The sequence below is a fragment of the Macadamia integrifolia genome, unplaced genomic scaffold (assembly GCF_013358625.1).
Source record: "Macadamia integrifolia cultivar HAES 741 unplaced genomic scaffold, SCU_Mint_v3 scaffold478, whole genome shotgun sequence".
Taxonomy (NCBI): Eukaryota; Viridiplantae; Streptophyta; class Magnoliopsida; order Proteales; family Proteaceae; genus Macadamia; species Macadamia integrifolia.
Genome location: NW_024870462.1, coordinates 265,047 through 336,354, shown reverse-complemented (window position 1 = coordinate 336,354; position 71,308 = coordinate 265,047). Strand labels below are relative to the sequence as shown.

The following is a 71,308-nucleotide window of genomic DNA, read 5'->3' as shown; positions in this document are numbered from 1 at the left end:
TTCCCATCTTTTGCTGCAATCAACATATCATCAACATAAAGCAACAAATATATGAATGACCCATCAGAGAGCTTTATGAAATAAATACAACAGTCATATTGACACTTGAAGTATCCAAAACTAGCCATAACTGAATCAAACCTTTTATACCACTGTCTAGGAGACTGTTTCAAACCATACAGGGAGTTTTTCAACAAGCATACATAGTCCTCCTTACCTTCAATAACAAATCCTTCAGGTTGATGCATATAAATCTGTTCTTCTAGTTCACCATGCAAGAATGTTGTTTTCACATCAAGTTGCTCCAACTCCAAATCATGCATAGCAACTAAAGCAAGTAGGACACGAATAGAACTATGCTTAACAACATGTGAGAAAACATCATTAAAATCAATTCCTTGTACCTGACTGTAGCCCTTTGCAACTAAACGTACCTTGTACCTAACATCTTCAACACCTGAGGCAGATTCCTTCTTCTTGAAGACCCATTTGCAACCAACAATTTTCTTCCCTGTTCTCGGCTTCACAAGCTCCCAAGTCTGATTTTTATGAAGAGATTCCATCTCCTCATTCATGGCAATCAACCATTTTGTAGAATCAATTGAAGCAACAGCTTCAGAATATGTTGCAGGCGCACTATTTTCAATTGTATCTGCAACAGACAATGCATAAGCAACAAATTCAACATGCCCATACTTTTATGGTTGTTTAATATTCCTCGTTGGTCTATCCTTGGCAATGTTGTACCGCTCTTCTTCTTAATTCTCTTGAGCATCATCTCCTTTAGTAAAAGTAGGCAGCTGGACTAAAGTAGATTGTGCTTTGTTTGAAGATGAACCACCAATTTCAAACTCCACCTTCTCTCTAGATTTTTCTTGACCTTCATCACAATGAATATGAGCTTCTTTCTTAGGATGCAACATGGCAGATTCATTAAAAGTAATATCTCTGTTAATAAGAAATTTTGGAGACTTTGGATCAGGACACCACAATCTGTATCCTTTCACTCCAGATCCATACCTAAGAAAAATGCATTTCTTAGCCCTAGGTTCCAACTTCCCTTCATTTACATGTGCATAAGCAGGACATCCAAATACTTTTAAATTTGAGTAGTCTGCAGGTTTACCTGACCAAACTTCTTCTGGAGTCTTACACTCAATAGTTGTGCAAAGAGATCGATTCACCAACAAGGTTACTGTGTTAACTGCTTCTGCCCAGAACTCCTTGCCCAATCTTGCATTTGATAACATACATCTCGCCTTTTCTAACAAGGTTCTATTCATACGCTCTGCCACTCCATTTTGCTAGGATGTTTTAACAACTGTATGGTGTCTTGCAATACCTTCATTTTTGCAGAACTCATTAAATTCACCTTCACAAAAATCTAGGCCATTATCGGTTCTCAACCTTTTAATTTGCTTCCCGGTCTGCTTCTCAAGAAAATTCTTCCACTGTTTGAAAGTGACAAATACTTCATTTTTGTGCTTCAAGAAATAGACCCAAACCCTCCGAGAGAAATCGTCAATGAAAGTAAGCAAATATCTTGCACCAACCCCCTTTGAAGCAACCCTAGAGGGCCCCCATAGGTCTGAATGAATGTAGTCCAAAGTTCCCTTAGTCCTGTGCATAGCCGTACTGAAACTAACTCTTTTCTGCTTCCCAAACACACAATGCTCACAGAACTCCATTGCTCCTGCACTCTGACCACACAACAAGCCCCTTTTACTTAATGATGCCATCCCTCTTTCACTCATATGGCCTAACCTCATGTGCCATAAATTTGTGACATCTGATTTAGACATAGATGATGAAGCTGCTGCAACAGACCCAGTGATTGTAGTACCCTGCAACACATACAAACTGCCAACCTTAATTCCTCTCATCAATAAGAGAACACTCTTGCTGATCTTCATGATTCCACCTTCAGTTGTATACTTGCACCCATTTGAATCAAGAGTGTCTAAACTAATGAGATTCTTCTTTAAATCAGGGACATGCCTGACATTAGACAAGTTTCTGACAATGCCATCATACATCTTAATATTGATCGTTCCCATTCCAATAGTCTTACAAGAAGCATTATTTTCCATCAACACAACTCCACCTTGAACTGATTCGTATGTGGATAACCATTCATGATTGGGACACATATGGTATGAACAACCAGAGTCAAGAATCCATTCATCCTGTGATCTAACTTTATCATTAGTCACCAAAAGCATATCAGACTCACTCTCATCTTCAGCAATACTAGCTTTTGCAGAATCATCTCTTTTCTATTGATTTTGAGCACCACCACCTGCCTTCTGCTTATTTAAAAGCTTATAGCATTCAGATTTAATATGCCCCTTTTTCTTACAGTAATTGCAGGTTAAATTCTTGTGCTTAGATTTTGATCTAGCTTTCTTTTTGTCACCATCTGGATCCCTTTCATTTGTTCTCCCTCTAGCTACCAAACCAACACCATTAGATTTATTGGTAGATGTCAACTCATCATCAATCTTCTGCTTGCTTTGCAGATTCGTTTTGACATCCTCAATAGAGATTGTCTCTCTACCATAAATCATGGTATCCCTAAAATGCTTATAAGATGGAGGCAGAGAACATAACAATAATAGGGCCAAATCTTCATCATCTATTTTAACATCTATCATTTTTAAATCAGTAACAATAGAATTGAACTCAGATATGTGGGATTTAATAAAAGTACATTCACCCATATGAAGGGTATACAGTTGTTGTTTCAATCTCAACCTATTGGTGAGGGATTTTGTGAGGTAGAGGTTCTCTAACTTCACCCATAACTCTGCAGCCGTTTTCTCTGAGAGAACTTCCTGTAGAACATCATTCGAAAGACACAACTGAATAGCTGAAAGGGCTTTATCATCCAAATCGGTCCAATCATCATCGGACATAGTTGCAGGTTTCTTCGCCTTCCCAAATAGGGTTTTCTTCAAACCCTACTGTGTGAGAACAACCATCATTCGAACCTGCCATAAACTAAAACTGATGTTGCCGTCAAACCTATCAATATCGTATTTCGTTGAAGCCATGAATCGAAGTAACCCAGAGCTTTGATACCAGTTTGTTAGATCAAACACCAAGAAACACAAATAATAAAGAGATAATAGATCCATACGACAGAGATTTAACGAGATTCACACACCAGGGTGGTGTGCTACGTCCTCGAGTGAAGAAGAAGATGATTCACTATGCAGAAGAGAAATTACACCCTAGCAGCGGCGAGGAAAAACTCGACCTGAAACCCTAGCTGCGTGAAAACCCTGGAATACAATGACTTTCTCAACAAGCAACAGTACATTATATATATACTCCAAATCACGGGTCGACCCATCGGGTCACGGTCGATCCGATCGAACCATACCGCGGGGGCGTAGCTCCCGCACCCCCATACGAGATCAGTGATGGGCTCTGGTTCCATCACAGATCTCAGAAAATTTTTCATTTGGGTCGCCACCAAAATATGTCGGATCGGGTCAATCCTCAAAATGGGTCAAGAATTCGTGACAAACTTAACATCAATCTTTAACCCAACGAAACTATAATCAATTAAACTTTACCCACACAACTCAAGTTAAGCAAGTTTAAATCAGTTACACTATGCTTGAAAAAGATGAATGTTCAGATAACAATCATCAACATCTCAACTGAACATATCACATAGCCATAGCACTAAATACAATATAGTATTAAAAAAAAAGTAGAAATAAAGGGGTCAGGCTAGGTCTGGCTTAAATGAGTCAATTCATGTTGGGCTTGTAAATGTGTTGAGCCGGTCAGGCGCCCGTTAGGCTAGGTAGCTGCACCGTGTACTACTTGTTTATAAACATGTTGGACTTGAGCCTGACACATTTATTAATCAGGCCGTTCTAGGTTAAGCCCACACGTTTATTAATTGGGTCGGTCTAGGTTGGGCCATAAACGTGTCAGGCTCGATTGCGCCTACCGATGCCTGAAATTGACACCCCTACAAAATACCGTGGTTGGGTTCATATGGTCTACACACAACAGGATAAATGTTTGGTCATTTTAGGTGGTTCACTCTTTTTTTTTTTGGTAACTAGTGATTCACTCCTTTAAAAGAAAGGAAATGGAGAGAAATAAGGATGGAGTTACAATATGCAAGGAAACAAAGTAGGTGGAGATATGCAAGAAAACAAAGTAGGTGCAGATATGCAAGAAAACAAAGTAGGTGTAGATATGCAAGGAAACAAAGTAGGTGTAGATATACAAGGAAACAAATCAGGCGGAGATATACACAACAGCAAATGTCAAATGAGGAATATTTCGATTGTCATTGAAATAGATTAAGGCATAATTTGCAACCCGTGAAAATCCCAATTTTTCTTTTTTTTAGATAAGATTGAAGTCCCAAAAGTAGATAAGAAGAAATCTAGCTGGGAAAAACTATCCCAAAAAAAAAAAAAACTACAAAGAAGAAAGTATGAACAACAAGTTAATTTACAAGCCATCAAATCTCAAAATCACAAGGTCTAATAAATTTCATCTCATGGACTACTGGAAAATATTACTACTTTCTAAGCCATTAATATAAGAGAATTTAGGTGGAAAATACAAAGTTTATCATGTAAAATTTTTGTATGTCGTCATGTGCTCTTATTGGCCCCCACGCTAATGCAGTACCATACAGCTTAACAGCAACCCCCCTCCCTATCAAAAATTAGTTTTGGCTATTGGGAAAAAAAATAGCTAAATTAATTTTACAAAAATAGCTATATATATATATATATATATATAGCTAATAACCACAGGTGCTACCAAAAGAGAATCACCATGGGCACTCTTAATGCACACATAAGCACCTATGGGGGCCATGACGAGGATTTTTTTAGTAAAGGCACTAAAACCCTATAGGGGTTTGTGAACCCTAAGATGAAGTTGTGAACTTCACCACTTAGAGAAGGAAAAATTTATCCATAATCTTGTTGAACTTGGAATGAGATCCTCTTCAACAAACTAGGATCTCCTTGAGATGTATGCCTGCTCTCAGCTATCAGATGCACATTGTAGAAAATCCAAATCCATTGAACTGATAAGGTTAATGACAGTTGATTTCCCTATAAAAGAAAATAGAACTTAAAAGGTTAAAAGACAGATGATTTCCCTATAAAAGAAAATGGATACAGTTAAAATGCATAAAAATATTCTTCCTAAAAAGGTTAATGACAGTTAATTTCCCTATAAAAGAAAATGGATACAGTTAAAATGCATAAAAATATTCTTCCTAAAAACTAAAAAGGTTAATGACAGTTGATTTCCCTATAAAAGAAAATGGATACAGTTAAAATGCATAAAAATATTCTTCCTAAAACTGGTAGTCTCCTAAAAAGAGCTAGCTCAGTTTATATATAAGACCGACATGGGTAGTCTCACAAAGAAAACAATTGTTTTGGTCTCTTGTGTTTAGAAAAAAAAAAGAGATGGGAAGAATTGGAGCTGTAGTTCTCTTTCTATTGGTTCTAATTGTCTGCACAGGTTTAGTTATATAAATTATTGTCTTGCAATTAACTTAATTAATTCTCTTTACTTTTTTTTTTTTTTTTTTCTTTTCAATATCCAGTTTTGATTTATATATCTTTAGTTCTTATAAATTAATTATGTATTTTTCTCAACTTCTGTTTAACCTTTCTATTACCTCATCACTAACTATATAAATTACTTGGATATGTAGACATGAAACATATTGGAGCTGCGAATGATGACGTGCAGTGTTGTGCCACCCTTAAGCACTTCCCAAAATGCGATAGTTCCAATGAGAAAAATTGTGACGCAACGTGCCGTACAAAATGTAGCAAGGGGGGCGTGTGTAAGCCTTGGACCCCCCAAGGGATTTGTCATTGTTTATGTTAGTGAATAATATAACGACAATTGTAATTCAGCCTTATCCCAACTAAATGGATTCGGCTATATGAATTTTATTTGTCAGTGAAATAATAATTTTATTTTAGTAATAAATTCGGTATGATGAAAATCCATTAGTGCTTCTATTTTTTGAGCATATTCTCATTTTGAATCTTTCAAATATCACACATAAGGAAAAGAAGAAGACCAGATCAATCTCCTTGTTGAACACCAAGGGCTTGTTCCTACTAGATTTGAAGTTGTATAGCTTGCACCAGGGATTTTCAATCTGACGTGTCCGAGATTCACAATCTTCAGATCGGTCTTGACCAATACCCTATTACCCTCATATCATTTCAGAGGATTGGTATTGGATTGGTCAAGATTCAAGATCGATCTCAATCGATATTGATTCAATTTGTACAATTTCTCTAATCCCAATCCATTTTTGGAACCATGAGAGTTACTAATTAATAACTTCAACTCCACAGGGCCTTGCAATCTGAAAAGCAATCCTCATTGCAATGTATAACTTGACCTTTATATTATAGGTGACCGATGATGGAAATAATGGCAAGAGCATTGCAACCCTTTATCTATGTCTAACATAGAGTTCTCTAGTTGATCTATGACCACCGTTGTGCGTTAGTGATCCACAACCTTCTTTTCTCATCGACTTTTGGGCTAGCAAGTAGTAGAGGTTCACTCTCTATAAATAATTCCATCGTTTGTCATTATAGATTGAGTTAATGAATAACTAATGAATATCAAACCATGATCTAACATGGTATCGAAGCGAATCTGCTCCACCAAGCACTTCATCTCCTTTTTTTTTTTTTTTTTTTTTTTTGCCCTTTGCCGTCCTACTTCCCTCCACCCCATGTCTCCTCTCTTTTTTCCTCCTCCCTGTCAGAGATTAACTAATCGATGTTAAGTGGAGCTTCTTTTACCTTTTACATTCGGTATTTGATGAGCCCAATTTGGTATTTGGACCTTTAGACATTTAAGGAGAAAAGAACACTATTCGTTAGAGTGTACCTGTGCTAAGACACAACCTGAGCAAAACCCACTCCATGGTCCATGGGCTCTATGGAAAAGAATCTTATCTGACCCTGACCATGAAATCTGAGAACTCAATCTACTATCCCATTTCTCCATCCATGAGCCTCAGGGGATTGGTGACTTCAATTCCTTCTCAGGCAGAGGAGGCTGGAGACTGCGGTGTGTTTTCTCAAGGATGACAGTCGATTGGAGTGATGCGCAAATGGCAGCAACTAGTTTATTAGCCAATCTTCCGAAATCAGAAGTGCGCCTATGCTTTGCACGAAACCAATGCAATCTGTTCTACACTGGAGTTGCTGAATTGGGGACCACTCTTCCCTAAAGGAAGAAGCTCTAAGTCTCCAGGAGGAGAAGGTGTATGCAAATATTAGGGAACTGGTAGAGTTGTATAAAACGCAAATCGCAAGCCAGGATGCATCTTGTTCAATGGATCGAAGCACATGGATCCTTGGCATCCAATCAGCTCTGTTCGAGGTCATATTGACACCTGAAGTATCCAAAACTAGCCATAACTGAATCAAACCTTTTATACCACTATCTAGGAGACTGTTTCAAACCATACAGGGAGTTTTTCAACAAGCATACATAGTCCTCCTTACCTTCAATAACAAATCCTTCAGGTTGATGCATATAAATCTGTTCTTCTAGTTCACCATGCAAGAATGTTGTTTTCACATCAAGTTGCTCCAACTCCAAATCATGCATAGCAACTAAAGCAAGTAGGACACGAATAGAACTATGCTTAACAACAGGTGAGAAAACATCATTAAAATCAATTCCTTGTACCTGACTGTAGCCCTTTGCAACTAAACGTACCTTGTACCTAACATCTTCAACACCTGAGGCAGATTCCTTCTTCTTGAAGACCCATTTGCAACCAACAATTTTCTTCCCTGTTCTCGACTTCACAAGCTCCCAAGTCTGATTTTTATGAAGAGATTCCATCTCCTCATTCATGGCAATCAACCATTTTGTAGAATCAATTGAAGCAACAGCTTCAGAATATGTTGCAGGCGCACTATTTTCAATTGTATCTGCAACAGACAATGCATAAGCAACAAATTCAACATGCCCATACTTTTGTGGTTGTTTAATATTTCTCCTTGGTCTATCCTTGGCAATGTTGTACCGCGCTTCTTCTTGATTCTCTTGAGCATCATCTCCTTTAGTAAAAGTAGGCAGCTGGACTAAAGTAGATTGTGCTTTGTTTGAAGATGAACCACCAATTTCAAACTCCACCTTCTCTCTAGAATTTTCTTGACCTTCATCACAATGAATATGAGCTTCTTTCTTAGGATGCAACATGGCAGATTCATTAAAAGTAATATCTCTGTTAATAAGAAATTTTGGAGACTTTGGATCAGGACACCACAATCTGTATCCTTTCACTCCAGATCCATACCTAAGAAAAATGCATTTCTTAGCCCTAGGTTCCAACTTCCCTTCATTTACATGTGCATAAGCAGGACATCCAAATACTTTTAAATTTGAGTAGTCTGCAGGTTTACCTGACCAAACTTCTTCTGGAGTCTTACACTCAATAGTTGTGCAAAGAGATCGATTCACCAACAAGGTTACTGTGTTAACTGCTTCTGCCCAGAATTCCTTGCCCAATCCTGCATTTGATAACATACATCTCGCCTTTTCTAACAAGGTTCTATTCATACGCTCTGCCACTCCATTTTGCTGGGGTGTTTTAACAACTGTATGGTGTCTTGCAATACCTTCATTTTTGCAGAACTCATTAAATTCACCTTCACAAAAATCTAGGCCATTATCGGTTCTCAACCTTTTAATTTGCTTCCCGGTCTGCTTCTCAAGCAAATTCTTCCACTGTTTGAAAGTGACAAATACTTCATTTTTGTGCTTCAAGAAATAGAACCAAACCTTTCGAGAGAAATCGTCAATGAAAGTAAGCAAATATCTTGCACCAACCCCCTTTGAAGCAACCCTAGAGGGCCCCCATAGGTCTGAATGAATGTAGTCCAAAGTTCCCTTAGTCCTGTGAATAGCCGTACTGAAACTAACTCTTTTCTGCTTCCCAAACACACAATGCTCACAGAACTCCATTGCTCCTGCACTCTGACCACACAACAAGCCCCTTTTACTTAATGATGCCATCCCTCTTTCACTCATATGGCCTAACCTCATGTGCCATAAATTTGTGACATCTGATTTAGACATAGATGATGAAGCTGCTGCAACAGACCCAGTGATTGTAGTACCCTGCAACACATACAAACTGCCAACCTTAATTCCTCTCATCAATAAGAGAACACTCTTGCTGATCTTCATGATTCCACCTTCAGTTGTATACTTGCACCCATTTGAATCAAGAGTGTCTAAACTAATGAGATTCTTCTTTAAATCAGGGACATGCCTGACATTAGACAAGTTTCTGACAATGCCATCATACATCTTAATATTGATCGTTCCCATTCCAATAGTCTTACAAGAAGCATTATTTTCCATCAACACAACTCCACCTTGAACTGATTCGTATGTGGATAACCATTCATGATTGGGACACATATGGTATGAACAACCAGAGTCAAGAATCCATTCATCCTGTGATCTAACTTTATCATTAGTCACCAAAAGCATATCAGACTCACTCTCATCTTCAGCAATACTAGCTTTTGCAGAATCATCTCTTTTCTATTGATTTTGAGCACCACCACCTGCCTTCTGCTTATTTAAAAGCTTATAGCATTCAGATTTAATATGCCCCTTTTTCTTACAGTAATTGCAGGTTAAATTCTTGTGCTTAGATTTTGATCTAGCTTTCTTTTTGTCACCATCTGGATCCCTTTCATTCGTTCTCCCTCTAGCTACCAAACCAACACCATTAGATTTATTGGTAGATGTCAACTCATCATCAATCTTCTGCTTGCTTTGCAGATTCGTTTTGACATCCTCAATAGAGATTGTCTCTCTACCATAAATCATGGTATCCCTAAAGTGCTTATAAGATGGAGGCAGAGAACATAACAATAATAGGGCCAAATCTTCATCATCTATTTTAACATCTATCATTTTTAAATCAGTAACAATAGAATTGAACTCAGATATGTGGGATTTAATAAAAGTACATTCACCCATATGAAGGGTATACAGTTGTTGTTTCAATCTCAACCTATTGGTGAGGGATTTTGTGAGGTAGAGGTTCTCTAACTTCACCCATAACTCTGCAGCCGTTTTCTCTGAGAGAACTTCCTGTAGAACATCATTCGAAAGACACAACTGAATAGCTGAAAGGGCTTTATCATCCAAATCGGTCCAATCATCGTCGGACATAGTTGCAGGTTTCTTCGCCTTCCCAAATAGGGTTTTCTTCAAACCCTACTGTGTGAGAACAACCATCATTCGAACCTGCCATAAACTAAAACTGATGTTACCGTCAAACCTATCAATATCGTATTTCGTTGAAGCCATGAATCGAAGTAACCCAGAGCTTTGATACCAGTTTGTTAGATCAAACACCAAGAAACACGAATAATAAAGAGATAATAGATCCATACGACAGAGATTTAACGAGATTCACACACCAGGGTGGTGTGCTACGTCCTCGAGTGAAGAAGAAGATGATTCACTATGCAGAAGAGAAATTACACCCTAGCAGCGGCGAGGAAAAACTCGACCTGAAACCCTAGCTGCGTGAAAACCCTGGAATACAATGACTTTCTCAACAAGCAATAGTACATTATATATATACTCCAAATCGCGGGTCGACCCATCGGGTCACGGTCGATCCGATCGAACCATACCACGGGGGCGTAGCTCCCGCACCCCCATACGAGATCAGTGATGGGCTCTGGTTCCATCACAGATCTCAGAAAATTTTTCATTTGGGTCGCCACCAAAATATGTCGGATCGGGTCAATCCTCAAAATGGGTCAAGAATTCGTGACAAACTTAACATCAATCTTTGACCCAACGAAACTATAATCAATTAAACTTTACCCACACAACTCAAGTTAAGCAAGTTTAAATCAGTTACACTATGCTTGAAAAAGATGAATGTTCAGATAACAATCATCAACATCTCAACTGAACATATCACATAGCCATAGCACTAAATACAATATAGTATTAAAAAAAAAAGTAGAAATAAAGGGGTCAGGCTAGGTCTGGCTTAAATGAGTCAATTCATGTTGGGCTTGTAAATGTGTCGAGCCGGTCAGGCGCCCGTTAGGCTAGGTAGCTGCACCGTGTACTACTTGTTTATAAACATGTTGGACTTGAGCCTGACACATTTATTAATCAGGCCGTTCTAGGTTAAGCCCACACGTTTATTAATTGGGCCGGTCTAGGTTGGGCCATAAACGTGTCAGACTCGATTGCGCCTACCGATGCCTGAAATTGACACCCCTACAAAATACCGTGGTTGGGTTCATATGGTCTACACACAACAGGATAAATGTTTGGTCATTTTAGGTGGTTCACTCTTTTTTTTTTTTGGTAACTAGTGATTCACTCCTTTAAAAGAAAGGAAATGGAGAGAAATAAGGATGGAGTTACAATATGCAAGGAAACAAAGTAGGTGGAGATATGCAAGAAAACAAAGTAGGTGGAGATATGCAAGAAAACAAAGTAGGTGTAGATATGCAAGGAAACAAAGTAGGTGGAGATATGCAAGAAAACAAAGTAGGTGTAGATATGCAAGGAAACAAAGTAGGTGTAGATATACAAGGAAACAAATCAGGCGGAGATATACACAACAACAAATGTCAAATGAGGAATATTTCGATTGTCATTGAAATAGATTAAGGCATAATTTGCAACCCGTGAAAATCCCAATTTTTCTTTTTTTTAGATAAGATTGAAGTCCCAAAAGTAGATAAGAAGAAATCTAGCTGGGAAAAACTATCCCAAAAAAAAAAAAAACTACAAAGAAGAAAGTATGAACAACAAGTTAATTTACAAGCCATCAAATCTCAAAATCACAAGGTCTAATAAATTTCATCTCATGGACTACTGGAAAATATTACTACTTTCTAAGCCATTAATATAAGAGAATTTAGGTGGAAAATACAAAGTTTATCATGTAAAATTTTTGTATGTCCTCATGTGCTCTTATTGGCCCCCACGCTAATGCAGTACCATACAGCTTAACAGCAACCCCCCTCCCTATCAAAAATTAGTTTTGGCTAGTGGGAAAAAAAATAGCTAAACTAATTTTACAAAAATAGCTATATATATATATATAGCTAATAACCACAGGTGCTACCAAAAGAGAATCACCATGGGCACTCTTAATGCACACATAAGCACCTATGGGGGCCATGACGAGGATTTTTTTAGTAAAGGCACTAAAACCCTATAGGGGTTTGTGAACCCTAAGATGAAGTTGTGAACTTCACCACTTAGAGAAGGAAAACTTTATCCATAATCTTGTTGAACTTGGAATGAGATCCTCTTCAACAAACTAGGATCTCCTTGAGATGTATGCCTGCTCTCAGCTATCAGATGCACATTGTAGAAAATCCAATTCCATTGAACTAATAACGTTAATGACAATTGATTTCCCTATAAAAGAAAATAGAACTTAAAAGGTTAAAAGACAGATGATTTCCCTATAAAAGAAAATGGATACAGTTAAAATGCATAAAAATATTCTTCCTAAAAAGGTTAATGACAGTTAATTTCCCTATAAAAGAAAATGGATACAGTTAAAATGCATAAAAATATTCTTCCTAAAAACTAAAAAGGTTAATGACAGTTGATTTCCCTATAAAAGAAAATGGATACAGTTAAAATGCATAAAAATATTCTTCCTAAAACTGGTAGTCTCCTAAAAAGAGCTAGCTCAGTTTATATATAAGACCGACATGGGTAGTCTCACAAAGAAAACAATTGTTTTGGTCTCTTGTGTTTAGAAAAAAAAAAGAGATGGGAAGAATTGGAGCTGTAGTTCTCTTTCTATTGGTTCTAATTGTCTGCACAGGTTTAGTTATATAAATTATTGTCTTGCAATTAACTTAATTAATTCTCTTTACTTTTTTTTTTTTTTTTTTTTTTCTTTTCAATATCCAGTTTTGATTTATATATCTTTAGTTCTTATAAATTAATAATGTATTTTTCTCAACTTCTGTTTAACCTTTCTATTACCTCATCACTAACTATATAAATTACTTGGATATGTAGACATGAAACATATTGGAGCTGCGAATGATGACGTGCAGTGTTGTGCCACCCTTAAGCACTTTCCAAAATGCGATAGTTCCAATGAGAAAAATTGTGACGCAACGTGCCGTACAAAATGTAGCAAGGGGGGCGTGTGTAAGCCTTGGACCCCCCAAGGGATTTGTCATTGTTTATGTTAGTGAATAATATAACGACAATTATAATTCAGCCTTATCCCAACTAAATGGATTCGGCTATATGAATTTTATTTGTCAGTGAAATAATAATTTTATTTTAGTAATAAATTCGGTATGATGAAAATCCATTAGTGCTTCTATTTTTTGAGCATATTCTCATTTTGAATCTTTCAAATATCACACATAAGGAAAAGAAGAAGACCAGATCAATCTCCTTGTTGAACACCAAGGGCTTGTTCCTACTAGATTTGAAGTTGTATAGCTTGCACCAGGGATTTTCAATCTGACGTGTCCGAGATTCACAATCTTCAGATCGGTCTTGACCAATACCCTATTACCCTCATATCATTTCAGAGGATTGGTATTGGATTGGTCAAGATTCAAGATCGATCTCAATCGATATTGATTCAATTTGTACAATTTCTCTAATCCCAATCCATTTTTGGAACCATGAGAGTTACTAATTAATAACTTCAACTCCACAGGGCCTTGCAATCTGAAAAGCAATCCTCATTGCAATGTATAACTTGACCTTTATATTATAGGTGACCGATGATGGAAATAATGGCAAGAGCATTGCAACCCTTTATCTATGTCTAACATAGAGTTCTCTAGTTGATCTATGACCATCGTTGTGCGTTAGTGATCCACAACCTTCTTTTCTCATCGACTTTTGGGCTAGCAAGTAGTAGAGGTTCACTCTCTATAAATAATTCCATCGTTTGTCATTATAGATTGAGTTAATGAATAACTAATGAATATCAAACCATGATCTAACATGGTATCGAAGCGAATCTGCTCCACCAAGCACTTCATCTCCTTTTTTTTTTTTTTTTTTTGCCCTTTGCCGTCCTACTTCCCTCCACCCCATGTCTCCTCTCTTTTTTCCTCCTCCCTGTCAGAGATTAACTAATCGATGTTAAGTGGAGCTTCTTTTACCTTTTACATTCGGTATTTGATGAGCCCAATTTGGTATTTGGACCTTTAGACATTTAAGGAGAAAAGAACACTATTCGTTAGAGTGTACCTGTGCTAAGACACAGCCTTAGCAAAACCCTCTATACCCAATTTGGGCTTTTAGACATTCTAGTGGTGTTTCTAATTATCTTTCCTTTGTTAGATGACCTTGACCCGGATCCGGATCCTCTCCATAGAGCTCATGGACCATAAAGTGATCCCATGGTTGGGAGGACCCAGCCACCCAGGTACACGTCTGAAGGTCACTCCAACTGTGAGATCACTCCATGGTCCATGGGCTCTATGGAGAAGAATCTTATCTGACCCTGACCATGAAATCTGAGAACTCAATCTACTATCCCATTTCTCCATCCATGAGCCTCAGGGGATTGGTGACTTCAATTCCTTCTCAGGCAGAGGAGGCTGGAGACTGCGGTGTGTTTTCTCAAGGATGACAGTCGATTGGAGTGATGCGCAAATGGCAGCAACTAGTTTATTAGCCAATCTTCCGAAATCAGAAGTGCGCCTATGCTTTGCACGAAACCAATGCAATCTGTTCTACACTGGAGTTGCTGAATTGGGGACCACTCTTCCCTAAAGGAAGAAGCTCTAAGTCTCCAGGAGGAGAAGGTGTATGCAAATATTAGGGAACTGGTAGAGTTGTATAAAACGCAAATCGCAAGCCAGGATGCATCTTGTTCAAAGGATCGAAGCACATGGATCCTTGGCATCCAATCAGCTCTGTTCGAGGTCATACTTGATACAAGGCCTAAAGGGTAAAAATAATCAACCATCCAACTAAAATGTTTCTAATACACTTCTCACCCATTTTCGTTGCCAAATAGTGAGTGATTTGGCTATCTGTTGAAACCCCATTTCCTAGTTTGATCAAAGAGGAATGGAATTTTACTTCTCCAAATCTTTTAAATTTATTTCTGAAGTGTACCTCCAAGTAAGATGAAGCAATACACATGTCAGGAATGTAAATATAATCACATAAATTCATGAACCAAAACTTAGCAGTTAGCCACCATATGCTGTTTACTGAAATCAATATTAATGTATAGATAAAAATAGTTCTCAAAATTCTTTAACATTAAGTTATGATAAACAATTAAACAGCTTACAAAATGAACCAAATTTTGCAGCAAAAGATAATCACAAGTGCATTGCCTGCTAAAGAAATGGACAATAAATTTAATCTTTTTCCTGCACAATAGCAGGGGCTATGCGTGCAGGCAAGAGCCAATGAGCACACCTCCTATTGGTTCAATCAATAGAGGAAGGAGGGCAGGGAGGACATGTCATGGGGGAGGATAGAGATAGAGAAGAGGGGGGGGGGGGGGGGGGTGCTAGCATAGGCTACAACCCCGGACAGAAAACATTCTCTGTTTTTTTAAATTTCAATCATATGGTAGTAGGATCTCTTTTGTACTAGATACAATATCCGACAACATATTCCAAACTTAAAAAGAGCCTCCTTCCAAAGGTTCTCCCAGTGATAAACTACAAGGTAGAGATGTGACAGTACATGACTTCCCAAAAGTTAATGCAGTAAGAATTGAAGAAACCGGATCCGAGCATCAACATTTTTTTTTTTTGGAAAACTGACACGATATCATAATAATAAAGCCAAGCAATATCCAATAATTTTTTACATTTATGGAGCCAGGTTGCAAAAAAAATCGAAGCAATAGAAAACTCGCAAGAATCTCCTTAAGAATACAATTTTCTCTGATCACTTGCAATCTCATCTTATACCTGAAGAGCTCATGACCTTGTTAAGAGCACTCACATAGGCAAGGATGCTAGAAACTATGATGTCCATTCCTTCACTAGTTCCACTGGCAAGCAAGGGAGAATAGCATGATTAGATTAGGAAAAAGAAACTATTCCAAAGGGAAATGCAAGAGCTACCATACCTGAAAGTACAGGGAGCATTTACTCCATTATTACTTGTTTGTGAAGATTTGTGGATGTTCTCCTCTTGGACTACAACTTTTGCGGATGCTATTGTTTCAGTGCCTCTCGACACAGAGTTTATGGAGCACTCAAGAAGTGTTACTGGTAACTGGAAACAAAGGGGAAAATAATTATGCTACTTAGGGAAAGAAAGTTCTCCTACTTATCACCCAAAAGAAAAGGGTTGAAGTTTCTTAAGTAAAAATTATCAAATGTGTGCCCAAAATCACCAGGCTCAAACAAATCCAATGTTGTTATGATAAACTGTAGGAAGAGAACAATAACTCCTTATAAGAAACCTTTTATATATTATGGAAACCCCACAACTCTAGTGTGTAGTGAGATATAGAATCCACTTGCTTTCAAATCAAACAAACAAAACAGAAGCAAGACCAAAGAAAGCTAATGCATTCACCAAAAAATCAATAGTGTCTCGCCCATATACATTGTTGCTACAAAGGAGATGAGACTATTAAGATGTACTATTTGAGTGTCAATCCAGAAGCAAGTGAGCACTTTTGAGGCTAAAGTTTTCATTCAGAGATTACATCAGCAACACCTTACATCCTCATAAAAACATGGATAGATATAAAGCCTCCAGCAAAATGGTAGGCTACAGATTCCCAAACAGTTCCATGGGAAATCTGTAAACACCAAAACCAAGTCATATTAAATGGGAAAAACTTTGATTAGATTGATTAATTATGTAGTTTCCTTAAGTTCCACACTTCCTGTCTGTTTGGTAGCTAATCGTATGAACTGTTCTAAATCAACGTGATTTATGAAAATAGGTAGTTGGAAGCCAGCTTATAATCAAACCACTCACACTGTATAGCTAACAATGCTACTCTTTAAATGAATGTTTACTAGAGCCAGATTAACCACCGATTTGCAGCTATGATAGGTCACCAAAACTTCCTTGCAATGAAACTTGGGACATTACATATGGACTTCAACTGGATTCAGAGAGTTGGGCTAGACAACTTGAAGTACAATAAAGGCTTGGATTAGAGTGGAAGGATCAGCATGGAAAATCACTTTTTATTTGATAAGTAAACTGCATTGTACATAAGTTAGTATAACTACGAAATACAGATTGGAACTATGACATGATTGCAGACCTAGAGACTGGTGCTATCAATCAAAACCTAGATAATGTATGAAGAAATGGTCCCGTAACTCTATGGATATTAGTGGGTCAGAAGGTCAGTAGTCGTCCTAATTTGGATTCTTTGCATCCATATTAAACTAGCATTTAATGAATGCACCTTCTATAAGGATTTTAAGGTTGGGGAGAGAGAGAGAGAGAATGTGTACTATATTCTGATCTCCTCCCTCAAACAAGGATCTTTGTATGTGAGTGTTGAGACTGACAAAACACAAGCATGATCATGTTTTCTTCCATGATATCGTGAATTTAGAGGAACTTGATGTCAATATACTTATCCCTTCCATTAAAATATGAATTCCTTGTCATTATGCATAATCCTTGGAACCTTGTGCTTTTATTAACGAAAAGCGCATTTAGAGCTACATAACTTGAGTAATTAGATGAAGCTGCAATATACTCAACCATTGTTGAAAGTGTTATAGATTTCAGAAGGTTCAGTTTGTTGTGTGTTGTTGGGATACGGCTGAGTTTGTTGTCTGTTGCTACAGATTACACTTCATAGATAGGTCAACAAGAAAAAATTCCTGAACTCCTATCAATGCAAAGATGGAAATGTTCTTTTGCCTCTCAAATCAACTGCCAATTCAAAGTGCACCGTTTCGTTCATTGAGTGACTTATTTTCAGCCCTATACAACCTACCACATCCTGGTGGAGCTTAGTCAATCAAAAGGGATATTGGAATGAAAAAGTGATAAATGTAACCTCAGGACTTGTTTTCTCAGTACTAAACAGAATTTCTTTGGGAAATAACTTAAAAATTTACTCATAATTGCTGAATTTTAAACCATCAGAAAGAGATTAGGAAAAACTTCAAATCGATTATAAATTTGCAAATATTAGCCACTACAAGTAATAGTACCAACTCATTTGCAAACATTTTTCTGCTAAAGCAACCTAGTTGTTTAAGTTATTTAAAAAACTACCTTCAATCACTTAAACCAAGGTGCCAACTAAAAGCATATTTTGCAGAATACTAAAACTAGATCGATTCTGAAATCTCATATATAACTGCATCTTCTACTTCATGAGGAATTTGTCATTCAGATCTTTAAGAACTGTTTTCTAGAGTTTCCTAATATCCCTTTATTCCAAAATCTTTAATTTCTTAAAATTTCCCTTCCATTGTATCTCTCCCTGAATCTCACTTCCTAGAATACAACTCTCCTATTTATAGGTTTTGATAAGTGAGAATATCTCAAAATAGTCCATCATCTCTCCATAATCTTATCCCAAAATGCAGATGAAGAAAAGCCAAGGAAAAATCAAAGTATGAACTGTGGTAACTTTTTATGTGAAAAAACTATATTAGAAGATACCTAAATGACATTAGACAATAAATAGAGTGATGTTACCATATTCACTTCAAGAGGCAAAGAATTGGAAAAGATTGCCTTATGAAAGAGGATTACTCACTTGTATGATTCTAATCATGCATTGAATGGTTTTAGCATAAAGTATTTGCCAGAGTTCACTGATTTCTTGAACATAAAAAAAAAAATTAGGAGTAAAGGGATATAGTCCTCTTGAACATAAGTACTTGCTAGAATTCATTGATTACTTGAACATAAAAATAAAGGGAGAAAGCACTCCACAATGCCAGTGTGGTGAGGAATCTGCAAGACACACCAATTGTGGTTCTGAAAAAGGTATTATCCATATGGGGCCCACATGTTCAGCACAGAAGAGGGAGAAAAAAAGACTCACAGGGAAATTGCACTTTGGCATTGTGGGTAGGGGTGTCAACGGTCCGGGTCGGTGCGGTTTCGGTCCGGTTCCACCGGTTTCGGTGTGAGTTTGGAAGTGACCGAAACCGACCCAATAAGGATTTATCGGTTTCGGTCCGGTGTCGGTTTCGGTGCGGTTTGGGTTCGGGTTGGTACCGGTTTGGATTTATTAGGTTCATTTCGGTTTGGATCGGTTTTTTAAACCGGTATGGAGCCATTAGGAAACAACCAAATGATGAATTGTTGAACTTCGATTTCTTAAATCGATTTGTAACCGGGTTGGTTTTGATTTTTGGTCTAGTTTGAATTCGATTTTCCATACAAATGTATACAAAACTATTCAAATTTTAATTTTTTTAATGAATTTTGGAGTGTTTCGGTTTCTTACCGGTTTGGTTTCGGTTTCGGTCCGGGTTTTGAGCCGGTTTCGGTTTGGTTTCGGGTTCATCCGGTTTTCGGTGCGGTTCGGTTTGGTTTTGGGGTTACAATACTCGAAACCGAACCAAACCAATAAGGCTTCGGTTCGGTTCGGTCCGGGTTGTTATCGGTTCGGTCCGGCCGGTTTTACCGGTTCGGTTTAGGAATTGACACCCCTAATTGTGGGGAAGTTATTTTCCAAAATAAATTAGGAGTAATATATAGTTGTCCTCGTGAACATTTGTGAGTGTCCTCTTCAACAGGAAGAGATAAAATACAATTTCCTCTCATCCTAATTTATTTTTATGTTCATTTGCATCTTCTATTGCTTATTTATCTTCTCATATACTTTAATGGAATGTACATGTAAATAATGCATACCCATGTGATACCTTTAACTGATTTCTAGTGTGGTTTTTGGATTTTGTGATGAAAAATCTGAATACTGGGAGGAAAAAAAAAAAAAAATCAATTGTTCATTCCATCATTAAATTTTTTTCAAAAGGTCCATTGAAAAGGCTAACCCAACTATAGCTTAGTTGGATAAAGTTATGTTAGGTACATTGTTTTCCTAATCTTAGACCCTTTATCTTGATGCAGTGCTCTCCAAGAGTGAAAAAGAAGGTACTCATTTTGTCTCCAATATGAGGAAGGTTGAGTAAAGTGTCATGAACCAACATTCTCCAAGGCAAATGTCTAATGAGGAAGGTTGAGTGCATTATTCTCTTGAAAGAAGTTGCATGACATTATTTGAAATATAATTAGAAAGATTTAGAAGAAATACAGTGAAAGCCAAACCTTGACAATTAGATCAATGGCCTTGAAAGATGCATCAATAAAGCCTTTTCCAACTGAACTTGCTACATGCTCTGTTCCATCAACACCGATGAGTTTAACAGTTGCAGTAGAAAGACCGGAAATTCCGCATGTAACCTGAATCATTGAATTAATGGTTGACTAAATTATGCTGTAACAACCACAAGCTTATGCTTTGACTGGCATGAGCTAGAAAAGAAAGTATAATTTACTTGTACATCTCCGAGTGACCAACAAACTTGTGACTCGAAATTTTCATTTGATGCTAATGCTTTTATGTCATCATCGGAGAGACACTGCAATAGCAATAATTGTAATCAGCACTAAAAATAAATAGATGTCTTAAACTGTCCGAGGCTTAGAACAGAAATCAATATACTAAAGTTAGGTTATGATGTTATAATATCAGACCTCATGCTCATAAACTTAGCACTGTCATCCGTACCAGTTGAGGAAATTACGTGTGCTATCACTATAAAAAATATGTAGTGGTTAGCATAGTAGGAACATAGACATTATTATACATTCATGTTTCAGAACTCTAATCCAGATGCAACTTATATAAATGTATTTCGAAGAAAAATTTTCTTAGTATAAATTTTTGTAAGTTGTAACCATATTTTATAATCTTTCCTTCTAATAATTATTGAATAAAATGAATGATATTGTCTGCCTCAAAGGAATTTTATTTGCAGAGAAAATAGTAGTACAGTCAAATTTGTATATAAAAATTTTTCATAAAGGATCGATGAAATTTTCTGACTGTTTGAAATTCTAACAGAAGAGCTATGAAGTTGTTCAAATTCAGTAAATTTTCCAAATATTTATGGCAAAGGTGGAAGCAGAAGGAATGACAGTTGTAGCTCATAATTACCATGTACCATCTATCTTTCAAACCTCTTAATTCAGAAGCACTTGGAGATTCAGATTCGATGATTTGGATTGATTTTAATTAGCATAGGGCCCTACTTTTTTATCGCAAGGCAGAACTTTCTCTTTATTCTTATTTAAGGGAGGGTGAATATTGTTACTTTTAGTATTTAGAAATAGGAGCAGTTGACCGATCAATGAAAAGCTCCGAGAATGTCGTTTGAGGTGGTGCAGCCATGTTCAACAGAGGCTTGGGGATGCCCTAGTAAAGAGGAGTGAGCTGATACCGATTGAAGGAGCTAAAAGAGATAAGATATAAATCAATTCTTACTTCCGGTTTAATTCTCTTATCCTGCTTCCTATTAATCTCTAAACCTGTCCCTCCTTTTGTTTTATACCCATCTTGGAGCATGTTTAGCAGCTAATTAGATCCTAAAACTTTAACTGGAAACTAGGATTTCGGCAGCTTCATCACATTTACTCTCCGCTATCTTACCATCAAATCACTATACAAAATGGAGCTTGCCACGTGGCAAACAAAGATTCAAGAAAAGGGAAAAACAGTTTAACAGTAGAAAATACATACAAGGTTTGGTCATATGGTTGAATTGCACGACCAAATTTGCCAAGTGGCCAGTTCAGGGTGCATCCTATCTGCCAATAGTTTAGATTGGACACATCACCCCTCCATATGGCATAAACCTAGGACTTTTATAGCTAATACAATTCCCATTTGCTATACTTTTGACATCTTTGAATCATCTAAATATTTCATCACTACATTAAGAAAAAGGAAATTGAAAAGGGGGTGGGGATTTTGAAACCATGCTCAAAACTCTAACAGGTACTCCACTATATTTCTAAATAGTGCTTTCATACAATATTATACTTCAATTCTTAGTTTGAATGATGCTCCCGATTATTAAAATCATCCATCGGACTCTTCATCAACACCAAAAGATTGTTAGTGAGAATGGATGTCCCAAATAACATATTTTTAGTTCGAACAGCCTAACCATATGATCATGTTATATGAGTCAAAGTGTTCTAGATCAATGGTTAAACTGCTAAAGCCATATATCTCAATGTAATAATGGCAGTGAGTATAAACCAATAACCTCTGATATTTTAGTCAAAGATCGGTCACTAATATTGACTTCCTCAAATTTATTTAGTACAGTTATTTATCTCATCGTTAACTCAGAATTTATTTTTATTGGATCTTTCTTAAAGTCAAGTCAAAGCTTGGAGCATCCCTATTGAATTATCCAACCCAAAATCTTAAGCTATTAGGTGGAGAGGCCCAACTTCTATAAGAAGTCATTCAAGGTCCAAAAACAATGTAGGATTATTGGGAAACAATCCCATCCTATTTCTCACGTATACTAGGTGAACAATCATGATATTAGTATGTCCCATGCAATACCCTCTAGATAGGGAGAAGAGAAAGAGATGAGAAAAGGGAAGCCTTCATAAGTTCATAGACTGTAATACTATCCTATGAAGGATTTTAATGCTGATTCAGTTTCTCTAGCCTTTCCCAACAAGAAAGGGACCAGAAAAGAGGGAAATTCTGTAATTGCCTGCATCCTTTCTCAAACATAAATACTCCTAAAGCAATTTCCACATGATAAAATAATTGTGCATTAAAGACTTCCTTTTTCATCATTTTGGAGTCAGAATTTGCAAATATGAGTATCAGAACACAAACAAAATTCTTTTCAGAAGGCTCCTTTTTTAATCAAATGTGCTAACTCCTTGGAAAGATCACTCCAAAGCAAGTTCACAACAGTACTTTAATCATCATATCCACGTACTTAAAAATTCCTGACACTTTCTTCTGAAACAGGATTTCAAGGTGCTTGTGAATTGGGTTTTAGCACTCAAAATAATGCGTAGTTACTTTAGTATTAACTTTCAAATGTAAGGAACCCAAAATTCTTGAAATTGCTTATGAGTTAGCAAACTAGAGTGCATTATGCATGTACTATATGCCACTCTGAGATCCAGGTATTTCCAACAGGGACCAATAAGAACTATATATTTTTAGCATTAAAAAGGGCGTACCAAGTGCAATAGGCTCCCGCCACTACAGGATCTAGGGAGGGTCATAATGTACACAGCCTTACCCCAGCTTCACTGAGAGGCTATTTTCACGACCCAAACCCGTGACCATTAGATCACAATGGAGCAACCCTACCATTGCTCAGAGGTCTACCCTCTTATATTTTTAGCATAGTACAAGTGAAAAATCAGAGGATAACCATCAGCTACCTAAACACCATGCCTAACATTTCAACAGCATCCACTGTTTATAGGAAGAGAAATGGTCCAAATAGGAACAGAAGGATCCTTGTCTAAATCTCTGCTGCTTAAGAAATGCCCTTCTAAAAGATTCATTAATAACCAAATCAGAGCAAAGAGGAGAAACAAGAAAACTTCTAACATAATGTAGCTAAGACAATGTTGAGATTAATGAACTTAAAAACTTGAATGACAATATCAGAAATGAAGATATTGGGGGGAAATTATGAGTGACAATGACATGAGATGGGTCAAAGATGGGATTTGAAAAAAAAAAAAATATCATAAACGACAATGTAATCATTCTTGAGAAAAATAATTACAGTCACAAAAAGTGATTTAACCTTTTTCTTAGCAGCTGCTGCTTTGAAACGCTGAAATATGTCGTCAAGTTCATTATCTAACTCATAACCAAGCTGAGAAAACAGAAAGAAAAGAACTATAAATTAATATTAACAACAAATAGATAAAAGTATTTATCATCTCATCCAAAGAAAAATGAATTTTGAATACCTTAGAAAGGCGAGATTTCAGACCACTGCGACCACTGTATTAGGGGAAATGAGTAAGATAATCTTATATTACTTGTTTGTGAACAAAGAATCTTAATAGAAAAAATCAGAAAATGATGTTTTATATATGAGCTTAGCAACCTACACCTATTTCACTCGAACATTACTGCTTCATGGTCGTTAGTGTTAAACCTATAATAAAGACGTACTTTCCAACTTATGGTCATTGGTTGAAATAAATGTCTATTTTCCCCCTCATTTTTGGTGTTCTCTTTGAGGTTATTGTAACAACTTTGTTAACAATTTGTGAAAAGTAAATAAATATTGACCAAGTATATTGATTAGACCGGAGCAACAAGTTAAGAATGCCGATAACTGATAAAGTCAAAGAAAAAATATTCATAACTCAGTAATTTAAAAGAAGACCATATAAATATTTGATGGGTGATTAATACTAGAAAAAATAAATGAACTGCAGGATCCTGACACATAATTATCCCTTGAAGAGACTCAAAAAAAATTTCAAGCTTAATCATAAAAATATCCTTGTATGTGAAAATGAAATCTTGAACTTTTTAATGAGGAATAAACATAGGGTTTTTTTGTTATCATGTTTTGGCAATGAAAAGATGCTTAAAGTCAAAAAAGAAGGAAGCAGTTTTCTTGGATGGCATGTTCATTATTGGATTCACGAACAATACAAGTATCTACCATGTAGAAGGTTTGGATGGGGCTGAAATTTTTTGGACAAATAGAGCCCAATATCCAGTTTTCGTGTGTCTCATCCTAAACGGAGTTGGCGAAATGGCAACATAAAGCTTTGAAAATCTAGAATGAACTTATTGAAAAGATATGAATGGATGAAAAACAGGGATCTTCCAATATGCAGGAGGTATATGATCGAATTTGTCCAAAATTTTACACAAGGCCAACACAGCCCAAATAGGTTAATGAATGGCAATAAAAATAGTTTAATGGAGGAAAGGATGAGGTAATACTTTGGTTGTGGGGCTGTTGCCAAAACTGCAATGTAGAAAATATGAACTCTAATGGATAAGGAAGAAAGAGAAGAAGAGATCAAGAACTGTGAATCCACACAGCTTTTCTTAGCCTTGATAAGAAAAAAAAAGAGAATTCGTTCAATGCTCAGAACATGGGGCAGTACATGTGTATATAGTGCTCAGCTCAACCCGGTTCCCAATAAAGCAAGGAGTTCTGATTCTGTTTTTTTTTTTTTTTTTGTTCTCCCTCTTAGTAGCCATTAACAATTTTAATAAATAGTAACCACCTCTTCTGAAAAAAGTAAGGTAAATGTAACCAAATCAATATTAAAATCCAAATTGAAAAAGAAAACACCAAAACAATTAAAAATCCAATCTTGCTTACTTTAAATAACTCCCAGTGTGAGGCTCATAAGCAAGAAAAACTCAAATATATTCTGCTAGAATGTGTAGATATAATTTGATTTCAACTTCTTTTCTTTGTTCCTCACTCTCTAGAAAAAACTCAACTAATAGAATATTTTCATTTAACTACTTAATCGTGGTTAGAGGCCAAAAGGTGTGCTAACTCTGCATTCTAACAATCCTCATACAGAGGGAAAATTTCGTTATTACACTTCATTGTTAATATTCTTTTGGGATCAAGGGGATGCTCAAGCCCTCTGATTGCCCCAACCTCCTTATCCCTATGCATAACCACTGAGTGACCAACACAGACCAGTCCATTCACTGGCCAGGTTGGAACGCTTGGGTTGTTGGCAGATCTATTGCAGGTAAGGTGAGGTTCTTTAGTAGACTACCGGGTTTATTTGGTTTATTTGGTTTAGACAGTTAAAAGAAGAATAGCTATCCATCCCAAACCTGACCACAGTTTCTTTATTGGACAGGAAAGAGAAATATCAAATTTCAAACCCAGTATCAGAAGACAACAAGTGTTACTAAACAGCGATAACTGCAACTAAACAGAGTGTATGAGATTAGGAAATTAAATTATCAATTTTACCCCCACAGAAAAACCCAAGTACCATCCCTGTCGTTAATCTTGCCACATTTCATAAAAGCAAACACCCAAAGAGAAACCATATGGAAAGAATACATAGACAACATTTCAAACTTTAGATTATTCAATACACATAATTTTGTCATTAGATAGAAGACAAAAAGGAAAACAATGTCATTAAAAAGTCAATTCCTAGACAGGAAACTTGGAAATTTACACCATAGCCATCACAAACCCATTATAGATCATCAAAGACTGACATCTTAAAACATAGTATTTAAGAAAGTATTCCATACCTATGTTTTCCAAGGACAAAATCAGGTTCACTTGACCGAGACAATCCAATATCTTCAGGAGAAAGGATCTCATATGTACTTCTATGTTTAAGCATTCCATCCTACAAAATAAAAAAAAAAAAATTACAAATCCTTTTTAACCACTATCAAGTTACTTTAATGAGAATGACATTGGAGAACAAATAAGCAAAACAGCATCAGGCAAGAAAAATTATTTTTATTTAAAGAATCAATAAATAAAAAAGTCAAGTATATAAAGTCAAGTAAACAAACATGTTTCATGGAGGAAATTCTGGGCAATGTGTTTACCTTGCATTTATGCCAGAAATCACAAGTATAGGCCAAGGTATCAAGTCTTGAGACTCTGATACGTATTGTGGATGGCCACGTCAAATACAAAACAAAACCCAAAAAAAAAGAATATTTTATGGACAGAATTGTAACGAACTGATACGGACCAATATAGTTAGATACAAACATTACTTCTACGGGCTGATACTAATGCAACCCCAAGTTACGGAACCCTAAATTTGGATCATTAGGGGTCATCGGATGTCCATGAATGGGATGTTAGAAATGCCATTTTTAACTCCTCAACATGCTTCCATTCTCCAGTCATCACTGACATCCATCAAATCTACCATTGACAGTACTCAATTAAGGATTCTCCTTCGCATGTTTAGGCCTTCTACCTAAACAATGACCAGTATCATTGACCTTTTAATTCAAACGTCATAATCAAGAATGTTATGCTATTATTGTGATCAAACCTTGTCCATATTTTTAATTTAAATAAATAAGGATGATTTTCCATCAATGGCAAATATATAGGAAAGACAAATAAAAGAAAAGATATTAAAAAACATATTAAGTACAAGATAAAACTGCTTCAGAAATGAGAAGAGCAAGCCCATGAGGAGACAATTGAATAAACCATACACAATCGGACTAAGATTTTACTGAAAGAAGTAGTATTCTTACAGCATTTTCTATATTTTGTATATCAGTTTTGAGAGGAAAGGGCATGCAGATTTACAGAAGTAGGGAGGAGTAGAGTTGATCCAAGAAAGCAAGTTTAGGAGAGTATCCCACAAGAAAGAAATGCAAACCTGATGGATACCACTTCCATGAACAAAAGCATTAGCTCCAACGATAGCCTTGTGTGGCTGAACCATGAATCCAGTATACTCCTCTACCTGAGTAAGGAAATCAAGGGTCAGAAGCTTTCAAGGAGCAGACTCAACCAAAAGACGCAGGAAAGTCTTAAGAAATAACACTTGAAAATACCATCTTGCTGGTCGAGACAATGTGTCTAGTGTTGATCCCAGTATGAAGCCCTCCCAACTTCTCCCCACGGCATTTCAGAGCCATTACAACCTAAATTGGGAGGAGAGAATAGAAAATTTTGGCAAGTAAGATTATAAGCAGGAATTCTATCAGGACTTATAACCCTAACAGGACTCAATAGCATCATTTATAAGGTGCACTATTATTCTGTCTAGGAACAATTTAGTTTAATTTACTAAGGAAATTGTTGCATAAGTCAGCTGACTACAATTTTGGTTCTAAACAGTGTTTTCTTCAATTATAAAATGGATCCAATTTCAGAATTACACTTGTAAAGAGTTTAAAAAGTCATCATTCAAAACTTAGACAAGATAAGGAAGGCAGGAACTTCAGCATTGAAATATTTTATGCTGGTATTAACGCAGAGTGCCCTAATTCAGAAAAAAAAAAAATGTATATTTATCTAAAAGACACTGAAAAGTAAAAATGGATTGATCCCCCTTTCATTTAGTTTCTTCTAAGCATGTCAAGATAGTATACTTGAGAAAACCATTATTCTCTGGCAAACCCTCCATTGACATGAACCACTGCAACTTATTTATTATAAGCCTAGTATATAAACTCAATACCTCTTCAAGGGAAGCATTCCCAGCTCTTTCTCCAACTCCATTGATAGTTACTTCTAATTGTCTTGCACCTGCAATTGCTGCCTGAATTGAAGAATCCTCAACAAATGAATCAATATTATTACAAAGTTCCCCCACCCAAAGTACAAATATTTTCCTTTTATTTATTTATTTTCTAATAAGAAAAGGATTGTGTGTAATGTAAGGGAAGAATTACCATTATTGCACTAGAAGAAGCTTGGCCAAGGTCATTATGACAATGTGCAGAAACGATGGCATTATCTATTCCAGGAGTCTTGGCCTTAATCACAGAAATGAATTCTGCAAATTCAGTTGGTAAGAGGTTTCCTACTGTATCAGCAATGCCTAAAGTCGTTGCCCCAGCCTTTAGAGATTCCCCCAAAACCTCGCAAAGGAATTCGATCTCTGATCTGAAAAGCAAATAAGTAATGTTACACTGACCATGCGAATACAAAATAAACTGCAAAACCCAAGTTTGATTGGGTTGGTTCTCATGGAATAAAAAGTTGGGAATCGGATACTGGTGATGTGATGAAGTTAAATGATGATATCATGTGGTCCGATTTAAGTGTATTTTGGAAAGAGTTCTCTGAGCAAGTGGTATAGAAAGCACATCGGTGAGATGCAATAAAATTGTTTCACACACAGAAGGGCAGTGAGATCACTTTAAGCAAGGAGAGATTGATAGATGTGCTAGCTTACTTTATGCTCATGTCCCCTCCACCACCTAAGCACGAGAGTACAAAATGATCACTAAATGATCACTGCACCCATTTTGATCGATGTCCATGTAAGCTCTGTCATTGGTTAGCACAATGACGTGCATCATGTATCCTCTATAGAGAACTTTTTTTTTTCTTTTAAGAGAAGAAGTTTTTATTTATATGGTGATTTGCGATATAATTAATTAATATGAAAATGACATAAAAAAAAAATAAAAGTGGAGGGGGGAGAAGAGATCGCTTCCTGGTCACATAGCATTTACACTGGCACAAGGATCAATGAGAGCTATGTAAAGATGTAACAAGAATAATTTTTTTTATTTTTACTTTCTTATCCTTGATCTATAAAAGATAAAGTATCACCGAACAGTCGGCCATACTCCGTTATAAATATCACTCTTTACCTTCTAAATGGTGGCAATAAATGGGACATGTGTTGCCAACCTTTAATATTGTGGTGTACGCAATTCTATGTATGGTCCTGACTTCTTTGAACATGTTTTATATTACTTATTTGGCTCCTCTTCAATGATTGTTCCTTATAATCACTCTTTAGTCAGACGTATGCATGCAGTTCTGGGTAATTGAAACGCAAACCTCAAACATGTATCTGATTAGGTGATTGGATCGAGCGTCAATCATTGCAAAGGATCTAGATCTCATGTTACCTTATCCCATTTTAATAATCAATTAAAAACCTCAACACTAGACTCGAATTCTGTGACAATTAAAAAAAAATAAAAACCATCTTGAAACCTGAAAGCCAAAAACAAACTACATGCTCCGTACTTGTAACGCATCCAGTTTTTACAGCCCTTTGAAAAAAAATTGACTGCTACTCAAGTTGCAGCTACGTGTACTGGTTACACGAGAAGAAGTTGTGGCTTAATAGACTAATCATTAATGAATGACCAGGGATGACTAAACTAAAATAGCAAAAAAATGACCAGGGACGACTAAACTAAAATAGCAAAAAAAAAATCTACTGAATAACTAAAGAAATTATTTATTCTCTCAGTTTTCATAAATATCCTCCTAAATTTCAATATTTAAAAATGAAAGAGAGATAGGAATGCTAACAGGATAATCATGTATCAGATATGCTAGCGAGATTTTAATCGTAGGAATTGAGAGAACCGTTCGATTGAGAGAAAATGTCCAAAGCTTCAATCCACACATGTTATACCCTATATCTCTCCTAATTCTATCTCCACACTCGGTAGCCATGTCGGAACGTTGCCCCGCTGGTGTTCTCTCTCTCTCTCTCCAGCTTTTTTCGTGAACCCTCTTTTTTGTCTATTTTTTCAAGAAGGCCTAGCTATCCGAGCTTTCTTCTTCTTAGACTTGGGGTGATAGCGGCAGTGACAACGGCAGCGACAACGACAGAGACTGTGAGGGATGGAAAATCGCCGAAGATAGTGAGGGAGAAAAAGAGTGACTGTACAACGTCGGGGCTGGATAGATTATGTAAGACAACAACTACCCAATGGTATTGACGTACTCCATCTAATCCAACGGTTTACATTCGCTAACTTTCCTAATGCCATTGTGTCCGGTTGACTTTCATGTCCTTTTCCCTTAAATATATTTATAGATTTTATTTCCCTGGCTGCCAGCACGGGTTGGGCAGCAGCCAATTTTGTTTTCCTCCCTCTCCCCCCGTGTCAACTTTGTGTGTGTTTGTTTTTATCGCTGTTTGTTTTTTTAAGCATTGACCAACACTTGTCAACCTGCATGGCCATGGAGAGAGAGAGAGAGAGAAATCCAGAAAAAACGAACCTGGCAGCATCCTCAGCACCAAACTCAATGTCCACAAATCCCAAGCTCTTAGCATAGCTCACCATCTCCTTCACGATCTGCAACACCTCCTCCCTTGTCTTCCTCAATTTATACTTCATATGTATCTCACTCGTCGCTATAAACGTCAAAATCCTCGGCCGCTTTGCCCATTTTAACGCCTCCCACGCCTTATCAATATCACCACGAGTGCACCTCGCCATGCCACAGATAACCGGTACATACCCATTCTCATCAACCTCATTACCAACTTCCTTTGCAATCACTCTCACAGATTCAAAATCATCTTTACTAGATGCAGGAAACCCAGCTTCAATTATATCGACGCCGAGCTTCGCTAGGTTCTGTGCTATATCAAGCTTTTGCTGGCCGTTCAAGGCGGCGCCGGGAGCTTGTTCGCCGTCGCGAAGGGTTGTATCGAAAATTCGGACATAATTTGGGTTAGAGATTTGGTTGGGGATGTAATTGAGACGGCATGGAGAAGAAGGTGATGCCATTTTAAAGGTGTTGATCGAGAGCTTTAGAAATGAAAGACTTAAAAGGAGTAGAAGATGAGTGAAAGGAGGTTGTGTGGTGAGTGTAGTGACAAAGGGGAGATGGGGAATATATAAAAGGAAATTTTGGAGACTGATGCCAACATTACTCTGGCATACCAAAAACTTGAATCTAAAGGGTAGCGGTGGAAAATACCCTCTTAAGGTGGAATTTTCTAATTTACCCTCGAGATTCTATTTCCTTGTCTGCTACCTAGGTAATAGTAACTTGGTTGAAACCGGGTACTAGCCAAATTTTATTCTATAGAATGAATCAGATCTTAAGTTTTCACTGTGAGCCTGAACCCCCAATGTTTCCATTACCTAGGCAAACGTTTTTACTTAGGGGTGTAAATTGGTCAGAAATTGGGAATTAGGTTCAATTCCAAGGAGTATTGGTGTATCTAAAATCAGATCAAATTTTGCTTAAGTTTTGAAAAATTGATACTCATATCGAATCAGGCTAAATCATAATGCTTGCTTTATTGATGTTTCTAGATAGGTGTGTTTCCATTGGCCCATGTTTTAATGGGGTCGTGCTCTCAAATAGAGTTCTTTTTCGCACTAATTTATTTTCCAATGCCATTCTACTAATGCTTCTATTCAATGAGGTGAAGACATATAGGGGCTACGTCGTTTGGCTCCAAGGGAAATTATAGGGAAGAGAAATTTTTAAACTTAAAAAAGGAAATCTTTGTAATCATGACCTAGTGTGATTATATCACTAACTCCAAATCATTCTATATTTAGTTAACAAATTTCAATTTATTTTGCATCCAAAACCCTTTGCTATAAAATAAAAATTAAAAATTACATGCAAAACATATCATTGTTAAATATAATAAAAAATTTAAATAATTAAGACAATCACATGGTGTAATAATTGTACATACAATATCAACATGAATCGTTTGTATAAGAAAATTTTAGCCTTGATTTTCTTTAAAACTGATTTTTTTTTCATCAAAACAGTATCAATGACTAGCTATACCGATACCTCAAACCATGTTTCTAAGGGCCCATTTGATTTTGTTTCTCCAATTTCTGTGTCTAGAAACACCAAAAACCGTTTCTATGCTAAGAAATGATTTTTGGAATTACAAAATGGTGTTTGATTTTTCTATTTCCCAAAATGTTTTCAACAATGTAATTGAGTTCAAGACATAAGTGAAGGCACGGTACTGTAGGAATGCAACTCACTAATGAAGGCATGTCATTGGAGTTGTAGGTCTGCTTCATGGAGATGAGCTTCAGAAGGATGAAGGCAACCAGAAACTGTGAGCTTCATACAACCAAGTTGGAATCACCGCATCTGGATAGCAAAAAGTTTCAACAATGAGTTGGGGTTTGGGTAGGTCGGGTGAAGTATTTGGGTTTTCACAATTTTTGTCGCTCCCACTTGTTTCTAGAAACAAAAAAACAAGTCTAACTTGTTTCTCCATTCCTGTTTCCAAACACAGAAATATGCATAAATTTTTATTTCTGTTTCAAAAAACAAGTGAAACAAAATACAAAAAGCAAACGGTTTTTTGGGTGTTTCCGTTTCTAAGCACAGAAAAATGAAAAACCGTTTCTAGAAACAAAATCAAACGGACCCTAATGTCTAGAAACAGCAGAAATGGATTTTCAATTTTTCGAAAATAGTAACGGTTTTTTTAGTGTTTAATAAACCTGTTTCTTGAAACATTTTTTGCAGATATAATACCACTAAAAAATACAAAGTATCATCGGATACCCAAAAAGGAGAGAGGGTTCAATTGCCTCTTTTTAGGTTTAAATAGTTAAGAGATTTATCGGGCACAATAACATTTTTTTTTCTCAAATTCGTTTTTAAAAACGACGAAACAAATTGGATTTGTTTCATCAAAGTCGTTTCTAAAATTATAAATAGGCATAATTTTTTATTTATATTTGTAAAAATGGATGAAACAAAACTACTTTATCAAATGTATTTTAAATTGTTTCTCCATGTTTGAAAACAAGAAAACATAGAAACGAAACGTTAGCAAATGATGCGTAATTTCTAATCCACCCCGGGGTAGTCAACCATTCATTCACATTTCTCCAACCAAAGTTCTACAATGAGAGAGAGAGAGAGAGAGAGAGAGAGAGAGAGAGAGAGAACGCCCTGCTTGGATTTAAAAATTAATTCTCCTCCCTCATTCTCTTTCTTTTCAAGTTGTCAATCATGGACAAAAGACATATGGTCCATCCCTATCACTCACGTGGTGTCATTGGAGAAGACCAAGCTTTTTCCGCTCTCTCCCTCCTTTCAAGCTGTCAGCCATGGACGAAGACATATGGTCCATCACTCAGGTGGTGTCACATGGGGAAGACCAAACTTTGTGACACATAAGGTCAAGGCTACTAATGTCACCAAGCTTTTTGACACCTAAGGACAAGGCTACCAATGTCATCAAGCTTAATCCACTCAAATTGTTGGATTTAATATCTTTTGTCCAAACGTCAACACATCATAAATGGCAAAAAAAAAATTTCTTTTTTTTTTTAATTTTCTTTTCCTATAGAAGCATGGTCTTAGGTATCGGTCTCGACCGATTCACTGTAGATCTGTATTAGATTAGATCGAACCATTTTGCTTGTTGAAATATTAATTTTTTTATTATTACCATTTTTTTTATTCAAAAGAATCCATTGTACAAAAAAATAAAATAAATAAATTCCATATGTAGATCACAGTGGAAAGGGATGCTAGTCGGCTCGGTGAAGTTGTAGGCCCAGTAGATCAGATCAAGAGTGATTCCTCACTTATCCTGTCAGGAGTCAGTCGAACGCTCGAGTATAGATTCTCTATGTTCATGTGAACGGCCGGGACCAACCGGCCTGTAGATGTAAAAGGATCCATCCATAGGCCTGACCTGAAATCGTTTGTCTACGAACAAAACAAAAACAAAGTAAGTTGTTAATAATAGTTCATGAGACCTCGAATTCCCACGTTCCAGCGTGCATTATGCCAATAAGACACCATATAAAATTCATTTTCTTACAAAAACCTCATTCGAATTCATCATTTATTACTTACATCTTCGTGTGTAACCTCAACAACCAAGACTCTGGAAATTCACTTTATTTCAACACCAAAAGTTGAAATCTAAACGTTGAAATATTCATCATTAATTGAATTAAACAGAAAATTAAGCATCTATTCGGAGTCTTCGCAGATCTCTTAGTATTCCACATAGTGCAAACTTAAAAGTCTTATACATGAGTTTCCATTTCTTGAAAAGAAAAAAAAAAAAAAAAGGCCTTGCCTCTTAGATGCAATGCACACGCTACAATCCAACGATGTTCAACTTCACTTACACACAGACACTAATACAGTTCTTGGTGGCTTCCCAGGGCGCCTGGCATGTTGAACAGTGAAGTTATCAAGTAATAACACATCTCCTTTTTGCCACTTGATATCGACACAATTCTCATCCAAAATATCTTTGAATACCTCAAAGGCCTCAGCAGGAAGAGCACTTCCATCCCCAAAGGTTACTTTCATGTCTTTTTCATTACTTGTGTAACCTAAGATGGTATTGAACCAAACCCTCTTTCCTTCAAGTTCTTGAATTGGATTTAGAGGCCCATGTACAAGGTCTGCACTCCCATCCTTGTTGAAGTTGATGGAGCATGAACGTAGCCTTTCGGAAGCCCTAGAAGAAAACCAATACAAGAAGATTAATAACAACATAAATAATGTTCCAAATGTTGATGAGCCTAAAGAATGATATGATTTTGTCCATTAAAAAAGAGAAAAAGGAAATCACACACAGAGGACAACGATTTATGTGGTTCATCTAAGATGGCCTCACATGGCTGAGCGATAAATCAAAGGTTTCATTATTCTAAAGAAGAAATTACAAACTCTCACCCACAACTCCATACGAGACTATTCTCTATATGGAGACTTCAGCCACATTACAATATTAGAGAAACCCTAATTCTCTGAAAAACAAAATTTTACATGGGTGACTGATAAACCAAAGAGTTCATACATTATTCTAATAAAGAAATTGCAAAACCCCATCCACACTCTCATACGAGATCATTCCTGATATAGAGTTAAGTCGCATTATTATATAAAGAAAACCTAATTTTCTAAAAATAAAATTTGTATAAAATTATTATAATTTCCTAAAAATAAAATTTGTATAAAATTATTATTTCTTGAATTTTAAGATCTGACCTCACCAATATCTCCAAAGAGTTGAACAAACCAATGTAAAACTATGAACCTAACACCCAACATTTATCTCTTAATAAATTTTTTTGGAGAACTGGTAAGAGACCTCACATGTCAAATTTCAAGTTCAAAATGATAATAAGTCACCAATGCTAGTACCATTTTAATTCTTCAGAAGTTTATACGTACGTTTGCTTTGCTTCATCTTGATCTTCTGTTTGTAGAAACCATTTCCAAGACCTGCCGCTAATAATACCAATATCATTCTCTTTTGGAAGACTCCGGCCAAATACACAACCTTTTTCCATTAACTCGGCAACAAATTCCGGCAACCTTTCTTCCATCTTTTCTACTACAATAGGGCTTGGCACAATTAATGTCTCGCCGCCTGCCGGTGGTGGTTGGGAACAGAAAAAGAATAGCTTGGAAGGGCAGTCCTTGGTCTTCATCATTCACCCAAAGTCATTAAGTGTATATATGTCAAACAAACAAACAAACAATCAAAAGATCTAGAGAGAGAGAAAGAACTAACCAGGGACATTTCATGATGGAAGATGATGAATTTTTCAGGAGGGGCTTCATTGGTGGTGTGAACCCTATCAGCAATCTTCAAACGAGATGCAACTCCCCAATACTCCATTTCTTCCCATCCGAATGCTTCCACTACTCCTCCAAACTCTTCAGCAGAGTTAACTCGGAATCCCCTAAACAGAATCGCCGAGTGACGTTGCAGTAGCTCTTCCACCCACTCCCTCTTTGCTTTCACCATCTCTATCAACTCATTTGAACCATACTCAATACCCTCTCCATTCTTTGGAGGGTTCAGTGTCTTTGGGAACACTACACCCCCAAATTTCTTCTCTTCTTCTATCCTTCCTTCCACAAACTCCATATCTCTCTCTCTCTCTCTCTCTCTCTCTCTCTCTCTCTCTCTCTCTCTTATGCTGACAAGTCTGTGTGTGTTTATAATCAGTCTTCCTCTTCCCTCCTTCACATCACCATCCCCCTTCTCTTTCTCTCTCTAACCATATGTCCTTGAAGTGAATATTTGTGGCTACTGCGATATCACGGAATGATATCTAGATATCAATAATTGAATGAAAGAGACAAATTAGTTTTTCCAGGGACAAATCTTTTTTTTTTTTTTTTTCCTTTTCTCAAAATATCTTCATTCACCCCCGACGTCAGTTACACCACACACCTTTCTTTTCTTTTTTCATTTTTCATTTTTATCCCCATTATCCATTATCGTATGTTTGGTTATATGAAAAATAAAAGAGGAGGGAAGGGAAATGAAATTTTCATACTTAAAAAATATATATATATAATCATTACCCATATGACTTTAACATTTACTTCAAATCTTTCCATATTTGGTTATAAAATTTCACTTTACTTTGCATCCAAAACCCTTCGCTATAATATGTAAAATAAAAATTACATGTAAAATACATTATTACTAAATATGATTAAAAAAATGAAGAAGTTTATACAATCATACGGGTGATGACTATAAACATTTCTTTTTAAAGTATAAAAAATTCACTCCCCTTCCCTTCCCTCCCGTCCCCTCCCGTCCCCTCCCCTCCCCTCCCCTTTCCTTTAAATTTTCATTGTAATCAAATGGGGCCTTAAGAATGTGCTTATAAATAAATACATTATCTAATAAATAAAACTGTACTTTTTATTATTTAATCAAATCATCTACTTTTTAAAATGCATATAGAGACACAAGTGACAAAATATGGGGTAACCATGATTAATCTAGGTCAGGCCAGCTAGTCGAGCCAATTAGGGTCAATCAAGATCAGGCTGGGCCTAAACTGAGATATGACATTCTGACCTAAGACTGGGCTGGGCATAGGCTGAGTTAGAAGAGCTTAGGATGGGCTGGGTTTTTTCAAACTCGGCCTTTTGACACAGTGTGTGTGAGAGAGAGAGAGAGAGAGAGGTTTTATTGCGAGTGACAAGAAAAGCCCCAACTGATTCAAGATAAATCCCAAGACAAATCCTATGGAAAAAAAAAAAAAGAGACTAAACCACTTTATATAACCCATAGGTGAACATACCCTCTCCTAGTTTCATCTGTTATCATTGGATGAGCAATGGTAATGATAACCCATAGGTGAACATACCCTCACCTAATTTCAATCATTGAATCTTAAGCTGTGTTTGGTATGCATTATTCTCAGAACACAATCTAGAATTGTTTGATAGGCATTCTCATTCTAAATTCTGGTTTTAGAACGGGGTTGAGAATGGCATCGTTCTAGAACGGGTCCAAAGAGCCCTTCTGCGCTTTCATTCTTGCATCTTGCTTTGCTTCAACTCGTGGAGACTAGCGGATCACCTACATGGTGATTCTTCGACCAAGTGGCGTTTTTGGATAATAGTTATTGTTTGAAGACTACTTGCAAATTAGATCTTGGTGCTTTGGGGATTCACTGCAAGTCTTTGGTTCATTTGAGGACAAATATATATTCTCATAGGACATGGATAAAAACTCTTCAACTTTGATTTATAAGGCCGCTGTTGAGCATGAGAAGGATGAGCAACCTTTCAGCTAAGGATGTGAATTTGTAACCGAAACCGTTTATCAGTATCGAACCGATCCATTTACACCAAAACCGCAAAACCGTTTGATAAATAGTGCCGTTATGGTTTCAAGTTTCAGGCCGATTAACTAAAAAGGTCGGGTTGGTATTAACCGTGAAACCCGTTGGTTTCAAACCGAATTGAACCATTTAAATCGAATCATTTAAACCATTTAAACTGATCCGATTAATCCGTATAACAATTAAATAAAGTAGTGGTAGTAATCCGTATAACAATTAACAATTAAATTAAGTGTTCATCCTGCTTTGGTATGATTTATTGCAATTCAATTCAAGTTTAAGCTTTAGATCATGAACTTGTAATCCATATATGTTACTATATTATTATGTTATCACAAATGAGGTGTTTTGGCTAAATCACCTGCATTTTAATATTTTATGCTGTAGAATGCTGGATTTAGATATTGTATGATATTATTTCTATATGTTTGAAAATTGCCATGCAAAGAATAACACTAGATTATCAAATTAAGACATACCATCGTTAATATAGAATCTCTTATTTGTGGTTGCCAATTATTTTTGGATAAGCTTATGATCTTCAGTTTAGAGATGGTTGCAAGTTATAACAAATCAATTGTGAACCGTTTTACAAACCGTATGAAATAAACCGAAATCGAAACCGTTTAAAACAGTAAAATCGACACCGTTTAGAAACCGTGGAAACCGAAACCGTTTACTAAACGGTCACGGTTTTAGAAAGTGGAACCGTTTAGTAGATGGTACAATTATGGTTTTAGTCAAATAAAGTAAATCAAACCAATCCACACCGTTTAAATCAAAATCGAACCAATTAACACCCTTACTTTCAGCAGTGTGGAACAGTGGAAGCGTGAGAAGAGAAATAAAATTGTGGGTTGTCCTAACATGATAATGGGCTTTCCAAAAGGTCCATAAGACAACATGGGCTTAGTAAGATGGGTTAATAGGTTGAGAACAAGGCCTGGTTTAGGGGGGAAAAAGAAAACAGGAGACTAAAGCTATGTTTGGTAGCCAAGAAAAGAAAAAAAAAAATCAAAAGAATTTAAATTTGAGGAGAGAAAGACATATAAGTCAATCATTGCATCATGATGCCATATTTTCATATTGATGCAATGATTGGTTTATGTGTTTATCTCTCTCATCTAATTCAAATTCAAATTAAAAAAAAAAAAAATTCTATTCATTTCTTAACAACCAAACTAAGCCTAAGGTTGTGAGTGATTGACCCTAGAAAACCTGGGTTTGAATTATATTGGTGAGTCATAAGAGAAAAACAAATATAACAGGGTATGAAATACAAACAACCGACAAATATTGCCCAAGAGGTTTTTGATGAAATGTACGAGTATTCAATATCAAGAATGCATTTTAGCCAAACATATATTCTTATTCTCATTTTAAAGTGTATTTAACATTACATAAATGGAAATGAATACCAAACATATATTCTCTTTCTCATTCTCATTTTGAAAACCCTTTTTTAACTTCTACACTAAATATACTACATTAAATAACTTTTGAAAATAGGGACAATAAAAAAAAGGGGGGTACAACTTCTAAGTTCAGCACCTTGATGATAAAGTTTTCTATCTGTGAGTGGCCCTCGCCCCTCACACCACAAACGTAGGGGCCATGCAATAACTGTTGTGCCCCTCTTGGGTCTTCATCCATCTAGGATGTTCTCTGTTAAATCTACTTACAAGTTGGGTGCCCAGTAATCTCCTTCCAAATCCATATTTGTAGCAAAAGCTAGAGCTACTCAAAAAATGGTCTAGAAAGTTGTGTGGAACTCTAAGATCCGTCCCAAAGTGCGATCTTTTATATGTAAGGCCTGCTTAGGTGTTATTGGTGGCAAATCTCAAGCATCGTGGTATTGTTGACTTTGATGTTTGTCTTGGATGTGGTCTTGGTGTTGAAACAGTGGAACATGCACTCTTCTATTGCCTGTGTGACCTAGGTGTGGCTCACTTCTACCGTCTCTTTGAGGGTTGCATATAACCCAAATCTCCTCATCTTTGACTGGATTCTAAGGTGGGGGACAAGTGCTTCGTTCCTTTAATAAGGATAAACAAATATTCTTTGCCACGCATGCTATTACCTTGTGGGAAATTTGAAAATTGCGTAATACAAGGTGCATTATAGTTTCTATCCCTCCATTCCACCCCTAGGTGAATTCAGTGAATAGAAGCATCGAGAAGGTTCTTTCTCTTTTCCTTTTGCTATAAAATATAAATTAAAATTACGTGTAAAATAAATCATTATTAAATATGATAAAAATTTTAAATAATTTAGACAATCAAATAATATAATGATTATACATACAGTATTAATATAATATCGACATGAATCGTTTGTATCAGACAAATTTAGTCTTGATTTTCTTTACATCTTTTTTTTCTTACCCTAATTATTTCATCAAAACATTAACGATGTCTAACTATACCGATACCTAAAACCATGATTCTAACCCACTCTAGGATAGTTAACAATTTATTTCCATTCTCCACCCAAAGTTCTGCAAGAGAGAAAAAGAAAAATCCACCTGTTTAGATTTAAAAATTAATTCTCTCTCTCTTCTATTTGTCAGCCATGGAAAAAGACATATGGTCCATCCCTATCCCCTATGACTCACGTGGAGAAGACCATGCTTTTTGACACATAAGGCTACCGATGTCATCAAGTTTAATCCACTCAAGTTGTTGGATTTGATATCTGTGGTCAACACGTAGACACATTATAAATGGTTAAAAAATCTTTTTTTTTTTTTTTTTCTTCTCCTCAACAAGCATGTTCTTATGGTGTCGGTCTCGATGGATATTGATTCACTATAAATCAATTGTATTATATTAGATCAGACCGTTTTGTTTCTTGAAATATTAATACGTTAGGCTTCCTTTGGTGTGATTTATATTTATATTTATTAATTATTTTTTAGAAATTATTTGTAACGATAAATTATGGATCACAAATAGTATTTGTTTGATTACTATTTATAAAATAGATTATATAATGAGAAAATATGTTTCAATTTTCACTTTCAACTTTGAGCTTCAAGCGAGAGAGATGATAAGATTTAGGGTTTTTTATTGGAAAAAATTAATAATTTACCATTGATTTTGAGTAGTTTAATATACATACTCATTTAAGATAGCAAAAATCAACATAAATGATTTATTGCCACAAATCACAAATAGCTTGAGCATAATTTGTGATTTGTGATTTGTGATTTATTCTAATTTATTATAAATAGAAATAAGTATTATAAATTATACCAAAACACTTGTAAAAACAAAAATAAGTCAAATAAATATAAATAGAAATCAAACCAAAGGGAGCCTTAGTTGTTTTTTTTTCTTTTTTTTACCCACTTTGAGTCCGGATCAGGTTTCCATACAATTTTTGACACAAAAGAATCCATTATAAAAAAAGAGAGAACAAGTAAATCCCATATATGGATCAAATACAGTATAAAGATCACGTTCATACAAGGACTTGACCTAAATCACCCAATTTTAATGTGGGCTTATTACTTCCATCTTCGCGTGTAGCCTCAACAACCAAGACCAAGACTTCGTAAATTCCAATTTATTTTAATAACAAAAGTTCAAATCTAAAAGTTGAAATATTCATCATTAATTGAATTAAACAGAAAATTAAGCATCTATTTGGAGTTTTCGCAGATCTCTTAGGGCCCGTTTGATAACGTTTCTGCTCTTTCTATTTCAAGAAACGACAGAAACAGAAATTTCCGTTTCTGGGAACATAAACAGAATTTTGGGTGTTTGATAAACCTTGTTTCCGTTTGATTGGATGATTACAGTGTTATATTTACATTCTGGTGGATAACGATCGACGGCCATTTTCTTGAAGAAATAGATGCTCCGACGTGACAGCCGACTATTTCCTTGAACAAGACAGGCGTCAGAAGCTTATGCTTCTTGGCAGCAAATTGAGGGGTCGATCATCAAGGATGAATTTGGAGTTCAGATCATCAAGGATGTATGCGTCTTTAGCATCCTCAAAAGACATGGATCTTCTGTTCCCTTCGACTTCCAAGTATTCGGAAGGAGAACTGCAACAGAAAAGTAGAGAAAGCATGGTTTTCGATCGCCATCAGCAGCGGCAAGAGCTGAATTCCGGTCTGATGCGATTTCGCTTTGCCTCGAGCCCCCTGCTTGCAAATTACGTGGACGGTAGCAGCGAAGACGGAGAAGGAGGGAGCTGATGATTTCCTACAACCTCGTTCTTCAAGTCTCGAAGCGGAGAGCATGTTTGCGAGGTTCTTGTCTTGTGGTGGCGGTGTCGCTGGACCTCCCTCACCTGATATCCGTGAGATCGACGACAAGTCTCCAGCAGTATCGGCAACTCCCACCGGAGTGGTTAATCAGAGAAATTCTCAATTCGTAGCATCCATGAAGCACGAAGCATCTGAGGTTGTTCCTCAGCAGAATGGATACTCTGCCGCTGCTTCCCAAATGCTTTATCAAGCTCCGCCGCCAGCGCCTTTGCCCAGCCAGAGCTCAGCCTCCATGGATAATTCTTACAGGATGGTGAATTCGATAGTTATGGATCACAATCCTCCTCAAGTCAAGACTGCTAGCGCCAATTGCTCCAATCTTATCAGACACAGCAGCGGAGTCGACAGGGAAGATGACAGTGCCTCATCGGAATCTGCGGGAAGAAACCCAAATCGACGACGGCTGACAAGATGGAGAGGAGCTCTGTAGACGGAGCTAGTCGGAGACGGTGGTGATGGTAGTGATGCCAAACTCCGCCTTCAATATCGATTTTTTGTGCCCCCATTTTTGCTTCAAGAAACGGGCGAAACAACTAAAACTTGTTTCGTCATTCATGTTTCTTGAAGCATAAATTGTTATAAATTTCAATTTATGTTTCAAGAAACAAGTGGAACGGAACACTTTTACCAAACGGTATTTATGCCATTTCTGTGTTTCTGAGAACAAGAAAACACAGAAACACGTTTCTGGTTACGTTATCAAACGGACCCTTAGTATTCCACATAATGCAAACTTGAAAGTCTTATACATGAGTTTCCATTTCTCTTAAAATTGTATGCAGTGCACACACCTACTATCCAACTATCTTGCAGCTTTACTTACACGCAGACTAATACAGTTCTTGGTGGCTTCCCTGGGCGCCTGGCATGTTGAACAGTGAAGTTATCAAGTAGTAACACATCTCCTTTTTGCCACTTGAGATCTACACAATTCTCATCCAAAATCTCTTTGAATACCTCAAAAGCCTCATAAGGAAGAGCACTTCCATCCCCAAAGGTTACTTTCATGTCTTTTTCAATACTAGTGTAACCTAAGATGGTATTGAACCAAAGCCTCTTTCCTTCAAGTTCCTGAATTGGATTTAGAGGCCCAAATACAAGGTCAGCACTCCCATCCTTGTTGAAGTTGATGGAGCATGTATGTAGCCTTTCAGAAGCCTAAAGAAAACCAGTACAAGAAGATTAATAAGAACATAGATAATGTGAACATCCAAATGTAGATGAGCCTAAAGAATGATTTGTCCATTAAAAGAAAAAAAAGTCACACACAAGATAATGGTTTATATAGTTCACTGAACGATAAACCAAAGATTCTATTATTCTAACAAAGAAATTACAAACCCTTACCCACACCTCCATATGAGACCATTCCCTAATATAGACAAACTCTAATTTTTCGAAAACAAAATTTGGGTAAGATTAGTACTTCTTGGATTAAATTGAGATCTGACTTCACCAATATCTTCGAGGACTTGAACAAACCAATGAAAAGCTATGAACCTAACTCCTAACATCTCTTAATATTTTTTTGGAGAACTTCTAAGAGACCTCATGTTATAGCAAACACCAATAGGTACGAAAATAAATCAAGACATGTTCACATAACACACAGAGATTTAACAAGGTTTACACACTGGTGTGGTGTGTTATGTCCTTGGTCGAAGAAAAAGAAGAAATTTCACTATGTAGAAAAGAGATTACACCCAAACAGTAGCAAGAAAACTCGCTTTGAAACCCTAGCTTGAAAAACCCCAAAACACAACTACTTGCGCAAGATGATAGTACATTATATACTCTTCCAAATCGAGGTCGAACCCCTTACTTCCATCATTAATATCAAAAAAATCTCGTTCGAATCCCTACCAAAATATGTCGGAGCGAGTCATTTTTCAAAACAAATCAAGAATTCAAGACAAACTTTAACACCTCACATGTCAAATTTCAGGCTCAAAGGAGGATAACTGCCTCAACAGTTGATACAAAATAATAATATGTCACCCATGCTAGTACCATTTTAATTCTTCAGAAGTTTATACGTACCTTTGTTTGGCTTCATCTTGATCTTCTGTTTGTAGAAACCATTTCCAAGCCCTGCCGCTTATCATACTAATATCATTCCCTTTTGGAAGACTCCGGCCAAATACACAACCTTTTTCCCTTTGCTCGGTAACAAATTCCGGCAACTTCTCTTCCATCTTTTCTACTACAATAGGGCTTGGTACAATTGATGTCTCGCCACCTGCCGGTGGTGGTTGGGAACAGAAAAAGAATAGCTTGGAAGGGCAGTCCTTGGTCTTCATCATTCACCCAAAATCATTAAGTGTATATATGTCAAATAAACAAACAAACAATCAAAAGATCGAGAGAGAGAGAAAGAACTAACCAGGGACATTTCATGATGGAAGGTGATGAATTTGTCAGGAGGGGCTTCATTGGTGGTGTGAACCCTATCAGCAATCTTCAAACGAGATGCAACTCCCCAGTACTCCATTTCTTCCCAGCCGAATGATTCCACTACTCTTCCAAACTCTTCAGCAGAGTCAACTCGGAATCCCCTAAACAGAATGGCCGAGCGATATTGCAGTAGCTCTTCCACCCACTCCCTCTTTGCTTTCACCATCTCTATCAACTCACCTGAACCATATTCAAGACCCTCACAATTCTTTGGAGGGTTCAGTGTCTTTGGGAACACTAAACCCCCAAATTTCTTCTCTTCTTCTATCCTTCCTTCCACAAACTCCATCTCTCTCCACAAACTCTCTCTCTCTCTCTCTCTCTCTCTCTCTCTCTCTAGTACGGAGACAAGTTAATTTCTCTGTCTTTATAATCAAGTCTTCCTCTTTCCTCATCCCCCTTCTCTTTCTCTCTCTAACCATGTGTCCTTGAAGTGAAATTTTGTTTTTACTTCAATATCACACTATTAATTTAAAAGGAAAGCTATCTATATATCAATAATTGAATTAATTTAAAAGGAATGCTTTCTAGATATCTCTCATAAGCCTAGGTTGAGCCTGCCCTAGCCTGATTCTATGTCTATAATAATTATATTGTATATATAATGGAAGAAAGAATGTTACCGAATAATGTTGTGTATGTTTAGATATATGGAGTAATGTAGTTGGGTGTGGACATTTTTTCATAACTTGATTCCACTTTCCCATATGTCTGAATGTACACAACACTTTTGGATAGTCTTCTTTTTCCCTTATGAGGGAAAGATCTATGTCTGGTGTAAAAAGTACCCATGTGTGGGGCTAATAAATAAGAAGACTTGTGGGAACATATTCAATGCACACATCAAGAGGACAACATGATCGTTTGCACATACACCAATTTGAATGTTTCTTGTACCAAACTCTGGCAAAGCTCTTTTTTCCTATATGATATAGAAAATTTCATACTCTGGTTTTTAAATATCTTTATTCTCCACCGATATCAATCACACCACACACCTTTCTCTGTTCTTTTTCCTTTTCTATTCTTAGGAATGTGTGTATAAATAAATACACACTCTTTATTATTTAATCAAGCCACTCACTTTTTAAAGTGCATGTAGGGATACAAATGGCAAATACATGGGAGTAACCAGGGCCAATCAAAATTAGCCCAGTTCAATCCAACCCAATTAGGGTCAATCAAGATTAGGCTTGTTTGAGCTGAGATATCACAGCATGACCATGGAGGAGTTAGAAGAACTTACGGTGGGCTTACTACATTAGAAAATCAAGAATTCAAACATAATAAAAACTAGCATTAACTCTTGATAGTACCATAGGGTGCGGGAGCAGCAAAGTGAGAAGGTCCAACTTCCAGTGCATGCTGCTTCTTCCGCCGGGGGGGGGGTGGGAGATTTGATCTATGAAAGAGGAAGATGGCCCTTCCTATTATGGAAAATGAATCTTGTGAAAAACCCGACCCCCTTCTAATGGAAGATTTTCTACACTTATTCAATCTACGCAGAGCCCCAATTAGGGTCAATCTTTATGATCAAGAGGCTTAGCAGAGGTTCTCTTGTTGTCCCCTGCTTTGTGGCTTCATTATGAAGCGGCAGAACACTTACGTAGGGAATTCAGATCCTCTCCAGCAGCTGGGCTGGGCTGGGCTGGGCTGGGCTGGGCTGCGCAGAGAGGTTGCGTATGGCAAAGTTCCTATCCAAACTAGTAGTATTTTGGGGGGAGGCCGGGAGGGTTCCTTCCGCTGCTAGTGTGCAATTTTGAGCCTTTACAAAGGGTATTGTGAGAAGACCTTGAAATAAGGGAGGTATATATTATGGGCTCCCATATATTATATAAGAGTGAGAGGGTTTTTTTTTTTTTTTTTTCAAATGAAAAATTAAAATTTCAACAATTTATGTAGTAAAAAATATTTACATTTAACTCAATTAACTAGAAATCCCTTCTTCTATGCATTATCATATAAGCCAAGTGTTTAAAAAAAACCAAAACTTTCGACGATGGAAAGAAGCAAAAGTTGGCTATCTTGACTGAATTGTAAAGTTCTAGAACCAAAGCTGATTGTTCCATGGCCATTCACAAAAGCTGGACTTCTTCGCCAAGTTATGCATTTCATTAGAATCATACCAAACTTCCAAAATACCCCAATCTTGATCCCTTGCAAGCTTTAAACCTTCAAGAACACTGCAAGAGTCCACTTCGTCGCTTTTTTGTCATCAAAAAATTTGAAGCAATTAGAACAAAGTTCCTTTTAAAAAGGATGCCAGACACCCAATCTGGTATTTGTTTCTTGAAATCAGAAATTGTTGTGCATATCAAAATAGGAAAGTCCATAGAGGTAAGGGGAGGAAGGTAACTGATAATCTTAGTCAAAACATTAGAACAGTAATTAAAAGTTGAGGATACAGAGTTAACAAGATGAAGATTTAAATCAGGAATCCAATGATTAACTTTTATAATTAATAGAAATATGAGTTTCGTTTTGAGAGCAGCTACCATGTTCCTATAAGACCAGATAAAATAAGTAGTTCTAATAAAAACATTACAAAACTATCGTCGATTACTTTTTTGTAGGTGGAGTGATTTGAAAAAAATATAGGCTTCGTAGTTTTCTGCAAGAATTTGAGTCTTAAAAGGGGTATCTATGATACTTTCCCCTCCCCTTCTTTTTTTTTGGCCGAAGCCTAACAATGAAGTGGTTCTCTTTTGGCCTACCACACTCATCAGGCAATGATTAGGAAACTAACCTTATCTAATTGTAATTCGGACAATATATTTCTTAATACATTTATTTCTCTTACCCTCTAATCAACTCCATTTAGGACTAGCTCCTTTAAATTAAATCAAATCACTATCTCTATTGAAGCATCTAAAGGCTTCTGTTATTTATGATCATATCACCATTTATTTAAAAATAAATAAAAAGAGTATAAGGTAATGTCACCTCAAACGACTTTCTCGTAACCATCATGTATCTAGACTACTCCCATATCAGCTTAAATTTATTTATTGCTTACTTTATCCTTCCTAGTTTGACACCACGCATCCATCTCAACATACTTATCTCAATTACACTAAGTTTATCTATATAATGTTTTTTAATTGTCAACATTCCATAACATGCATCTTAATCGGTTGTAAGACTGTTTTATAATTTTTATTTTTAGATTTTAATTTTAAAGGATTATTTCGATCACACAACAGTTTAGACGGACCTCTCTATCATATAATTAACATTTTATTAGATTTTAATATACATTTATATTTAACGGCGCTTAATGTAATGCCTAAATAGATGTAGGCCTTGAGCTATAGCCGCGGTTCAAAAAAACAAAAGAGGAAAAGGAAGAATCAACTTCTCTTCTCAATTGATAATTTGCTAAAACTTAGGTCGTCATATTGAAATCAATATGAAACATTTTGATTTCTGACCTAGGCCTTAGTTGAAGAGCCAAGGAATATAATATTAAAATAAAATACTACAATAACATTAGTCAAAATGAAAATTAGATCCATTAAGGTTACAAAAGTTTAACTAGAAAATGAATTAAGGTACAACATTCCATCCAAAGTAATAAAGCCCCTTCCCTCCCCTCCCCCCACCCCCAAAAAAAGAAAGAGCCACACCATGTTCCTGTTATCCAAATCGCAAGATTAAAATCACAATTAACTCAAGTAGAGGGAAAATAGTTTCAACTTCATCAACAAGTACAACAAACTCATTTTTTTTAAGGAAATAATGACTTACCACTGTCATAGCCTTTATTATAGTTCATCTTCCTCGATGAGTGCCAACTCCAAGATAAATGTCCCTGATCAAATGTAACTCTTTGACCACATCATTTATGTCCATTCGAACCCATGGTGATTCAGCTGAGCATGCAACTCCAATTCTAATAAGTGAATTAAAGCACTCTTGCACTCTATCCTTCATAGATCTTTGACTTCCAGTGATTGTAGTTATAGTTGATGTTGCCTCTTCTTCATATTCTTCCATGGAGAGAAGTGATGGGTCAATTACAGAAATTACTCCATCATGCATAGCCATCTCAGCCCAAGAATGAAGATTAAAGTTATCTTTGAACATTTCATGAGTAGGTCGTTTTCCCGTGAACATTTCTAGTAAGAGAATTCCATAACTGTAGACATCACCATGTGTTGAAACATCAGCACCTGCACCATACTCTGTAAATTATACATTTAATATTAGTATTTTTTTAACTAGTGAGAATAGGAGCAAGGTTAACATCACATGATATATATGCATCCCAAGAGAGGTTAGGGAATCTTCAAATTTATTCTTATAGTACTCATACAAAGAACATAGGCTCTCCTAATGTCTATGGTTGTGGATCTAAATCCAATAGATCATTTGATGGTATGATATCCAAGTAATTTGATTTCATGACTTTAATGTGGCATGTGACCACATTAATCTATGTAAAGGAAAAACTAAAAATCCCTACACAAAATATATGCATTTTTTGTTCAGTAAACCACAGTATGATTTGATTAATGTAAGAAAAGATGCACTCAAAACTTCAACTACTAAAATTTTATTATACATAAGCCATGCTGCCTTTTATGAAACCATCTCCCTATTTTATATAATCACTTCAATTGTTTATGATATAAAACTTATTTTTCATTAGGAAGGGGCATATAATTACTTCAATTGTTTATGATATTAAACTTATTTTTCTTTAGGAAGGGGCTAACGATGTCAAGAATGTATATGAAAATAGTGATTATGCCTTAAGGTTTGGCAATGAAATAGGTAAGACAAATATTAGTTTCATCATACTAAGGTAAGCTCAGTCACAACATTTGAAAGAAGAGAAAAAAATTAAACTAGATCAATAAAAGCGTTATATTACCTGGTGCAATGTATCCAATAGATCCCTTTATTTCTATTGAGGTCGTATGATTTTGAGATATATTTGTGACTCTTGAAAGAATTTTTGATATCCCGAAATCACCCAAATGTGCAGTCAAATCACCATCAAGAAGAATATTACTTGGCTTTAGATCACAGTGAATAATTTGCGTATGACAATGGTGGTGAAGATAATCCAATGCTATTGCCATATCGATGGCAATATTCAATCTTTGAACAAAATTTAAATGTCTTTGTTCATCTTGTATGCCATTTGCATGTGGATGTAACCACCTCTCCAAATTCCCACCCGGCATGAACTCATATACTAAAGCCTTAAAATCATTGCCTTCAAAATCAATGCTTGAACAAGATGTTAAGATTTTTACAAGATTACGATGCCGGATGTTTCTAAGGGATTCACATTCAACCATGAAACTCTTGGAAGCACCTCTTTGTTTGATGTTGAGGACCTTTATTGCAACAATAGTTTCCCCATGATTGAGAACTCCTTTGTACACAGTACCAAAACTCCCCACTCCAATCAAATTTGTAGAAGAAAATCCATCAGTAGCTTTAAGGAGTTCGGCATAAGAGATCTTAAAATGATGGCCCTCTATTAAAAGTAAAGTGGATTCTTTCTTTTCTTTTCTTTTCCAATAGATAATGAAAAAAAATGCCATAAAAATCAAACACAGAGAGGCCCCACAGCCACATATGATGGCTATCAGCTTGTAAACATGAGGTCTTCCATCTTCTTTTAATTTTCGAGTTTGGCATGCTGGCAAATGAAGTTCTGGTATACCTCCACAAAGCTTATTGTTTCCAATGACTGAAATTGCACTCAAGTTTCTAAAGGCTCCATCTGTTGATACATCACCCTCCAAATGATTAAATGATAAATTTAACTGTTGTAAAAACTTAAATGTGCCCAGATATTTTGGGATAAAACCAGAAAAGTTGTTGCGTGAAAGATCTAAATGTTCAAGACCTCTTAGAGAACGCAGAGATGATGGTATAGATCCTTGAAATAAGTTACTATCCATATGAATGTCACTTAGTTGTGTACAAGCACCAAGGTTGCTAGGGATTTCCCCAGACAACATATTCTCAGAAATATCTAGGACTTCAAGATTGATCAGTCGACCTACTTCCATAAGTAGAGAACCAAAGAGAGAATTTCTACTCAAATTTAGCTCTACTAATGTGGAAAGATCAAATAACTCTCTAGGGATGATGCCACTGAAACTGTTACTGGAAAGACCCAAGGCTAACAAATACTTGTATTTTCCAAGACTTGAAGGTATTTTTCCTTGCAAGAGATTATATCCTAAATAGAGCTCAACCAATTGAGTCAAGTTTCCAAGAGAAGAAGGGATTGACCCTGTCAATCTATTCACATCTAATTCAAGTCCACTTAGCATTTGAAGTCTCCCAATCGAAGTTGGAATACTTCCTTCTAATAAGTTGTGAGCCAAGCCCAAGAATTGTAAGCTTTCAAGGTTCCCTATCTCCACTGGGATGTCTCCAAATATTTGATTTTTTGACAGAGAGAGATCTATCAATTGGTTTGATAAGTTTGCTATGGAAATAGGGAGCAGACCACCAAACTGATTACTTTCAAGCTCCAAAAGTGTTAAACTGCTACAATTGATCAATGTGTTGACAAAATTCAAGTCATCTGCCTCTCCACTTCCCAAATTATTTGAGGCCAATGAAAGCCTAGCAAGGTTTGATAGGTCTCCAAAATTAATAGCCACCTTCTCAGTGAGACTGTTTTCACCAACTAAAAGTACTTGGAGTTTGGACAAATTGGACACAGAAATTGGAATTGGTCCATGAAACTGGTTTACTGCAACTGAAAGCCACAATAGATTAGGAAGAATGAGGCCTAAATTTGGTGGAAGACTTCCTTGAAGTTGATTAAAACCAACATCGAGAGCAGTGAGTGAAGAAAGATTATATATAGTGGGAGGGATAGTACCAGACAACTTATTTCCAGCAAGAGCTAAAAATGTTAATCTTGTCATTTGGCCAAGGGAATCTGGAATACTTCCACTTAAATCATTCAATTCTGCAGAAATGGTCTGAAGGGATGAAAGATTACCAAAGGAAGGTGGGATCTGTCCTATCAATCTGTTTTTACGGAATGAAAGGAGTTGAAGCTTCAACAAGGTACCAAGTTCTACTGGAATTTTCCCCGTAATATTGTTGGAACCTAAACTGAGTTGTATAAGGTTGGAGCATCTTGATATGTTTGGTGGGATTTCCCCTTCAAAGGAATTGTTGTATAGTCTTAAATAACGAAGCTGGAATAGAAAGCTTACTTCATGTGGGATTTTGCCATGGAAGCTGTTGTTTTGGAGCCAAATCTCTCGAAGGAAACTGAGGTTTCCTATTTCTGGAGCCACAGACCCCACCAACCCACTGGACTGTAAATGAAGGGCTCTGACCCTGTTTGGATGCCGAAGACCACCACATATAACCCCTGACCATTCGCAATAGGGGACAGAGTCATTCCAGGAGCTCACAACATGAAAGGGATCATTGGTTATGTGAGCCTTGATAGCCAACAAGGCTAGCCGATCTGTTCCATTTGATCCTCCTGATTGTGAATATGCCAAGCTCATGCAGCTGCTGCACCAGAGAAGAAGAAGAATGGCATTAATATTAATAGTGCAAATGGACATTAGTGTCATGATAAAACCCAGTTGCAACCAGATGATTGGAGCTAGAGAGACTGAAAATTTGAGGTTATGGACAAGTAGGAGTAGCAGGAGGAAGAAGAGTTGGGTTTATGAATCGAGTGTAATAGTCTCATTGGTTGCAATTTAAGCATGAAAGTATTGAGAAGAAGACATACCCGAGTGTTCAATCTTTAAAGAATCAGTATTCTCCTCTTTTCTCTGTCTTCATCCAGACTCTATTGTGGAATAGGATGTGGTAGGTTTTGCTTTTACGGTCAACGAAGTCTTGAGAGAAAATTTCACATAAAGCTTGCTGTGATGGGTTCCACCAGCAATGCTCCAAAGAGAGAGAATAAAATAAGAGGGCTCTCAATTTGTTGGGGAGGCCTAGTAGGTTCAATGAATATGAAAATCAAAATGTATTTATTGGTATAACAATTTGTGACATTTTTGGAAGTCACAAGATAGATCTTACCCATTCATTTTCATGGTTTTTTTCCTAATATATACTATTTGTTCCAACTCAAAGTCGAGAGAGTACACGGCAATGGCTAGAGTATTGATACATATGTGCAGAACCATGTCACTCTAGGGTTGTCTACACCCAACATAGGAGGGTGCAAGAAGACCTCATTGCTCTTGCCCCATGCTCTAAAGATTCTCCTACACGCATCTGTTTTCCCTATTTTAGTATGGCAGTGTTCTTTCTCCCTTGATTGAATTAGATCTTTGAACTTTTAATATGTAGTTAATCTAGACCATATGTCCTTTCTATCCAACAGTGAGAACAAACTCTCATCTACCGGAGCTTAGAAAAGCAGCACACTTGTGACAATGATATTTTGCCAAAATTTATAAATCATTTTCCATTGCAATGCAGAAAATTTCTCTCCTTTCACTTTCATTGATAAGAATGTAGACTTTGTCTAAGAACTTTTTGATCAGGATATTTAATGAATCATTACCATATATTAAATGGGACTACTTTCCTTGAGAAAATGACCATTACCGTGTGAATGAGACTACTTTTATAGGCAACGGAGTCAAATTAATAATGAACCTAACATAAGAGTCAATCCACTCCGTGACTTTTAAACCATGACAACAAAACCAATCCTGTTACTTTTAGTGACCCACTTCCATACATCTATTATGAAGGAAACTAAAGTCAGACCATGTGTTCAACTTAGGCATCGTTTGATAACATCCGTTTGTGTTATTTTTATATTTTATTATTTTAAAAAATAAAAACAATCTATAAAACTTTTGATAAAATTGTTCTATTTCATTCATTTTTGAAAACATAAATCAAAATTTATGCCTATTTATAATTCTAAAAATAAGTCGGACTTATTTCGTCAAAATCGTTTCTAGAATTGTAAATTCTCGTGCAATGACCCCAAGAAGTTAGGTGCAACGGAGAAGATTTGATCACGTAACCTCGCTTCCTGAGGACGAGTACCATGTCCCCTCCAAGCCAACTGCGCTAACCCGAGGTTACTTATTTCGCCATTTCTAAAAACGAATTTAAAAAAAAAAAAAAAAAAAAACTACTATGCCCGATAAATCTCTCAACTATATAAACCTAAAAAGAGACAACCAAACCCCTTCTCCCTTTTGATAATCCAATAATACTATTGGGTTTTTTAGTGACATTATATCTGCAAAAAAATGTTTCGAGAAACAGGTTTATCAAACACCAAAAAATCCGTTTTTATTTTCAGAGATTAGAAACAGAAGAAACATTATCAAATGATGCCTTAAAGTCTTTAAAAAGAGGGTCATTACCATATGAAATGGGACTACTTTTTATTGGCAATTTAATCCATTAATAATGAAGTTATGACATTAAAAATTAATTCACTTTGTGACTTATACCATGACAACAATAGCCTACTCCCCTCCCACACCATGAAGCACTCCAAATCCCCACCTCCCTTCCCTTGGGAGCCAAATCCGAGCCTAATCCCTTCTGAGCCACCATAGAAGTGGGCCCACCTTAGCACAAATAATAATAATAATAATAATAATAATAATAATAATAATAATAATAATATTAATAATAATTCACTTTTGCGTCTTGTCCCATGACACCAACAGTCAGTCCAACTACTTGGTGACCCACTTCCATGGGTCTTGTAATGCTGAGGATGAACACAAATAATCCATCAATTATCCATTGGTATGATTCCTTTTTCCGTGTGTTCAACTTAAATAGATTATCATCTATTAATAATCCATCACTAATTAGCTATTAGAGCTCTTTTTATCCTCTACTCTCAAAGTATTATTAACAAAGAAAATTAAGAAAACCTAGGGGTGCAAGTTGGGCCAAATTTGGGCTTAGATTCAAACAAATTCAGGTCTGAGAACGTCGCCTTTGCTGGCTCTCTCTCTCTCTCTCTCTCTCTCTCTCTCTCTCTCTCTCTCTCTCTCTCTCTCTCTCTCTCTCTCTCTCTCTCTCTCTCCAACTGAAATGACATCTCTACCACCTAGATTATTCATTCCTGAGAGTATGCATTGGGAGTTTCTGGGTGGCGTAGGCTACGTTCCCAAACAAGAAACACTCAACATACATAAGAATTCGTTTAACACTATAAATGCACCACCGTAATCGACATCAACAACAATAAACTCAGCCTTACCCCAACTTAATGAAGCCGGCTACATGGATCCATACCATTACCCGAAAAAGAAAACATGTATCCATACAAAACAAAATAAGAATAGTCCAAACAAAAGAAGGGAAAAGGGATAAATGAAAAAAAAAAAAAATTAATAATAATAATAATAATAAAAATAAAAGGAAAGAGACATAGCCCAACAGTTTCAACGCAATCAATATCCTCAATTAGAAACATAGAAACATGCATTCCAAGCGCATGGATCTGGTTCATCATTGTCCGGACACACAGATGGGAATGCATCGTTCTATGGGTGTGTATCTACATCAACTTGACATGCATTGCTTAGTTACATATACTTAATTATACTAGACAAGTACACATCTTATTTCTACAGGAAACATGGACAGTGAGTGGTTCACCAGATCATCTACGATGATAAAGAGAGAAGGTCCCAAGGCAGTCTAAGTGGTGCAAAGTTCCCTGCCCTCTACAGACCATGCATATGAAGTTTCAACCCTGATGGCCTCCATTTGTCTGAAAAACCAAAGGAAAAATAATGGAAAGGAGAACTGGGCAGAGAAAGAATGAAGGTGGTGGAAGAAGCAGATGAAAGCAAGGGAGAAAAAAATAAATAAATATATATATATAGATGTATATATATATATATATATATAAGATCAAAGGAAAGGAAGAAGCCTCCAGAAGCAGCAGCAAAGCTATTAGTAGCTAGATTCCTCCGAACAGAGTTCACCAGCCTTCAACTTCTCTTCTCCTTTTTATTTTTATGGTTTTCATTTTAACACATGGGGGAACATGATTCCATGTGTACACCTGTCAGATGGTTTTTAAGACTAGGTAATGTAGTACTGTATTTGAATAATCAAAAAAGTAGCCAAATAATAAGATCTTACACAAAGAATAGTTCAGATCATAGGGAACAATCCTAGCAGATCTAAGAGAAGGGTAAATATGCAATTACCCACCCAATAAACAAATTCATGATAATAGCTGAAAGAGAATCAGATTGAATTCTGATGTATAACAGTGACTAACAGATGAGAAAACAGTAGTTTAATGAAGAGATAACACCACAGCAACCAAAAAAGGTAACATAATAATTTCCTCAGGTCAAAACAAAGTCAGAAATTAAGTCAATGCCACAACCAAATCTGTAATAATCTCAGTTGTTCAGATTAAAATGGAAAAACAGAAACTAGAATTGATTCAGGTACGAAACAGTAGCTCTGTTGGTAAAACAGTAGTAAATAAAGGCTAAATAGTGAAATAGGAAAAACAGGAATATCACAAGTCCGATGGTCAGAACCCCTCCAAATTCAAAAAGAGTTCACTGTTAGGGTTCTTGAACAAGTGATCAAAATCTTAAGATGATCCAATGGTTGAATTGCTTAATCTAAAAAAAAAAAAAGTGCTGCATATGATCTTTGGGAAGCAAAAGTTATAGTTGCAGAAAAATAGAAGAATACTTATTGTAAATGGATGAAGAAGATGATGGAACAATAAGAATAACAAAAAAAATAATACCCAGGCTTCACACTGTTTGGAAGGTGGTTCAACTAGATCAAACACAAAGGGTTCCTTGACCAAACACATGGGATCTTGATCAAACACAAGCAATTTCTTCATTGGGAGAAAGCAGCAAAAGCAGCAACTTTGTTTATCAAATTCGTGTATAATGCTAGGTTCCCTTACAAACTTACATAACTCAATAAATAGATTTAAAACACTAAAAGGAAAGGCCTAACCCAATCCTTAACTAATAAGGTATCCTAAACTAACTATAAAACTGAAATAAAGAAGGAAACTAACTCAAAACATAGTCAAACTTCAAGTCTCAAGACTCTCAACATGACTATGACTTAAGTTTGATGTGGACTCAAATAAAGATAAGAATTAAGCGTTGGAATGGTAGATCCCATATCCAAACTCAGCTAAGATAGCCTATGCTGATGTGGCTTCCACTAACTAATAGCTAAAGAAATAAACTACCTAATAAGGGAAATCATGTATGCAGACTTACTACCATGGTTAGGCCCATTAAAGTGGCCTATTACATTAAGAACCCATGGACTAGAGGCCCAACATGTATACAATCCAACCCTATGCTTATTCCTAATAAAACAAACCCATTTTGATGACAAATATGCATCACATGAATAGGAAAGAATAATCGAATTGAACTCGTAAATTTACATAGGTCAGCTTAGGGCCCAAGCAAGGATTTATCTCTTCAAAATAATTTGTATTGGGAAGTGGAGTAGGCAAAGAATCATACATAAATGTGTAAATAAGATACAACACTCAACTAAAATGTCAAAAAAGGATTTGGGTGTTTCCTCCCAAATATCAAAGTGAGAACAAGGCCAACTTAGCTCTGTGACGTTCCCGCACTCCTTAGATGGCCAGAGTTACTAAGAGTAGGCACAAGTGACTGATTGTTTTGTGCTGTTTTTTTTTCTTTTGATGAAGAAGAATAAGTAGAAGTGGTAAGGGGTTAGTAGGGGTGTGGTCCTTTTAATCATTCCTTATGTCGGCTAGGGTCGGTGTCTGACTGTTTTTGGCTGCCTTTTTCCATGTATCCCCTTCGGATCTCCCTTCCAGCTTGATTCAATTGCAGGGATAGGCCGTTGCTTTTTTCGTCGAGCTTTCTCCATCATTTACTTTCTACCTTTTTCTTTAGGGGAGGGGTTGGGGAACGAGTTCTGAGCTTTGTTAAATATATTTTTACACCCAAAAAAAAAAAAAAAATGACAAAAAAGGCATTTTTTTTTTGTTTTTCTAAATACACAAGGGACCTGATCCCATGTATTCTGTAAATAACATACGACACTCAATAAAAATGTCAGAAAATGAATTATTTTATATTTAAAAAAATATAATTTACAAAGAAAAAGGAAGAAAGGAATGCCAATGCCCAGCCCTTGGAAAACCGCCCGGATGCCAAGGTGCCGCAGCCTAAGCGACGCCTAGACAACTCTTCCTTGGATGGAAGAAATGTTAGTCTATTTGTTTTGTATTAATTCAACAGTGTAAGACAGGCAGTGGTGGGAAAGACATGACATGCCCTTGGGTAGAAATCCACAAAAAAATACAGTATTAAATATTCATGGTGGACTAAAAGACTGAAAGTGAATGTGATAGGTAGTTTCAAGGATGTCAAACAATGCTCATAATGCCCTATCAAGGTGCAAAAGTTTATGCCTGCCTACTTGAAGATAATATCTAAAGGATGGTGGATAAGAAAAAGATAACAGAGGAATTCAATGAAGCAACATTGGAGAAACACCCTCATGTACAGTAGCAATATGATGATGCTGAAGTAGATATACATATGCCAGCTGATGTGCAATGAAAAGAGGATGTGAGGGAAGTATGGCATACCATGGCAGAGAGAAGATATACACATTGGCAAGAACAATAAGAGCGCAAGAGAAATGAGGGGAGGAGTTGGTTCATCTAGATCAGCCCAACAAGAAGCTCGTACTGATAGTGGTTCAACCTCTGCATGGAACAAACTTGGAAAACAAGCAATCAAACTACTTTGTCCTATCAGTGGTGTCCAGAATTAATTCAATCCAGCTCTAACATGTCCAAGGACTAAAAAATATAGAACTTCCAATTGAAAACTGATAGGGAAATAATCTCTCAATCAAATAGATATACGTATATCCTAGAACAACTAACAAACAATACAACTTACGTAAACCTTACTCCAACTAAAAGGGCAAAACAATTACCCAACAATACATTATTCGAATTAGTTATCGATATGATTTTACAGAAGCATATTAACCAGGTGAAATAGAAACCAGAACTCCAATTGATGTTTCTACCAATGAACTTGAAGAACACCTAAGATTTGATCCAGCAAAACCTCTCAGCTTCAATACCTTCAGTAAAACCTCTCAGCTATGTGAATTGAAGTGAGCAAACAGTGAGGAACTTCAAGAGAGCTCAATAGATGGCAATACTAGATAACGAACTACTCAACTAGGGTAAAGTGAAACAACACCAGAACTCAAGGGAAAAAAACACAAACATAGACTTTTATACATTTAATTTAATTAATTTTTTTTTCCTGAAGGGGTATAAATTCTACAGCTGCAGGCAAAGCTATGAAAATGGAAATCTTTGCTTTGCCCTTGCTAGCAACTCTACCACGAATTTAGATGACAGATAGGACAAGAAAACCTCGCAGTCACTGCGTCACGAAGCAAGGAAAGTAAGACATTTTAAACAAATATTCCCATAAAGCTAATGCCTTAGTGTTAAAGTCATTCTACTAAGCTGATGCATCTTAGTTTCTCCAGACAAGCTAACTATGAATGTTTTGTTTTTGAGATTTCTGTAATCATTAATCAACAAACACATAAAGATCAAATTCTACAAAAATGGTATTTCATCATTTCCCAACCAGCCCAGCTACAAAGCACAAGCTATAATCATGTGTTTGAACCTACAAAAATCATCATCACCAAGAAAACTTAAAAAATGAGAGTATATCACCACAGTTGAACAAGGAAACATGTATAATTAAGGCATATGCACAGGTTAGGCATGAACAAATTTTAGACTTTAAATGTTTAAAACCATTTCCTGGTATATTTTTAGAAGCAGGCCCCCTAAAGCTCTAACCCAGCTAAATTTTCAAGATGGGTTGTGTAAAATATTAGAGTAAATCTAAAACAAGCTGAAGTTGAATATGTGATAAAAAAGAATTACTTTGAATAAAAAGACCGTTTAACAATTGACCAACCACATGACACCCCCCCCCCCCTTTAGAGCTTGAAAAAAGTCAAAAAGAAAGCAATAGCCCAGGCACATATTCATCTTCCCGTTCCTTAGCCCAGACTTACCATTTACCACAAAAGAAATGAAATACATTGGGATCAATTTTATAAGCATTTACTCCACTGTTCTTTACCTTTTCAATTTTTCTTAAAAGTTTCCAGCTGCACAAAACAAGCACATATGGAACTAAAATTACATGCATGCATGAGGTAAAGACAGTGAAGAATATACAATTTCAACTCCATACCAAAGCATGCCCCCATTAAAATCTTCAATTAGTGTGTTTCCTCCAACCATTTTGACCTTGATATACCTTTAGCAGTTGAGGAACTTGAACTCTGTATTTTGTCGCATACCTTTTAAGGAAAGACTCCTCTGAGATCACTACCAGAGTGGCTAAGCTAAGGTCCTTCTTAATCAGTCCATTTGAGACCAGAGCTTGAAAAACCGAACACCTAGGAATAATTGTCTTATCCAAGCTATACGTGAAAACACTTGGACAATTGACAATTACAGAAGGCTCCAAACCTATTGTGTTAACAAAGAAGTCCATAGTTCCAACTATCTTCTTCTCAGACAACATCATGTGGGTTGCTTTTTAAATGCTGAAAGAATCTCATCTTCTGTCCAACCACATTTCCTATAAATATCAAATTTAGCTTTCAAGGTAGATTTGCTCAATCCAGCTATCGCACAGACTGCTGTGATAAACGATGATTTCAAAGGATTGAAACCCATTTCATTTACCTCTTTGACAATCTCATTAAACCGTTCAGGTCTGTGAATCAATGTTGTAGGATGCAACATCACTACCGAAATCAACGCCACGGGCACACCGTTATGTTGCAGAGCCTCAATATTGGGTACCATATAATTCCTAATAGCCCATTTAGAATTCCTGGGTAATTTTTTGAAAACCTGATGACATCTTCATTGGTCTTAACCAGACCACTAAAGAACTCAAGGAATTATTTGGTCTCTAAGCTCCGTAATAAGGTCCCAGGATCACGAAAGATGATCCGAGCAAGGTCAGGGGATGAAAAACCTGCTGAACGGAAGAATTCGAATTTGGGCTTAAGGGTTTTATCCGTATCACATAAGAGTAGGTTCGGGAATACCCTAATAATTTTGGTGATTTGGGAATTGGAAAACCCTTGTCTCTGAAAAAGCTAATTACTATGTCTGTTTTTTTGAGGTTACGAAGTGAACACGCTTGGATGCAGGAACGGCAGCTTGTTCAGACAATCCACAAAAGTTGATGAGATAAGAGACTGTGAAAGAATGTCGATCACTAGAATTTGTCGTCTTTTTTGTTGTTGTTGCTGTTGAGATAGATTTCAGAGATGGGTTTAGGTTAAGAGCCAAAATGGTGACTGTCAAATCTGTAACCCTACTAGAATAACATGGTTTTCTAAATAGATAACGACGCATTGCTGAAGGGAACACAGAACAAAGAATAGGGTATTTTTATTGAAGCTTTTCAGAAAGAAGAAGCATTCTTTAACAAAGAAAAACTGTTGATGGGAGGAGAGAAGGAATCAAAAGTAGTACGTTTAGTAATGAATTCACCTGTCATTATTTTAACAAGTGATCTGGTAGATGCTTCAGTGCTTAGCAGAAGAGCAAATCTTTATGGTCAAGAGGCTTAGCAGAGGTTCTCTTGACGTCGCCTGCTTTGGGGCTTCATTATGAAGCGGAAGAACACTTATCCAGGGGATCCAGATCCTCTCTAGCGGATGGGCTGCGCAGAGAGGTTGCGTATGGCAAAGTTCCTATTCAAACTAGTATTTTGGTGGGAGGCCGGGAGGGTTCCCTCCGCCGCTAGTGTGGAATATTGAGTCTTCAAAAAGGGTATTGTGAGAAAACCATGAAATAAGGGAGGTATGTATTATGGGCTCTCATATATGATAGAAGACATTTTGGCGATAGGGTTTTTTTTTTTTTTTTTTTTTTTCAAATGGAAAATTAAAATTTCAATAATTTATGTAATAAAAAATATTTACATTTAATTCGGTTAACTAGAAACCACTTCTTCTATGCATTATCATACAAGCCAAGTGTTTTAAGCAAAATCATGACTTCGTATGATGGAAAGAAGCAACAGTTGGCCATCTTGACTGAATTGTAAAGTCCTAGAACTAAGGCTGATTGTTCCATGGCCATTCACAAAAGCTGGACTTCTTCGTCAAGTTATGCATCTCATTAGAATCATGCCAAACTTTCAAAATACCCCAATCTTGATCCCATGCAAGCTTCAAACCTTCGAGAACACTGTGAGAGTCCACTTCAATATTTTTTTGTCATTAAAAAATTTGCAGCAGTTAGAACAATGTTCCTTTTAAAAAGGATGCGATACGCCAAACATGCTATTTGTTTTTTGAAATCATAAATTGTTGTGCACGTCAAGATAGGAACGTCCAAAGGGAAAGGGAAGAAGGCAACTGATAATCTTAATCAAAACATTAGGGCAGTAATCAAAAGTTGAGGATACAGAGTTAATAAGATGAAGATTTAAATAAAAAATCCAATGATTAATAATTATAATCACAGGAAATAGGATTAGGTTTCGTTATGAGAGCAGCAACTATGTTCTTATACTACCAGATAAAATAAGTAATTCTAATAAAAACATAAAAAAACCATCGCCGATTACTAGTGGTTCTCTTGTAGCCTACCTCACTTATCAGACAATGATTAGGAAATTAACCTTATCTAATTGTAATTTGGACAATATATTTATTTGTTTTCTTTAACACATTTATTTCTCTTTATATTCAAAAATAAAAAATAAAGAGGTATGTGCATGCAATTTCAAATATCCACTTCGTTAATTTAGAGCGAAGGGAATAGTTTAAAGAAAACAAAATCAATTCCGTCTTTCCCTTGATTGAAATTTGAAGTTCAACCTAACTGGGAGACATTTATTACCATTGGAACACCTTAGGCCCTTTTATCAAGGGGGGTTTTGAATTTTTGATCGGGTGAGGTTTTTTTTTTTTTTTTCAGGGGTGTGCGAGTGGTTGGAATTTAAGGAATGAGAAAATTATATTTATTTTACCATTTTCATGAGATTTGAAGGTGTTGGGTTCCGGTGAAGCATTCTCCATTTCATATTCAAACATATGGGAAAATTTTGATGTAACAAAAGTTGATTACAATAAAATTATAACCTTGTTTATTTTACCCTTGTAGTATAATACTTTTGGAGAAGATATCGTTGCTTGGTCATGTGGCTCTTGCATCAGTGTGACGCCCAATTAAAGCAAGCATAGGGGTAAAAACATGAATGGGATCTTTTTTTTTTTTTTTTTTTTTATTTCACAGGGGTGGGCAGAAATTTGCACACCCTTATGTCTGGGTACAGGGTCACAGGATGGAACAACGATTTCTTTTTTAATACTTTTTTTTTTCAATGAGGATAGATCTTGTTATTTCAATAAAAAAATTGTATTAAATACTTCATTAAATAATGTTTAACATTTGAAAACTCTTTTTTACCCCTACACTAAATATACTGCATTAAATAACTTTTGAAAATAACAAGGGACAATTAAAAATAAGGTGCAACTTCTAAATTCACCACTTTGGTGATAAAGTTTTCTGTCTGAGGGTGGCCCTCACCGCTCACACCAAAAATACAGGGGGCATGCAATGACCACTGTGCCCCCTCCTAGGTCTTCACCGATCTGGGCGTTCTCTGTTAAATCTACTTATAGGTTGGGTGCCCAGTAATCTCCTTCCAAATTCATATCTGCAGCAAAGGCTGAGCTACTCCAAAAAAAATGTGTGGAAAGTTGTGTGGAGCTCTAAGATCCCTCCCAAAGTGCAATCTTTTGTGTGAAAGACCTGCTTAGGTGTTATCGGTGATAAATCTCAAGCATCGTGGAATTGTTGACTTCGATGTTTGTCTTGGATGTGGTCTTGGTTTTGAAACAGTATAGCATGCGCTCTTATACTGTCTGCTGACCCATTAGGCATGGTTCACTTCTACCATCTCTTGGGTTGCATATAACCCAAATCCCCTCATCTCTAACTGGATTCTATGGTGGGGACAGGTGTTTCACTCCTCTAATGAGGATAAACAAATGTTCTTTGCTGCCATGCTATTACCTTGTGGGAAATTTGAAATTTGCGTAACGCAAGGTGCAAGGTGCAAGGTGCAAGGTGCAAGTTGCATTAGAGCTTCTATCCCTCCATTCCATTCCTTGGTAAATTTATTTAATAGAAGCATCAATGAGGTTCTTTCTCTTTTCCTGGGGCCATCCCCAGCTAGGTCTCTGGTTGATCTGGTTTGGAGCTCCCTCCCAACCCCCACCCCCTTTGATGGACTTGTTCCATTTACTAAGATGTGGCTGGTTCTCGACAGAAAGCTTTAGGTGTTGACTAGGGGTGTCAACGGTCCGGGTCGGTGCGGTTTCGGTCCGGTTCCACCGGTTTCGGTGTGAGTTTGGAAGAGACCGAAACCGAACCAATAAGGATTTATCGGTTTCGGTCCGGTGTCGATTTCGGTGCGGTTTGGGTTCGGGTTGGTACCGGTTTGGATTTATTAGGTTCATTTCGGTTTGGATCGGTTTTTTAAACCGGTATGAAGCCATTAGGAAACAACCAAATGATGAATTGTTGAACTTTGATTTCTTAAATCGATTTGTAACCGGGTTGGTTTTGATTTTTGGTCTAGTTTGAATTCGATTTTTCATACAAATGTATATAAAACTATTCAAATTTTAATTTTTTAAATGAATTTTGGAGTGTTTCGGTTTCTTACCGGTTTGGTTTCGGTTTCGGTCCGGGTTTTGAACCGGTTTCGATTTGGTTTCGGGTTCATCCGGTTTTCGGTGCTATTCGGTTTGGTTTTGGGGTTACAATACTTGAAACCGAACCGAACCAATAAGGCTTCGGTTTGGTTCAGTTCGGTCCGGGTTGTTATCGGTTCGGTCCGACCGGTTTTACCGGTTCGGTTTAGGAATTGACACCCCTAGTGTTGACTGTATTGCTTAGGATCCTTCAAAGCTAGCAGGGTTCATTGTCTCGGATCACTTTGTGCTTATGCTGGCTGTGGTGGGTGAAGCGTTGGCTGTTTGTTTGACCCTCGTTCGCTATCTAGATTGGCCTTCCCCCGTGTTATGCTTTACTCAGATTGTCAGGTGCTGATTAAATGCCTGACATCACTCTACTCCCCCTTTTAGTATTTGTACTATTGTTGAAGACATTTTGCTCCTGAAGTGCATTTTCTGCATAATTGTATTTGTTGGAAGGGTTGGAAATGAGATGACCCACTCTATATCAAAATGGACACTACACCATGAGCAAAATATGCCATTCAAGGGAAATGTGCCTACGTACAAACAGGTTTAAACTAAGGGTAACAGAACTGTTCTGCCGGGGAGCATGGTGCCTGTGCCTAGACACAAAGGGGAGGGGGTAAAATGATGGTGCCTGCGCCTAGACACAAAAGGGAAGGGGTAAAATGACCACCCCGTGAATGTGAAAACCCCACCCCTAGTTATGCTTCTATGTGTGTTGTGATTGGCGCCTACACTGGCTCAGGGGCCACACTACCAGGAGAGCCCCCCCCCCAAAAAAAAAAAATATATTTATATCTATATATATATATATATATATATAAAGGAACAACCCTGGTAGTATGAATAGATGAAGAAGAACAATCAGCAGGCAACCCAAATTCATTCAATTCTACTGCTATTTAAAGAGTTTAAACAAAAGAACCTTAATCTTACTCAGAAACTCAAATTTAATTTGACTTATCTCTAACTCTATTACTTTATCAACAGTATTAAAAGGAAATTTGTATAATAAGCAAACTCAACTTCTACCACTCCTCCTAGCAACAAGATCGATTAAAAAAAATTAACAAATTAAAATAAAATGTATAAATACGCCTAACTGCATCAATGATACATGCTTGAGTAAGGATAAACAAAAACCACAATGTAAATATTGTGGCAAGATGGACTGTGGTGGGAACACAAACTGAAGGAGCACATGGGAGGTGGATTCAAGGACATGAAGCAATGCTCATACACTTCCCTAGTGGGGAGCAAAACTTTTTGTCCTGAAGGTAAATATCCAGAGAAAGGTGCACAAGAAAAGATTTAAGAGATGAGTTCAATGAAGAACTGGAGAAACAACCTCCCCTTAGAGGAACAATATGATGCTGCTGACGTAGATATACATATGCCTGGTGATGTGTAGACGAAGGCAGAGGGAAGGGAAGTATGACATGCCATGGCAAAGAGTAGATACACACATTGGCAAGAACAAAAAAGAAACAAACGGAAGGAGTTGGTTCCTCTTGACCAGCTCAATAAGAACCTGGCACTGAGTGGTTTAGCCATGCGCACCAGACAAAGCAAGGGATGAGCCCAGTGGAGAGTAAATTGACATAGAGCACCACTGAACTGACACACATCTGCAAATACCAAAACCAGGAAGAAGAAGCGGATGTGAGCAAATTTGCCCCATCAGCATCCTGAAATTGTGGGATCCAAACTAAATGAAAATGCCATTTGGCACCATGGATGTGGGTTCTGACATCTTCAGACAGTAGGATGCCAAACAGAAGAAGTTGAAGCATATGTAGTCGGATTAGAAAACTAAAGATGATGATGTCATGAGAATTGAAGTAAGCAAACAGTGAGGAACTTCAAGAGAACTCGATAAATAGAAAAACTAGACCACGAACTACTCAACTAGGGTATAGTGAAACAACACTAGAACTCAAGGGCAACATACACAAGCAGAGCCCCCCTCCCCTGAATGGGTAAAAACTCTACAGCTGCAGCCAAAGCTATGAAAATGGAAATCTTTGCCCTTGCTAGCAACTCTACCACGAATTTAGATGACAGATAGGGCCAGAAGACCTTGCTATCATTGCATCACAAAGCAAGGAAAGTAAAACATTTTAAACAAATATATTCATAAAGCTAACGCCTTAGTGTTAAATGTTATTCTACTAAGTTGATGCATCTTTGTTTCTCCAGACAGGCTAAAAATTAATGTTTTGATTTTGAGATTTCTGTAATCTTTAATCAACAAACACAGAAAGATAAAATTCTACAAATATGGTACTTCATCATCCCAACCAGCCCAGCTACAAAGTACAACCTATAATCATGTGTTTGAACCTACAAAAATCATCATCACCAAGTAAACTAAAAAATGAGAGTTCATCACCATTGGTGAACATTTTAATTAGGGATATGCACAAGAGGTTAGGCATGAGAAAATTTTAGACTTAAATGTTTAAAACCAATTCCTGGTATCTTTTCAGAAGCACGGCCCCCCCAAGCTGTAACCTAGCTAAGCTTTCAAGATGGGTTGTGCAAAACATTTAGAGTAAATCTAAAACAAGCTGAAGTTGACTAGGAGATTATAATAAAAATAAATAAATAATTAAAAATAAATAAAATAAAATAAAAATAAAAACTTGACAATGGACTAAAAAAATTGACCCACTAGAACTTGAAAAAAGTTTAAAAGAAGGCAATAGCCCGGTCACATATTCATCTTCCCGTTCCTTAGCCCAGCCTTATCATTTACCACAGAAGAACTGAAATAAATTAGGAACAATTTTAGAAGCATTCCTTCTACTGTTCTTTACCTTTTCAATTTTTCTCATTTTTCCAGCTGCACATATGGAACTAAAATTACGTGCATTCATAAGGTAAAGGCTGCAAAGAATATACAATTTCAACTCCTTACCAAAGCATGCCCCATTAAAAATTTCAATTAGTGCATTTCCTCCAATCAATCTGACCTTGATATACCATTAGCAGTTGAGGAGCTTGAACTTTGTATTTTGTCACATACCTTTTAAGGAAAGACTCCTCCGAGCTTATTACCAGAGTGGCTAAGTTGAAGTCCTTCTCAATCAGTCCATTTGAGAGCAGAGCTTGAATAACTGAACACCTAGGAATAATTGTTTTATCTAAGCTATACGTGAGAACACTTGGACATTTGGCAATAACAGAAGGCTTCAAACCCATTGTGTTAATAAGGAAGTCCATAGTTCCTACTATCTTCTTCTCAGACAACATCATATATAGGGGTTGCCTTTTAAATGCTGAAAGAATCTCATCTTCTGTCCAACCCCATTTCCTAAGAATATCCAATTTAGCTTTCCAGGTAGATTTGCTCAATCCAGCTATCACACGGACAGCTGAGAGAAACGATGCTTCCAAAGGATCGAAACCCATTTCCTTGACCTCTTTGACAATCTCGTTAAACCGTTCAGGTCTGCGAAGCAATTTTGAAGGATGCACCATCATTATCGAAATCAAGGCCTCAGGCACACCGTGATGTTGCAAAGCCGCAATATTGGGTACCATATAATTCCTAATAGCCCACATAGAATTCCTGGGGAAATTTTTGAAAACCTTGATGACATCTTCATTGGTCTCAACCAAACCCCTAAGGAACTCAAATGAAGGAATTATTTGGTTCTCTAAGCTACGTAATAAGGTCCCTGGATCCCGAAAGATGATCTGAGCAAGGTCAAGGGATGAAACACCTGCTGAACGGAAGAATTCGAGTTTGGGCTTAAGGGTTTTATCTGTATCACATAAGAGTAGGTTCGGGTGTACCCTAATAATTTTGGTGATTTGGGCATTCGAAAACCCATAGTCTCTGAAAAGACTAATTACTAAATCAGGTTTTATTGAATTGACGAAGTGAACACGCTTGGATGCAGAGATGGCAGCTTGTTCAGACAACCCACAAGAGTTAATGAGATAAGAGACCGTGAAAGAATGTCGATCAGTAGAATTCGTTATTGTTGTTGTTGTTGAGATATATTTCAGAGATGGGTTTAGTTTAAGGGCCAAAATGGTGAATGTCAAATCCGTATCCCTACTAAAATAACATAGTTGTCTACATAGAGAACGAAACATTGCTGAAAGGAACACAGAACAAACAAATGGGGTATTTTTATTGAAGCTTTTCAGGAAGAAGATGAAGCATTTTCAATAAAGAAAGAATGTTGATGGGACGAGAGAAGGAATAAGAAGTAATCAGTAATGGAACTCACCAGTCCCGATTAACAAGTGATTCCGTTCATGCTTCAGTGCCAGGAAGAAGAGCAGATCTTTATGATCAAGAGGGGCTTAACAGCGGCTCTCTTGCTACTCGTCTCATTTGTATTGAAAAAATGAGTTCCCCTGCTTAGGGCTTCATTGTGAAGCACCCGAAGAACAATTATAGGTAATCAGAGTCAGGGGAACAGTTCAGAGAAACAAAATCTACTTTCCGTCTTTGCCCCAAAACCTAAGGCCCCGTTTGTTTAAAAGGAATATGGAATGGGAAAACCTCTTAGAGATAATTTCCTTGTTGATGCACTTGGATTAAAGCAACATAGGGGAGGGATAGGTATGCCGTATGCGGTATGCCATTAGTATATGATACGTTAGGGAATAACACCAATGGGGCGCGTGACTGGCTATCTTACACTCATGTATAAAAATAAGTTCCAAGAAAAGTAGATGTAAAACAAAATCAACCCAAAAATCTAAGTGGATCTCGGCAATTTTCCCAAGCTTGTGGTCTCACCAGACACCAGTGACCAGATGGTGGATGGAAGACAAGAATGGAAAGTGGGAGAAAGGTAAACTTTTCTATTTCATTGAAGGGAGAGGGTTCCTCACAGTATCAGCATGGGATGGATTTGCACACCAATGGTTATCATTCATGTAGATCCCACACTTTCAAAGTGGGTGAGAAAATATAATTAAGAAAAGGGTAATTTACAATGCCACCCCCTGGAGAATACCAATATTAGAGGGACACCCCCTCTCTTTCACCAAAATGGATTTGGACCCCTTGCCGTCAGTTTATGTTAAGTGATGTTGTGAAATAACAATTTTGCCCTTATGAGTAAAACACCAGTATTATACTATTCCAAAAATACCCTTTAATCACCCTTGTCACTTATCACACTCTCTCCCTCGTTCCTTTTCCGTACCTCAACCTGTGAGTCTGGCGAGATCCATAGTACCCGAGTTGCTGTCACCGACAAGTTGTGCTCATTCCGTCGATGGCGAGTGGTGCTGCCTCTGATGGTGCCCGTGCAAGTCTCCATCTCCAGTATTTGGATCAAAATAAAGGATTTCACCGAACTCAGTTTCATCTTCTTCCTCCTCCCATTCCTATTCATGGCCATGACTGTTTCATAACCTTTACCTCTCTGCGACCTCTCTGATTCAGGTCCAATGAGGTCGGATCTGTCGGTGGCGGACATGGAGGCAAAGGCATGCAAACATGGAGGCAGAGGCGGAGGCGGCAGCGGTGGAGAAACAGGAAGTGAGGGAGAAGGTTTGGCGCCAGGCATCGGTGACAGCGGCGAACAGCACATGGTGGTGATGGCAGCGGCATCGGCGACGGAACTCTCTCTCTACATTGGAGGTTCAACAGCGGCATCTCCAGAACCGCTGTCGCCGACGCCGCTGCCGCTGCCCCCACCGCCGTGATCTCTGTCTTGATTCTCTCTTGATTCTAGTTTTTTAATTTATTATTATTTTTCATATATTTTCTGCTCTATACAGTGATCTAGGTGTTCAGATAATGCATTCCGTTGCCGATGCTGCTGTTGTCACCACCGTGAGTTCGTGCAAGTTTGGCGCCCGGCATCGGTGACAGCCGTGAACAGCACGAACTCATGGTGGTGACGGCAGCGGCATCGACGATGGAACTTCTCTCTACATCGGAGGTTCGATAGCGGCATCTCCCGAACTGCTGTCGCCGACGCCGACGCCGCTGCCCCCACCGCTGTGATCACTGTCTTGATTCTCTCTTGATTCTGGTTTTTTTAATTTATTATTATTTTTATATATTTTCTGCTCTATACGGTGATCTGGGTGTTCAGATAATGCATTCTGTTGCCGATGCCGCTGTTGTCACCACCGTGAGTCCGTGCTGATCGTCGCTGTCACCGATGCCGCTGCCCGCCACCGCTGTGAGTTTGTGATGATCGTCGCTATCACCGACGCCGCTGCCCACCACCGCTGTGAGTTTGTGCTGATCGCCACTGTCACCGATGCCGCTGCCCCCACCGCCGTGATCGCTGGTGCTTGATTTGGGAGAACGGCATAGGAACTATTGATTTGAGGATGAGACTCATTACATGGGCATTTTAGGGACTTCACATTTAGTAAGGGCATTTTTGTATTTCACATAAAATATAATAGCTGACATCAGCATAAAAGGTATATTCCTTAACTGAGACTGACGGTAGGGGGTCTGAGTCTAATTTGGTGAAAGAGAGGGGGTGTTCCTATAATACTGGCATTCTCCAGGGGGTGGCGCTGTAAATTACCCTTAAGAAAATTCATGTGAGAGGGAAACTGCACAAGGGTGGCATGACAATATTTTTAGAGATTTATGTCTGGTCATATAGCCGTTGTATTAGTGGGGGGCAATCAGTAACGGTGTCAATTTCAAACTGAAACCGAATATGAAAATCAAGTCGAATTAC

At 37.0% G+C, this 71,308-nt stretch overlaps 5 protein-coding genes, 2 long non-coding RNA genes and 2 pseudogenes across 9 annotated transcripts; 3 read left to right on the top strand and 6 right to left on the bottom strand.

The window, feature by feature from the left end:
- Window positions 1-5,360: 5,360 nt before the first annotated feature.
- LOC122068881 lies at window positions 5,361-6,013 on the top strand. The gene is made up of 2 exons (XR_006137283.1): window positions 5,361-5,517; window positions 5,714-6,013. It is a non-coding gene; the product is annotated as an uncharacterized LOC122068881 (long non-coding RNA).
- A 6,722-nt stretch (window positions 6,014-12,735) lies between these two features.
- LOC122068886 lies at window positions 12,736-13,406 on the top strand. The gene is made up of 2 exons (XR_006137284.1): window positions 12,736-12,892; window positions 13,093-13,406. It is a non-coding gene; the product is annotated as an uncharacterized LOC122068886 (long non-coding RNA).
- Window positions 13,407-15,683: 2,277 nt separating this feature from the next.
- LOC122068882 (2-isopropylmalate synthase A-like) lies at window positions 15,684-31,290 on the bottom strand. Of its 2 annotated transcripts, XM_042632793.1 has the most exons (12): window positions 30,735-31,290; window positions 28,430-28,643; window positions 28,216-28,296; window positions 27,587-27,676; window positions 27,409-27,495; window positions 26,300-26,400; window positions 24,004-24,037; window positions 23,835-23,906; window positions 20,529-20,612; window positions 20,299-20,433; window positions 16,148-16,296; window positions 15,684-16,069 (listed from the first exon to the last, which is right to left on the bottom strand). In XM_042632793.1, the coding sequence occupies exons 1-12, from the start codon at window positions 31,247-31,249 to the stop codon at window positions 15,976-15,978; spliced, it is 1,656 nt and encodes a 551-aa protein (XP_042488727.1). In that variant the 5' UTR covers window positions 31,250-31,290; the 3' UTR covers window positions 15,684-15,975. The 2 variants fall into 2 exon arrangements, with proteins under 2 accessions (XP_042488727.1, XP_042488728.1); XM_042632794.1 differs by lacking the exon at window positions 27,587-27,676.
- A 3,103-nt stretch (window positions 31,291-34,393) lies between these two features.
- Window positions 34,394-36,484, bottom strand: LOC122068887 (clavaminate synthase-like protein At3g21360). The gene is made up of 3 exons (XM_042632798.1): window positions 36,010-36,484; window positions 35,667-35,920; window positions 34,394-34,947 (listed from the first exon to the last, which is right to left on the bottom strand). The coding sequence occupies exons 1-3, from the start codon at window positions 36,367-36,369 to the stop codon at window positions 34,602-34,604; spliced, it is 960 nt and encodes a 319-aa protein (XP_042488732.1). The 5' UTR covers window positions 36,370-36,484; the 3' UTR covers window positions 34,394-34,601.
- A 5,567-nt stretch (window positions 36,485-42,051) lies between these two features.
- Window positions 42,052-42,801, top strand: LOC122068897 (annotated as a pseudogene).
- A 294-nt stretch (window positions 42,802-43,095) lies between these two features.
- LOC122068880 (clavaminate synthase-like protein At3g21360) lies at window positions 43,096-45,195 on the bottom strand. Its single transcript, XM_042632792.1, has 3 exons — window positions 44,755-45,195; window positions 44,412-44,665; window positions 43,096-43,529 (listed from the first exon to the last, which is right to left on the bottom strand). Exons 1-3 carry the CDS (start codon window positions 45,112-45,114, stop codon window positions 43,454-43,456), a joined length of 690 nt encoding a protein of 229 aa, XP_042488726.1. The 5' UTR covers window positions 45,115-45,195; the 3' UTR covers window positions 43,096-43,453.
- A 3,154-nt stretch (window positions 45,196-48,349) lies between these two features.
- On the bottom strand, window positions 48,350-61,660 carry LOC122068885 (probable LRR receptor-like serine/threonine-protein kinase At3g47570). Of its 2 annotated transcripts, XM_042632796.1 has the most exons (5): window positions 61,393-61,660; window positions 58,414-58,533; window positions 49,702-52,337; window positions 48,573-49,009; window positions 48,350-48,458 (listed from the first exon to the last, which is right to left on the bottom strand). In XM_042632796.1, the coding sequence occupies exons 3-4, from the start codon at window positions 52,328-52,330 to the stop codon at window positions 48,597-48,599; spliced, it is 3,042 nt and encodes a 1,013-aa protein (XP_042488730.1). In that variant the 5' UTR covers window positions 52,331-52,337; window positions 58,414-58,533; window positions 61,393-61,660; the 3' UTR covers window positions 48,350-48,458; window positions 48,573-48,596. The 2 variants fall into 2 exon arrangements, with proteins under 2 accessions (XP_042488730.1, XP_042488731.1); XM_042632797.1 differs by lacking the exons at window positions 48,350-48,458; window positions 58,414-58,533; window positions 61,393-61,660 and adding an exon at window positions 52,564-53,571 and having other exon boundaries at window positions 48,465-49,009.
- On the bottom strand, window positions 59,738-61,386 carry LOC122068896 (annotated as a pseudogene).
- A 5,774-nt stretch (window positions 61,661-67,434) lies between the features above and the next one.
- Window positions 67,435-68,876, bottom strand: LOC122068888 (transcription termination factor MTERF5, chloroplastic-like). Its single transcript, XM_042632800.1, has one exon. The coding sequence runs from the start codon at window positions 68,730-68,732 to the stop codon at window positions 67,569-67,571; it is 1,164 nt and encodes a 387-aa protein (XP_042488734.1). The 5' UTR covers window positions 68,733-68,876; the 3' UTR covers window positions 67,435-67,568.
- Between the last annotated feature and the right edge of the window lie 2,432 nt (window positions 68,877-71,308).

Excerpts from the sequence above, each read along its gene's own strand:
- LOC122068885 (XM_042632796.1), bottom strand. The coding sequence starts at position 52,330 with ATGAGCTTGGCATATTCACAATCAGGAGGATCAAATGGAACAGATCGG. Across the intron at positions 49,010-49,701 it reads TATTGGATACATTGCACCAG|AGTATGGTGCAGGTGCTGAT; the intron begins GTAATATAACGC and ends TATAATTTACAG.
- LOC122068887 (XM_042632798.1), bottom strand. The coding sequence starts at position 36,369 with ATGGAGTTTGTGGAAGGAAGGATAGAAGAAGAGAAGAAATTTGGGGGT. Across the intron at positions 35,921-36,009 it reads TCCATCATGAAATGTCCCTG|ACCAAGGACTGCCCTTCCAA; the intron begins GTTAGTTCTTTC and ends TGAATGATGAAG. Across the intron at positions 34,948-35,666 it reads CAAGATGAAGCAAAGCAAAC|GGCTTCCGAAAGGCTACGTT; the intron begins GTACGTATAAAC and ends GTTTTCTTCTAG.
- LOC122068880 (XM_042632792.1), bottom strand. The coding sequence starts at position 45,114 with ATGGAGTTTGTGGAAGGAAGGATAGAAGAAGAGAAGAAATTTGGGGGT. Across the intron at positions 44,666-44,754 it reads TCCATCATGAAATGTCCCTG|ACCAAGGACTGCCCTTCCAA; the intron begins GTTAGTTCTTTC and ends TGAATGATGAAG. Across the intron at positions 43,530-44,411 it reads CAAGATGAAGCCAAACAAAG|GCTTCTGAAAGGCTACATAC; the intron begins GTACGTATAAAC and ends GGTTTTCTTTAG.
- LOC122068888 (XM_042632800.1), bottom strand. The coding sequence starts at position 68,732 with ATGTTTCGTTCTCTATGTAGACAACTATGTTATTTTAGTAGGGATACG.
- LOC122068882 (XM_042632793.1), bottom strand. The coding sequence starts at position 31,249 with ATGGCATCACCTTCTTCTCCATGCCGTCTCAATTACATCCCCAACCAA. Across the intron at positions 24,038-26,299 it reads TTTGTCCTTGGAAAACATAG|TGGTCGCAGTGGTCTGAAAT; the intron begins GTATGGAATACT and ends CCCCTAATACAG. Across the intron at positions 20,434-20,528 it reads GGTCACTCGGAGATGTACAA|GTTACATGCGGAATTTCCGG; the intron begins GTAAATTATACT and ends TCAATGATTCAG.